Source organism: Lathyrus oleraceus, chromosome 7 (assembly GCF_024323335.1).
Source record: "Lathyrus oleraceus cultivar Zhongwan6 chromosome 7, CAAS_Psat_ZW6_1.0, whole genome shotgun sequence".
Taxonomy (NCBI): Eukaryota; Viridiplantae; Streptophyta; class Magnoliopsida; order Fabales; family Fabaceae; genus Lathyrus; species Lathyrus oleraceus.
This window is the reverse complement of record NC_066585.1, coordinates 13,974,400-14,046,488: the sequence shown is the minus strand read 5'-3', so window position 1 is coordinate 14,046,488 and position 72,089 is coordinate 13,974,400. Positions and strand designations below refer to the sequence as shown.

At 37.4% G+C, this 72,089-nt stretch overlaps 2 protein-coding genes across 2 annotated transcripts; both read left to right on the top strand.

The window, feature by feature from the left end:
- The first annotated feature begins 43,564 nt into the window (after positions 1-43,564).
- On the top strand, positions 43,565-58,965 carry LOC127101730 (uncharacterized). Its single transcript, XM_051039178.1, has 10 exons — positions 43,565-43,920; positions 44,099-44,345; positions 56,388-56,680; positions 56,775-57,092; positions 57,176-57,292; positions 57,394-57,711; positions 57,805-58,062; positions 58,155-58,226; positions 58,307-58,602; positions 58,695-58,965. The coding sequence occupies exons 3-10, from the start codon at positions 56,393-56,395 to the stop codon at positions 58,963-58,965; spliced, it is 1,938 nt and encodes a 645-aa protein (XP_050895135.1). The 5' UTR covers positions 43,565-43,920; positions 44,099-44,345; positions 56,388-56,392.
- A 35-nt stretch (positions 58,966-59,000) lies between these two features.
- On the top strand, positions 59,001-59,783 carry LOC127101045 (uncharacterized). Its single transcript, XM_051038356.1, has 4 exons — positions 59,001-59,076; positions 59,151-59,232; positions 59,322-59,417; positions 59,518-59,783. The coding sequence occupies exons 1-4, from the start codon at positions 59,057-59,059 to the stop codon at positions 59,620-59,622; spliced, it is 303 nt and encodes a 100-aa protein (XP_050894313.1). The 5' UTR covers positions 59,001-59,056; the 3' UTR covers positions 59,623-59,783.
- The last annotated feature ends 12,306 nt before the right edge of the window (positions 59,784-72,089 follow it).

Below are 72,089 nucleotides of genomic sequence, written 5' to 3'. Positions count from 1 at the left end.
TTTCTCCAAGCATGGGGTTGGTCGAAAATGTTGTCATTCTCCCCTGTCAACAAAAACGACTTCACATTCTCATTCGCAACAAAGTAAGTTTCTCTTATTTTTTCCTCTTGCTTACTTTATACTACAACTAACGGTAAATAATTTATTTTTACTCTTTTCGATTTAGGTGGTCTGTATTGGGGATGAACTACAACAAATGTCTCAAACACGCTATAATAGTCTATCAAAATCTTATAGATCACCTTGAACCAGACGATGTATTACTACTAAACAACTCATTAGAATCTAAATTTAGTTTTAATATTATTAATTTACAAATATTTTAAACATGTATTTTTCCTATACAGTTTATCTGGACGCCGTATTTGGGTCGCGACCATGAGGTTAACTCAGAGGATGCTATAGTTTGGACAACAAAAACATCAATCATCGGGTTTACTATTGTGGAGATGCACTCGAATGACTATTTCAAACTACAGTTCGGCATGCATCAACAAATCCCAGACCCTCCGACGTATTTGGAACAATGGTATCAACTAAGAGTCGATGCTCAATGAAGTTATTCCGGTTGGAGATAGTTTGCTAAGGAGATGTGCCATCAATGGAGGAATCGACATTGACACATCTTAAAGAACCTATCACATAGGATGCTAGACAAACTCAAAATTATTTTATTTGGTATAGCTCGGTTACAATGCCATAGTTTGTGTCTTACCCGAGGTATTTGATCGATCCACACCAACGAGCTTCGTCATCATACGTCCAACAACAAACCCCGGCCTAACAACCTACCACACACCATTATCAAACTCAACAACAATGTCAACCCACTTAAACCCAAAAACCAACCTCACAACATCATCATACCAGATACACTTAACCAACAAACGAACATGATAACGGACCCATAAACACCCAACCCCGCAACCAATTCATGCCACACACCCAAACACAAAACCAAGAGCATAACTCATACCATCAACAACCATATCTCGCCACCATATCTTACTATAGCCCCGATGATGCATATGATTCCACCCCTTCCCACCATAGCCCCTGACTAATGTACACCCAAATATCACATCACCAAAGCACACAAACATCACATCGCCAAAGCACCCAACTACCACATGTATTTCAAACACCACAAGAATAATTGCTTTGTTTTCAAAACAATCCAATGTCTCAATTCAACCAACCCCAACCAGTCCGTCAACAAGTAACCCAACCAACACGACCAAACTACAATAACATGGGCACCAAACTCAATTACGACAACGCATGCTGCTGGGGAGATATGATCGAAGATTTGTTAGATGACACTAATATCTCAGGAACCTCGCATCAATCACCTTTTGTTCAGGTGAATACTAGGAGACCTCAAACACCTCAGGAAAATCGTGGGAGACCTCGAAGGCAAGTGAATATGTTAGGGTGTGGAACCAGTAGACATTACGATCGAGCGGGTCATTAAATTTCTATCCAATCATTGTGTATTCTATTTGATGGAGTAATATTATAATATATATATTTTTTAAACATTTTATTTATTATTATTTTATTTTTAAATAATAAAAAAATACAAGACAATGCAGTAGTCATTACGTGTGGTGCATGTAACAACCCATTTTTTTAGTATTTATTTCTTATATTATTATACTATTTTATTTTATTTATTTGGGGTGTTAATTAATTAATTGGTTGTTAGGTAGTATAATAATTGATTATATTAATTGACTTGGTGTGTATATTGTGTTGGCTTAATTTATTTGAACTAAATAGAGATATTATAATGCTATGTCTTATTGGGCCTAATAATTAAATTAGAGGTATCAATTTCTTAAGCCCAATTATAATACTAGGATAGTAAGAGGTGAGGGGAGTGAGAAGTAGCACTCACTTGGTCATTTTCAAGGCAACAAGAAAGAAAAGAGGAAAAAATGAGGAGAAGAGGGGAAGAACAAGGGAGAAGCTAGGATTTCCAGAAAATTGAAGAGGTAAGGGGAAGAATCCTTATTATTATAGGTTAGTATAATTGGGTCAATGGGTAGAAATATGTTTAGGTTGAAATCCCTAATTTTTTTATGGTTCTTTGAAATTATTAGGTTTTGATGAGTAATCTTTGATTTGTGATGATTAATTGCGTTTGGAATGGATATATGGGTGAAATTGAGGGATAGATCCAGAAGCCATTTAGTTTATTAAATTTCATTACAGTAATGGTAATGTTAAGAAAAATTCCAGTTTTAAACTGTGTAACCGGTTACCCCAAAAGTGTTAACCGGTTACATGCTAAAAAAATCTGCCCAGGAATTGAATTTTGTTTCTGGTTAACCGGTTACCCCAAAAGTGTTAATCGATTACATGCTAACGAAATCTGCCCAGAACTTTAGTTTTGCTTCTGGTTAACTGGTTACCCTAAAAGTGTTAACCGGTTACCACTGTTGAAAAAAGGAAAATTGAGAACTTTTAGAAGCTGTAACCATTTTGAAATGAAATCTAAGTGTGCGTCTTTGATAATTAGCCTATATATGTAAATAGTATATTTGTTATGAATGTGTATACGTACAATTGGTGGATAATTCATAGAGTTGAATTATGGTTATATGTGGAATGTTAAGATGGTAGAGATGATCTTAACTGCATATATTATTGGTATTTGTACATTCATTCATGACATGGTCGGCTTTATGGTGGAAGCGGTGAAACTGTGGGTTCACATGGTAATAGACGTTGATCCTTGAATGGAAATAGGCGTAGAAGACGTTGATCCTTAATTGGAAATAGGCGTAGTGACTTTGATCTTGTCCGGATCGGAAGCGTGGCTTGGATTCTAGATATTGAATCGGAAAGTGGTGAAACGTTGGGTTCACATTGCGGTACTACATGCATAGAGTCACATGTCTTGCATTGAGTCACATTAGAGTTATGTGATAATTGAATATATGCATTAATGTGATTGTTATGTGTGTATGAGATATGGTAATTGAGTTTGGTGATGCTTGAATACATAACTTGGTAAAATGTGTGATTATGTGATAATTATAGTTATGTGTATATTTGGGAATATAGCATTGGATTTTAATATTATACTCCTTGAGTTTTGGATGTATGCTTAAAACATGTGAAATAAATATTGGTGAGTATTATTTACATGGTTATACAAGGTGTGATGAATTCCTTTAATTGTTGATTCAATCATTGTGCTTTATTATACTTCTTCATAATGATTCGAATTCTCACCCTTCTGTTTGAATGTTGCCTTTACATGGGCATCGTGCAGATACTCAAGAGTAGTATTGCTGAAGTAAGTGGAAGGTAGCTCACTCGAGATTTAGCCGGAAAGTTTCCGTGTTTTAGTTTAAAGACTAAGTAGTGAGTCAATGCTTTGGTCATGTAACACTGGGTAGATTAGTAGTATCGAACTCATGTCTTATTTGGATATGTATTATGTTATTACTTGTGAACATGTTTATTTGCAATTTGCTGATTGAGAGGCCATAGTGCCAAATATTCTGGATATGGTTTTATTTTATCTTGAGGAGATTATTGAGAGATGATCATGGTATGGGACATGAATCATTTTATGAAATACATGAGTATCCATTATTTCCGATGCGAACGCATATTCTTGTATATTCATGATATTTGAAATGTGTTATTTTAAATGACCAGGTGTATTGTATATTGATGATGAATGATGTTGGTTTTTGAAAGCTTTTAGTTTTTGAAAACGTCGATGTGACGCCCTTTTGTTTATATGCGTGCTTATTCACTCTGATTATATGTTATTTATTTTGAGGTATAAAAAGGGGTGTTACAGCGCATACTCCTAGAACATGCATGCATATGTCATAAGTAGTGGCATGTACTATTATAAACATGTGACATGCATAATGATGTCAATGCACTAGAAATGCATGCGCCATTCGAAGTGGTTACTCCTCTTGTCAGCAAATCTTTTTATTTAAAATATGATTAGTTTGATATTTTATTTCAAATTATAATTATTTTAAAAATTAATTAAAAAAATGATTATTTAAAAAAAATCTGATTGTTGTTTAACATGTTCCACCACAAATAATATTGTTCATCATACCAAAAAAATTTATTAGTCTTTTTCCACTTAAAAAGAAAAAGACTTTTATGATTGTTTTCGAGCCATTTGGTTACTTGAATTATTTGGTCTGAATGTAATAGCAAATTATTCGACACAAGTAAAAGTATTAATCATGTTAAAAATCACGTTTGATAATAGATTAAGGCCAAGGAGATATGACCTCAATCAATTGATGGATCAATATTATTGAATGGTTAGGCTTTTAAATTCCCTACACTATTTTAATATTTTGTATCTTTATCTAAAGTTTCTTAACTATTGTGTACCTTTTCTTTTCTCTTTCTCGCACTTCTTGTACTAAAATAGAATAGTTTCTTAATATACTTTTTTTTCTTTCAAAATAAAGTATATTTATTCAAAAATAATAATAGATATATTAAAATATTATATTTATAATAAATAAATATTTATGAAATATATTATAATTAAAACAGAAAATATAAGAAAAATTAAGTTTCTTCCTAACATATCCTCTCGCTATATATTAGATAATCTTATTTAAGACATAATTAAATATAATTGTTTGGGTTGATCATGAATTTTTTAGAGATCTATGATAAATAATAAAAATAGATTCCTACTAAAATATATAATAAAAAAATCTTATATTTATCAAATAAAAAAATATTATTGGACTCACTTCTCTATCAAACTCTTGTATTTATCAGCGTCTATATTAATTATAAATAATTTCTCCTCCAACAATGAATATTGAAAAAAGAAATTTGTAAATTTAAACAAAAATAATATAACAATATAGTGATCAATTTTGATATAGTTAATCATAATTTAAAATTATTAAATTAAAATTATAAGGTAGCTATCATAAGAGAAAGATATCACATCTCAACCAAAAATCTTGAGGTGTTAGGTTAATAGATCATCTCTCTTATAAATTCAATATTTCACTCATTCATAGACAATATGAGATTTTAACCACTCACTCTTACATCTAACACGTACACGACATCGACACGCCAACATTGATAATAATTAAAAAATTAAATATATTAACCGTAATCATATGTTTCACTATAAAATAAACCTAAATTAAAAATAAATATAATTTTAAAATTAAAAATAATGAATTAAAAATACAATTTTCTATTAATCAAGTGAAGAAAAAAAACTCAAAGTATTGTTTAAATTATAAAAGAAAACCATACAACTTAAATTTCTAATAAATTAAAGAGTCTCTTTTCAAATATTGTTTTAAATCCAATTCATCAACTAAATCATTTTATTTTAGTATATTCAAAAGAACATTAAACAATTAATAAATAAAATTAAAAATAATAAAATAATAAAAAATTAACAATTACAAAATAAAAAGAATTAAAAAAAACACTTAATCTATATTTCATTTTACTTTTTATATTTTCTATTCATCTATAAATAATTTAAATCTTATCATTTATTATAATAATAATAATAATAAAAATTATACAACACTAACTTAAAAAGTACAAGAATAATTGAACTCATAACTTTTACTACCATTTTCAAAAATCAATAATCTACCATTTGATCAATAATAATTTATATTTATTTTCTATGTTATATATATATATATATATATATATATATATATATATATATATATATATATATATATAAATATATATATATATATATATATATATATATATATATATATATATATGTATATATATATAACGGAACTCTTATACAAAACTGAGTAAGTCATTTGCTAGATATAACTAGATTGAAGTTTTAGTTTTACAAAATTTCAGAGATAAACAAGAAATGTGTACCGTCAGATAAGTCAAAAGTATGAGAAGTAAGCACAATCAACATTCAATAGTAAAGAGTTTTATAAAAAACAAACAGAATAATAAAGTAGAGAATCATTTCTCGTGTGTCCTTATCTAATACTATGTCTTTTCAACAAATATAACATACTCCATGCATGCTAGGACAGTGGGACCCACTTGATGAACTGTCTGTAAATATCTGTCAAACCAGACACGTTACGATCAACCATTGGCTCAACGAACCTCTCCACACGCCACGTGGCGAGATGTGTTGAGATTCGTGTCGCCGTTGATGGTTTATTCGACACTTTTCCGTAATATTTCGGTGCAGCGGAAACACCGTGGTGTCTTAGCGGCGCCGCGTAGGATTGATTGGTGGGACAACGTTGTAGTGGATAAGTTTGATAAGAGAAGTGGCAAATTATCGGGTTACGAGAAATTGGAGAGAAAAAATGAAAGAGACATTGATTATGGTGTTTGAACCATACCATACAGCTGGATCTCACATTTATCCATACGCCACGTCATTTTAAAGGGCCCACTACCCCCTCACCCATCTCCAAAACTCTCTAATCGCTTTTCTCATCGCTAGAAATATCTCTAAATTTACCACAAAAATAAATCATTTATTTATGAAACATAATACCGTTTTTTAATAAGTATTTATTTTTAAATAAATAAAAATTTTAAATAAATTATTTTTAAAGATATCAATATCCAACTAAAACTTTTGTACATAATAATTTACTATTTTTTTAATCAGCAACCAAATTAAGCAGGTTTAAATCTCAAATTTAGAATTTTAACTTAAATATTTTACCCCCTATTATTTTCAGAATCCTTGAAAAATATTTTTTTTTTTATATTTTATTGTTTAAAATTTTATTTCATACAAGTTTTGCATGAACTCTTAAATAAATTTTGTATAAAAAGATGAATTTATGAAAAATAACTTTAATATTATTTGAATGAACTATAATAAAAATTAAATTCAATATTTTATCAATTTTTTTGTGAATTTCTCGATTATATAAATTTATATGTTAGAAAAATAAATATATTTTATATTTGAAATTATAAATTTGTAAAATTTAAAATGACATCTATAAAAAATTAATTTTAATGTCTAGTAAATATTAAAATAAATAAAAATTTGAAATATAATTATGATAATTTTTTTTAAATAACAAGTTTTTTCAATTTAAATACATAAATAATCTAATTTTCAAATTAATTACCAAAATAACCACCTTTCATTACTTATGCATAAGTTGAACTAACCCATCTAATTCGTATTCAAAGGAGACGCTCAACCCATTGACGCACGCGTGCAGCCATGCATGTGAAGGCGTCACATGCTTTGGCGTGTGCATGTAGGCTTATGAGTGTGCGTCACATGCATTGGCGCATGCATGTGTCATGTGTGTGCGTCTAAGGCAATGACGCATGCATCCATGTGTGTGTGTTGATCTATAAATACATATCGTATCTCCCATATTTTTCACACAACTTCTTACCCTCCTTCCATTTTTCTTCAATCTCCTTCAATTTTCTTTTCTTTAAAATGTCTGAATATTCATATATTCACAAGAGAAATGTCGATTTAATCTTTTCAGTTGTGCAAACTCCGATAAAGATCCGACTTTGGAATATAGAAATATTTGGACGTCTTAATAGGATCTTAAACCGTTGGTTAGATGGAGAAATTACAGAGGGTGAAAGGATCAAAAGAATTCAATGGCTTGATACCACGTTCAACCAAAACGGAGAAGTTCGTGTATGGGTGGATATTAAGACTGACAGAGACGTTTACAGGATGATGTATAATAATTACAAAATTGTTTTGATGCTTGTAATTACATAGTTATTTTGTTGTAATCACATAGTTATGTTGTTTATGTGTTTTATTTGTTAGTGGTGGTATTTTATTTGTTGTAGTTTGTTGTGTTGTTGTTTAAGTGTTGCTTATGTGTTGTATTTCTTTGTGATGATATTTCCTCACAAAGTTATCATATGAAATGAATGTTATTTTTAATATAAAGTAAAAGAGTTACAATTAAAGTTATCTTGTTGTACTTGTTCCAACACTGAGACAGTTAATACGATTATGACCGGACTGACGACATGAACTACATAATATAACCATTTTGTTCGTCGTATCCATTTCGGTTCGAATATGAGTGCTGTTTGGACGATCATTTTTCTTTCTTCACATTATTTCATTATGCCAGAGAATGTCCCCTTGATATGCAGGGCAGTAACCCTCTTTTGCTACCACTGAAAAACTAATTTTATAAACATTGCAAAGGCTTATGACTTTATAAACGCCGGATAGTAAGTAGGATGGATCTCGTCGAACCCAACGACCAACTTCACACCATCACATTATATGGCATGGTTTAGGTCGGTTACAACGCCACAGTTTATGTCTGAGTCAATGTATTTGATTGATCCACACCAACGAGCTTCATCATCAAACGCCCAACAACAAATCCCCGCCCAAGAACAATGTCAACCCGCCCAAACCCAAAGACAAACCTCACATCATCACCCTACCATATACACCTAACCACCAAACACCCAACCTCACAATCAATTCATGTCACACACCCAAACTCAAAACCAGGAATCAAACCCTAACCACTAACAACCATACGCAGTCACCACAAAATTCTATAACCCATATGATTCATACGATTCAACGTCATACCATCGTAGTCCCCCACCTATGAACACCAAAACATCTCATCGCCATAATACTCAACCATTGTTTGACTTTAGTACACCATCAAAACCATTGCTTTGTTTCCAAAATGATTCAATGTCTCAATTCGGGCAACCATACCGTCCATAATTCACCCAACTACAATGATTCAACTACGACAACATGGGTGCCGAACTCAATTACGGAAGCGCCGTTGGCGAAAATCCCCCAGCTATTAGGAAGAAATGATGACAAATCTATTAAATACCGCTGAACCTTCCACCAGACCTTCACACCAACCTCCATTGCATCATGTCACCACTCAAAGATCCAAAATACCTCATGGAAATCGTGGGAAACCTCGAAGATAGGCTAACGCACATGGATGTGGAACATGGGGGCGTTTCAATCGGCTAGATCATTGATTTTTTTGTCAATTTTATGTATTTTTTACTTTATATAATATAATTTTTAATTTAAGTATTTAATTTAATTAATTATAAATATAAAATATAAAATTAAAAAAAATAAGAAGAAAAGTGCATGCGCCACATGCATTAGCGCATACACTGATGTAGTGTATGCATGCGCCAATGCATGTGACTTCAAGGCATGCATGCGCCTATGCTCATTATGCGTCAAGGGATTGAGCGCCTTAGTTTATTGTCAATTAGATGCGTCAGTTCAACTGACGTATAAGTGATCAAAATGGTCATTTCGATAATTAATTTAAAAAATATATTCTTTTAATATTTAATTTAAAGAGATGGTTATTTTATAAAAAATATATCCAATTATGAAGATAAAGATGCAAGCCGTGACTTTTACCAAAAAAGTTGTAAATAGAACTATTAAGATACGGATGCAAGTTTTAAGTAGATACTAAGTACATAATTTTTACCAAATTAAAAAGGTTCCTAATTCCTATACAAAGAAGGAACATATAGGCATATAGAAAAACTAGAATCATTTGGTACATATGCTTAATTGTAGCAAGAAGAAAAATTTAATGTATTTTTAAAAAAATATATGTAGAATATCATTCTTTCTACTCTATTGTAATATTAAAAAATTTCAAAATGTTAAGTTATTTTATTTTAATATTTATAACTTTTTAGTTTGTAGATATTATTTTAAGGTGATTAAAAATGAAATAAAAAATTATCTAAAATATAAATTTATAATTAGAGTTGTTTTGCTAATAAATAATATTTTATAGTTTAGAGTACTGTCTTTGTTAGAAAAAAAATCATTGAATAACTTGTAGATATTATCTATAAAAAAAGGAGGCATTTATTTTAGTTTAAAATGAAAGTTAACTTATATTTAACCATTTTATTCAAAAAAAAATTGCGTCATTTTTATGTGTTTAAGAATAATTTTAAACATTTATTTATTTATTTCAAAATAATTATATATATATTTTAATTAATATTAAGATTTTAATTATAGTATTAATTAGTTAAGATATAGTTAAATATCTTAGAAGTTGGAGAAAATAATTACTAAAGATAATTTAAAAAGCATAAAGATAAGAGAATTTATTAATAAGAAATTTCAATAAACACAAATGTTAATTTTATTTATATATATATAATCAAGAAACTTATAAAATTAAAATTTAAAACATTTATAAATATATGTATTAAAGAAACGTTGAATTGAATAATTAATTAAAAATAAATAAATGTTGAGATATATTTTTTATTAATAAATAGTAAATAAAACTAGAGTACTATATTTGTGATTAATTAGAACAGTTGTAAAGTAATCACTTAAGGAAATTAATTGTGTAACAAGTTTCGGTAATGAATAATATTTCCTTTGAATTGGATGTAATAAATAGATAAAGTTTCATATCAAATTTTATATTAAATATGTTTTTTTTACATTATAATAATTTTTTATTAATATTAATGTATCTGGTATTGGACGTTCATTTCATTTTAGCTTATTTCAATTCTTGATTAAAGGGAAATAAAAAGAATAAAATAAAATAATAAAAATTACTACTACTATTAATAATATTACTGCTGCATGATATAAAATGCACATATAAATAGTGTTAGTTTAGAGTTTGCAATATTTATTTATATTTATATATTAATATAAATAATTTGTTGGTATTTATAAATAAATAAATAAAATTATTCAAATGCATCTATGAATACTGTATATAAAGTAAATTAAATATAAACTATGTGTTTTTAGAGGTTATTGATTGTGGTGATTAAAGTAAAAAAAATATAGAAAAAAAAACATTTGATTGAAGAGCATATTATTTCTTATAATATAAGATATAGGATAGGTTCGATTGGATGAACTATAGATCTTCTAGATGTCGTCAAGTGTTTTAAACTCTTACTAATAGTTGGTAATAGCCATTTTTATTGGGGGGAAAATCATAATATTTTATACGGTTTTTTATCATTACTAACATTGACATAATTACTCTGCATCCTCAAATTGACAATTGGTTTTGTAGTCAGATGAATCTAACTGACTACTTTACTTTTTTACTACATATAATTTGAGATATGATATTTTATATAGTTAAATATTACATGTAATTGTAATATCATAGGTGTAATCTCGTGACATTATCATGATGCAAAATTATGTATGAGTATTTCATCCCTTATATTACAAATGATGTCAAGAGAGTCGCTCGAAAAGAATGAGTGTTTGAAAGAGCATGGAGATGCAATTTGGGAATTAGATAGTGCAACCCAAACTCTAAAGTTTACGAGAATCATGAGAAAGTTTACAAGAATCATGAGAACGATAACGGTAGAAGGAATAAGAAGGTTCTTTATTTATTCAATTGTATACCATGTTACCTTAGAAATGATACTACTTTTGGGAAGAATAATAAGAGCACTAAGTATAAAAAGTGGTGGAGAAAGTTCCACCTTGGTCAAACCTAGAAGGATTAGGCATCGCGCCTCTCATTTTCCTCGTTAGAGTATGTGATCCTCACATTCGTCGTGATAACATAGACATCGGTGAGAATGGATATTAGAAGGGAACATATGAGTTATATATGAGAAGGATCCCTCTTAATACACCAGAGATAATGGTTCTAATGGGAATCTCCCCAATGACTATTAGTAGTATGTTGATCGTTGACTCTTAGTGATAAAAGATACGGGAGCCATTTTGTGATAGTTAATTATTAGAGTTGAATGAATCATGGAAAGAAAGAGTCAGAGAGAAAGAGAAAGAGAGTAATCACAAGGTTTCCTTGTGTAGTAATTATGATTCATTGAATGATTACAAAGTATGAAGGTGGCTATATATACATTATACACGCCTTCTATAGTTAGTTATTTGTATTGAGATATTAGATATAATTCAAGTTTAGTTGTGTGGCCCAAGTCCAAAGCTAATTAGGGTTTAAGGTTTGTTACTTAGTTTGTTATTTTACTTAGTAGTCAAATCACTTAGGTGTATATAAATAGACACTTTGTAATTCAGTTTTATTATTCAATTCAAGAATACAATCCTTATTTCCTTATTCTCTCTTTCTCTTCTCACTAACAGTGCCTTAAGCACTAACAAATTGGTATCTAGAGCTCTGGTTAGATTCTTGATCGTGTTTTCAAGAATCACACGTCAGAGATCGTGTTTCCGGGATCGTGGATGTTGTTGATTAATCTCCGCAAAGATGAATGGTAACGGAAATTTACCAAACTCCCTTCCAACTCTTGACGGCAAGAATTGACTTCGATGGAGAAAACATATGCAGTCTCTATTTGGATTTTATGAAACCCTAGAAGTGGTTACTAATGGTGTTAATGCGATTGTCAAGGATGCCAAAAAGAAGGATTGCAAGGCGGCGTTTTACATCCAATCGGCTGTTGATGCAACTAATTTTTACATAATCGCTCATGCTGAATCATCGAATGAGGCATGAGATATTCTTATCAAGTACTATGAAGGATGTGAGAAAGTCAAGGTTGTCAAGTTGCAATCTTTGCGACGACAATATGAATTGTTGTCGATGGGAGAAGACGAAAATATTGCAGGTTATGTGTCGAAGGTGCAGAAACTCGTCCATCTCATAAATGGTTGTGATTAAAACCTAAGTGATAAGATGATAGTTGAGATGGTAATGCGTATGTTGACCTCTCACTTTGATCACTTTATCGTAGCTATTCAAGACTCGATACATGCACTACAGGCTCAGTCATGGAAGAAGAATGGTGGCTCCAACAAGTTCAAAGGCAAAATCGACAAGACTCGGGGCAAGAAGTCTTGGTCGAATCCTCACAAGAATAAGGTCAATTATAGAGCTTTTGAATCCTCAAAAAGAGGAGAAGGAAATTCCTATAAAAAAAGACAAAGAAGAGAAAAAAGGTGTGCAATGCTATAACTGTGAAAAGTGGGGTCACTTGGCCAAGCATTGTTGGTATAGGAAAGACAAGGGATCGATAAAAGGCAAGGACGAAGGAGTGAACCTTGCACATCAAGATTCCAATGATTATGATGATATGGTAGTTATGGATGTAGTTGCAGATGACCATGTTGAATCCAAGATCTAGTTCCTCGAATCAGGCTGCTCGAAACACATGACTGGTCGAAATATATGGTTAGTAGATTTTGACGATTCGAAGAAGAGCAATGTCAAACTTGCTGATAATAGCTCATTACAAGCTGAAGGTGTTAGCAACGTAGTTATTCAAAGGAGTAATGGAGCAAAAGCATTGATCAAATATGTGGTATATGTCCCTGGAATGAAGTGCAATTTGCTAAGTGTTGAACAACTGGTCGAAAAGGGGTTCTTAATGGTTATGAAAGATGGAGCTTTATAAATTTTCGACATCCAGAATAGCTTGGTCTTGAAATCTCCTCTGTCAAAGAATATAACATTTAAGACCATGATCAGTTCGACTGAGGTAGAATGTCTAAAAACAGTTGTGGACCATAAAAATAGTTGGTTATGGCATATAAGGGTTGGCCATCTGAATTTTAGGTCGCTCAATCAACTTATCACTCAAGATATGGTAACTGGTATATCAAGTCTTGATATGCCCAACAAACTCTGTGAATATTGTCTAGTCGGAAAGCAGTCCAGGAAGTCTTTCGTTTCGACTATGTCAATGAGATCCTCTTGCATACTCGAAGTTGTACATTCAGACATATGTAGTCCTTTTGAGGAGCATACCATTGGTAGAAACATGTATTTTGTTTCGTTTGTCGATGAGTTTAGTCGAAATTTGCGTATTTATGTGATCAAGAAAAAGGATGAAGTATTTTAAATCTTTAAGAGATTCAAGATGCTTGTCGAAAACTAGAGTGAAAAGAAGATCAAGGTGTTGCGAATAGATGGAAGTGGTGAATACACATCCAAGATATTTGCAGCATTCTATGATGAACATGGCGTTGATCATTAGGTAACTGCTCCTTATACTCCTCAACACAATGGAATAACATAAATAAGAAACAAAGACCATATTGGACATGGCGAGATGAATGCTGAAGCAGAAGAATTTGCCAAAATCCTTATGGGGTGAAGCTATTTCGATACTGTTTATATACTGAACAGGTGACCTACCAAGAAGCCTAAGAACAAGGTTCCTGAAGAAGTGTGGAGTGGAAAACGACCATCAGTGAGTCATTTGAAGGTGTTTGGCTCTATGTGTTACAAGCATGTTCCTGATGCAAGAAGAAGGAAGTTTCATGATAAGAGTGAACCTATGATTCTAGTAGGATATTATAAGACTGGAGCATATAGGTTGTTCGATCCAATTAGTCAGAAGATTATGATTAGTCGAGATGTTTTGATTGATGAAAATTCTTTATGGGATTGGAATTCTAGTAATACAATTGACAAGCCATTGATGAGTTATGATTTCGATGAAGCAAGTAATGATGTCGAAGTCAAAGATATTATCGATATTCTAGTTGAAGTCGAAGTTGTTGCTGGCATACTAGACACATTCGAAGTCGGAGAGGTTATGGCTAGCACAAGTCAAAGACCTCAAAGAACTAGAGCCCATCTAGCAAGACTTCAAGACTATGAAGTGGTTGGTGATGATGAACTCACAACAGATGGAGAACTAGTTCATTTTTCTTTACTTGTAGGTGTTGAACCAATCAACTATAGCGAGGCTTTAAAGAGTATGAAGTGGAAGTATGTTATGGTCACAAGCAATCTAAAGAAACAACACATGGGAGTTGGTCGAATTGTCAGCCCATACAAAAGCTATCAAAGTGAAGTGAGAGTTCAAGTTGAAGCACAATGTTGATGGGTCGATAGCAAGACATAAGGAGAGATTGGTAGCTCGAGGATTTCTTCAGCCAACAGAACTTGACTACTCTGAAGTCTTTGCACCTATCGAAATATTGGAAACTATTCGACTAGTAGTAGCCTTGGCATGTAAGCAAGGTTGGTCGACATTTCACGTAGATATGAAATCAACATTTTTAATGGACCTTTAGATGAAGAGGCATATGTCATACAACCTTCTGAGTTTATGATTCAGGAGGAAGCAAGGAAAGTATACAAGTTGCATAAATCGTTATATGTGAAATTCTGGTATCAGATATAAGATGTCGAAGGTAATGTCACGACACTAATATCTGGTAATAAACACTGGATAAACAAAACAGAATGGTAAAGCGAATAACACAAGCAATTGTTAACCCAGTTCGGTGCAACTCACCTACGTCTGGGAGCTACCAAGCCAGGAAGGAAATTCACTAAAATAGAATTAGTTCAAAGACTCTCCATACACTTCAACAAGTTACAGTCTTTATCACCTAATCTCTACCAGTGCAATTTCTATCTAAGCACTCTTAGATATGAGAACTCACTCACTTCCCTACAATCACACACCAGTGATTTTAAACAACAATCCCTTGTGAAAAGAAAATACTTTTCAATTACACACTCTTGATTTTACTTCACAGTTTCAATCAAGAAGACACACTCTTGATCTTGCTTCACAGCTTTGATCAAGAAGACACACACTCTTGCTTAACAACTTTAGAGTGACAAATTACAACCACAAATCAGTCCAATTCAATCATCAATGGATGGCTTGAATGACCTACAAGTCTTACGACTAAACAGACACAAACCCTAGCTCTCACTATGTATTTCGCTCAGTCTTGGTTGTGTATTCAAACAGGTTTTCTAAGTCCCTTTTTATAGAAGCTTTCAGCTGGGCTTGGACATCTTGAAAACCCTAAATCTATTTTCCAATCAAATCTTTTTATAACAGTTGTATAGATCTCCTTGGAAAATAAGTAAATCTGGTTGTAATCCATGATTGAATGCGCCAGCTAGCCATATCTTCAATCATCCAAAGATTGCCATTAATTGTGCAATCACAAAACACCAGACATTCATACTAAATATTCTGTGTACAGGATGTCATGACATCGGGTCTGACATCCTGGAAAAATCCTACATAATCCAATAATTCCTTTTATAACTTCCAACAGGTACAACCATATCAGATGTCATGACATTGAGTAGGTCATCTGAAACAATCCTGCATGAACATGTCTTTCATTTAAACTTCAGCAGGTACATCCAATATCAGAAGCCTTGTCATTGTATGTGGCATTCTGAAACAATCCTGCATGCACATGTTCTTGAACTCCAGCAGGTACAAAGGATATCTCATGTTAAGACATCACACATGACATCTTGTGAACACTCTTTGTTTTACCAAAATTGCTGCCAACACTTAGAATCAACAAACTCCCCCTTTGGCAAATTTTGGCTAAAACATATATCTGTCCTTTTTGTTCACAAGGTAAACTATCAGCAGTTAAACAACATAACAATAGTTTAATCAGCAGCAGAAGCAAAACAATTACTAACTATGGCTACTAGTAATACACACATACACAAGGGTATTTCTCCTCCCCCTAAATCTGTGCAACAAATAGAATTACTAGTTATGGATGCAACTAGTAAGACACACAAATGCACAATGCACAAGGGTACTTCTTCTCCCCCTAAATCTGTGCATACAACAATCATAACAGCTACTGAACTCCAGTACCTGTACCAGCCAGAATGTCATACTGACATCTGCTTCAACATTAACACATGTGCACCATATCAGACATCCTTTTTGACATCTGTAAACAGAACAACATTCTGTTGTAGCACCTGTGCACTTCTTTCAATAATAGTTGTCCTTCTGTCCAGCCACATCCAACTTCCACAACAGCTTCCATATCAGCACTTCTCCCCCTTTTTAGTTAAAATTGACCAAAGGTGACCTTATTTAAAAAACTTCAATCTTTCAAACATCAGTATCAGAATAGCTTCCAGCCACACAGTCTAGTCCTTGCCACAACACAGTTTTCCCAGTCAAAAATATCCTCTGGGATAACCACAAACTCCTTTGCTTGCTATAGGTTCTCATGAACACAGATCCCCAACTTCCCCCTTAACCATTCAAATTGATTGGCATCCAAAGCTTTAGTGAAAATGTCTGTTAATTGCTTTTCAGTAGTAACATGCTCCAGAGTTATGATCTTCTCTTCTAAGAGTTCTCTGATGAAGTGATGACGAATGTCAATATGCTTTGTCCTGCTATGTTGAATAGGATTTTTGAAAATATTTATTGCACTCAGGTTATCGCAGTATAATATCATGATTTCTTGTGTGATATTGTATTCGGACAACATCTGCTTCATCCAGACCAGTTGAGAACAACTACTCCCAGCTGCTATGTATTCAGCTTCAGCAGTGGACAGAGATATACAATTTTGTTTCTTGCTAAACCATGAAATCAGATTGTTCCCTAAAAAGAAGCATCCCCTAGATGTGCTTTTCCTATCATCAGCACTTCCAGCCCAGTCAGCATCACAATAACCAGTCAACATGAATCCAGATCCATGAGTATACGACATCCCATAGTCACTGGTACCATTGACATATTTCAATATTCTCTTCACTTGGTTTATGTGACTGACTTTTGGTTCAGCTTGATACCTAGCACAAACACCTACAGCAAATGCAATGTCAGGTCTGCTTGCTGTGAGATATAGGAGACTTCCTATCATGCTCCTGTATAGACTCTGATCTACACTGACACCATTTTCGTCTTTGGAGATTTTCACATGAGTAGGAGCAGGTGTCCTTTTATGGCTTGCATTTTCCATTCCAAACTTCTTCACAATGTTCTTGGCATACTTGCTTTGAGATAGAAAGATAGAGTCTTCCATCTGTTTGACTTGTAGCCCAAGAAAGTAGGTCAGTTCTCCAACAAGGCTCATCTCAAACTCAGATTGCATTTGTCTAACAAAATGTTCAACCATCTGTTCTGACATCCCACCAAAAACAATGTCATCTACATATATTTGTGCCACCATGAGCTTTCCTCCTTCATTCTTCACAAACAGAGTTTTGTCAATACCTCCCTTTTTGTATCCATTGTCAGTGAGAAACACTGTGAGTCTCTCATACCAAGCCCTGGGAGCTTGCTTCAACCCATAGAGGGCTTTCTTTAATCTGTACACATGTTGTGGAAGATTTGGATCTGTGAATCCTTTAGGCTGTTCAACATACACTTCTTCATTTAAGTATCCATTCAGGAAGGCACTTTTTACATCCATTTGAAACAGCTTGAATTTCAGAATACATGCCACTCCAAGCAATAGTCTAATGGACTCAAGGCGAGCTACAGGAGCAAATGTTTCATCAAAGTCCACTCCTTCAACTTGAGTATATCCTTAAGCTACTAATCTAGCTTTGTTTTTAGTAACAACCCCTTGTTCATCAGATTTATTCTTATAAACCCACTTTGTTTCTATGATATTTACTCCTTCAGGTCTAGGAACCAATTCCCATACTTCATTCCTCTTGAATTGGCCTAACTCCTCTTGCATTGCATTGATCCAGAACTCATCAGTCAAGGCTTCCTTGATATTTCTGGGTTCAATCTTTGACACAAAGCAGCCATGTGAGATTACTTCTCTTGATCTAGTAGTGACTCCTTTATCTGGATCTCCTATGATAAGATCTTTGGGATGATCCTTCTGAATTCTGATAGAGGGTCCCTTGTTTATTTTGTCATCTTCAGGTTCAGCTTGAGGAGGTTCTTCTTCCATATTTTTGTTTTGAGTGGTCAACTGGAGAATCATTCAGAGATGTCTCAACATCGTTTGTGACATCCGTCTGTTGGTCATCAACTACAACATTGATGGATTCCATCAATACATTAGTTCTGGAATTAAAGACCCTGTAAGCTCTACTGTTAGTTGAATAACCCAGAAATATTCCTTCATCACTTTTGGGATCCATCTTCCTTCTTTGCTCACGATCAGCCAGGATATAGCATTTGCTACCGAATACATGAAAGTATTTTACTGTGGGTTTTCTTCCTTTCCAGACTTCATAAAGGGTTGTGGGAGTTCCTTTCTTCAATGTCACTCTGTTGTGAACATAACAGGCTGTGTTCATGGCTTCAGCCCAAAAATGATAGGGCAACTTCTTAGCATGAATCATAGCTCTGGCTGACTCTTGAAGAGTCCTATTTTTTCTTTCCACCACACCATTTTGCCGGGGAGTGATGGGGGATGAGAACTCATGATGAATTCCTTCTGAAGAGCAGAATTCAACAAATTTGCTGTTTTAAAACTCCTTCCCATGATCACTTCTAATTTTGACAACAGGACTTTCTTTTTCCCTTTGAAGTTTCAAACAAAGCTCCTTAAAGACTTCAAATACATCAAATTTTTCTCTTATGAAATTGATCCAGGTGTATCTGGAGAAATCATCTACCACCACATATGCATATTTCTTCCCACCAAGACTTTCAACTTGCATGGGTCCCATCAAGTCCATATGAAGTAGCTCCAGGACTCTGGTAGTTGTGTCATGTCTAAGCCTCTGGTGTGACATCCTTGTTTGTTTTCCAATCTGACATTCTCCACAGATTTTTCCCTCATCAATCTTTAAGTTGGGAATTCCTCTAACAGCTTCAACAAATATGATCCTTTTCATACCTTTAAGGTGCAGATGGCCCAATCTTTGATGCCATATCTTCACCTCTTCTTCTTTGGCTAAGGTACACATTGAGGAGTATCCAGTTTCTTCAGAGCTCCGCATGTAGCAATTGCCTTTGGACCTAACTCCCTTCATGATTACTTTATTTTCTTTGTTAGTAATCAGACATTCAGTTTTGGTGAAGTTTACATTCAGACCTTGATCACACAGTTGACTGATGCTTATAAGATTAGCAGTTAATCCCTTAACAAGTAGGACATCATCAAGGTCAGGAACTCCAGGGCAATCCAGCCTACCCATTCCCTTGATTTCCCCCTTTGCACCATCACCAAAGGTAACATAACTCATGGCATGAGGATGAAGTTCAGTTAGCAGATTTTTGTTCCCAGTCATATGTCTAGAGCAACCACTGTCAAAATACCAATCTTCTTTGGCAGAAACTCTAAGGGAAGTGTGAGCTATGAGACTTGTGACCTTTGTCTTAGGAGCCAATTGCTTTTTGTTGACAGTCTTGTGATGCTTGGACCTTGATTGGTATTGAGACTGAACAGGGCCAGGATAGCCACATAGCTTATAGCAAAAGGGCTTCAGGTGGCCAAATTTTCCACAGTATTGGCATTTCCATCTTTGATGCTTCCCTTTTTGCTGTTGTGACATCTGTTGTGACATCTCAGGTTTGCTTTTAACATGGCTGCACTTGGGTTTGGATTTTGGTTTACAACCAGTGTAACTGTACTCAGCCTTGAATCCAATACTAGATTTGTTTCCTGTTATTTGGCCAGTCTAGAGAATCTTGTCTAAGATGGCAGATCCATTGTTAAGCATTCTTACATACTTAGTCATCTCATCTACTTTGGAATTCAAGAATACAACTTCCACCTTTAATTTTGAGATGGTTTCCACAAGCTCTTCCTTTTCATTTTCCAGCTGAGCTATCACTTTCTTCTGGCTGTCAACTTGTCTGCACACTCCTGTCCTTCTGTGGCACAATTCTTTAAGGGTTCTTTCATCATCAATTGACTCTTCCTCAGACCCCCACCTTCCTGTCAATGCAATCACATGGTTTGTGGCTTCTTCTGTTTCACTTCCATCAGACCAAGAGGCCACAAGACTCCTCTTTTATTTCTTGAGGTAGGTCCCACATTCAGTTTTAATATGACCATACCCATTGCACTCATAGCACTGAACTTCTTTGGGCTTTTCTTCAGACTTTGGTTTCTTACCAAAGCTATTAGATTTGTCAGATGTGATGTTCTTGACATTTCCCTTTGCTCTCACATCTATCCTTTTTATCAGTCTGTTGAACTGTCTTCCCAGCATTGCTATCTCATTTGCCAGGTCTTCATCAATATCTTGACCACCTTCCTCATCTTCCTCTTCAGTGTTTGACATAAATGCTATGCTCTTGGCTTTCTTTTCAGCTCCATCACATATTCCCATCTCAAATGTTTGGAGGGATCCAATTAGCTCGTCAACTCTCATATTTGAGATGTCTTGTGATTCTGTTACTTTCATAGCAAATCTCTTTGGGAGTGATCTGAGTATTTTTCTTACTAACTTTTCATCTGACATCTTCTCCCCCAAGGCTCTAGAGGCATTGGAAATTTCAAGGATACTCATGTAGAATTCATGAATATTTTCATCTTCTTTCATTCTTAAGTTTTCAAACTTGGAGGTGAGCAGCTGAAGTCTAGACATCTTTACCCTAAAGGTGCCTTCATGAGTGGTCTTGAGAATGTCCCAAGCCTCTTTGGCCACTTCACAGTTGTTTACCAGCTTGAAAATATTCTTGTCTACCCCATTGAATATTGCATTCAAGGCTTTAGAGTTTCCAAGAGCAAGATCATCCTCTTCCTTGGACCATTGTTCTTCAGGCTTCTTAGTGGTGGCTTCTCTTTCTTTAGTAATGACAGGATGTACCCAACCTGTTAACACAGCTTTCCAAGCCTTGTTATCAAGGGATTTTAGAAACGCTACCAATTGAGGTTTCCAATAGTCATAGTTAGAACCATCCAAAATTGGTGGCCTATGAACAGATCCTCCATCTCTCTCCATTGTACCAGAAAGTATTGCCCCTAGATCTCACCCAGAACCAGAGCAGGATGCCTGCTCTGATACCAATTGAAATTCTGGTATCAGATATAAGATGTCGAAGGTAATGTCGCGACACTAATATCTGGTAATAAACACTGGATAAACAAAACAGAATGGTAAAGCGAATAACACAAGCAATTGTTAACCCAGTTCAGTGCAACTCACCTACGTCTGGGGGCTACCAAGCCAGGAAGGAAATTCACTAAAATAGAATTAGTTCAAAGACTCTCCGTACACTTCAATAAGTTACAGTCTTTATCACCTAATCTCTACCCGTGCAATTTCTACCTAAGCACTCTTAGATATGAGAACTCACTCACTTCCCTACAATCACACACCGATGATTTTAAACAACAATCCCTTGTAAAAAGAAAATACTTTTCAATTACACACTCTTGATTTTACTTCACAGTTTCAATCAAGAAGACACACTCTTGATCTTGCTTCACAGCTTTGATCAAGAAGACACACACTCTTGCTTAACAACTTTAGAGTGACAAATTACAACCACAAATCAGTCCAATTCAATCATCAATGGATGACTTGAATGACCTACAAGTCTTACGACTAAATAGACACAAACCCTAGCTCTCACTATGTATTTCGCTCAGTCTTGGTTGTGTATTCAAACAGGTTTTCTAAGTCCCTTTTTATAGAAGCTTTCAGCTGGGCTTGGACATCTTGAAAATCCTAAATCTATTTTCCAATCAAATCTTTTTATAACAACTGTATAGATCTCCTTGGAAAATAAGTAAATCTGGTTGTAATCCATGATTGAATGCGCCAGCTAGCCATATCTTCAATCATCCAAAGATTGCCATTAATTGTGCAATCACAAAACACCAGACATTCATACTGAACGTTCTGTGTACAGGATGTCATGACATCGGGTCTGACATCCTGGAAAAATCCTGCATAATCCAATAATTCCTTTTATAACTTCCAGCAGGTACAACCATATCAGATGCCATGACATTGAGTAGGTCATCTGAAACAATCCTGCATGAACGTGTCTTTCATTTAAACTTCAGCAGGTACATCCAATATCAGAAGCCTTGTCATTGTATGTGGCATTCTGAAACAATCCTGCATGCACATGTTCTTGAACTCCAGCAGGTACAAAGGATATCTCATGTTAAGACATCACATGACATCTTGTGAACACTCTTTGTTTTTACCAAAATTGCTGTCAACACTTAGAATCAACAATATGATCTAAAGTATGCACCTAAGGCATGGAACAAGAAGATCGACTCATACTTGGTCGAATTGGGATTAGTCAAATGCAAATCTGAGTATGGCGTCTATGTTTAGCTTGTGGCACAAGATATAACAATCATCTGCTTATATGTCGATGACTTGCTAGTAACTTGAAATAGCTTGAAGAACTTGTCAAAGTTCAAAGAGCTGATGAAAAAGGAATTTGAAATGTTGGATTTGGGAAAGTTGTCATAATTCCTAAGCATGGAATTTAAAATGTCAAAGTAAGGTATGATGTTACATCAAATAAAGTATGTTAAGGAGATACTCAAGAGATTCAGGATGGATGATTCGACTTCTGCATCTTCACCTATCGAACCAAATTTGAAGTTGGAGAAGCAGGGAGAGGAAGACAAAGTCGATGCAACTTTTTTCAAACAAATTGTCGGAACTCTGAGATACGTGTGCAACAGTCGACTTGATATATGTTTCTCAATCGGATTAGTGAATAGATATATGAGTGAACCAAGGGTGTCACATGTAAAGGGTGCAAGGATAATCCTGAGATACTTAAAAGGATCGGAAAACTAGAAGAGATTTGTACTAGAAGAGATCAAGGTCGAAGTGAAGAAACCTCTGGTACTGTAGATCGACAACAAGTCAGCCATAAATATGTTAGAACAAGATTTGGTTCTACATATATACCTTGAATTTTTATGATAACAATGTCGTATTTGTGTGAGAATAATTTTGGTACCCTAATGGTTTGTTATTGTGTATCTTTAACAATCAATTCCGATTCTTAGTACATGACGTGAAATGTCATCAGTTTCTGAACAATGAGTTCCAAATCCGCTTATGCACCAGTTATTGGAAGTTCTGAAAGATGTTCAATATTGTTGTTGCAATGATCTTTCAACTTCTGTACTGATTCACTCCTGAGAAGATTTTGAGGAGACACTATGTTACTGCTGCAACTTTCTCTCAGTACGTGCTTTTGAATGTTTTTGATCACCAAACTTTTGAAGAATGGCAAGCTTTTGAAGTTATGCTACATAGTTGAAGATTTTGAAGATCTCAAGCCAGATGATTAAATTTATCAAGGTTTTTACTGTAGATTCCGAAGACTCTGAAGATATTGAAGATCTCAAGCCAGACTACTGATGTTGTTAAGGTTTTGACCAAAGATTATGAAGTTTCTGAATCCAGCTTTATGTTTCTTCATTTCATGCTTCATCAACTTTCATCAGAAGCCAATGAACTTGAACATAAGATCAAAAGGGAACGTGATCAAATAGTACATAGTGCAAATCAAATATCCTTTCCACTACCCGATTTCATGAGCAAAGGACGATGCTATACATCACACCTATCACTAATTTTGTGGGTGAAGGACAATATGCGGTATCACTCCTTTCACCATCCAACAGTGGACAACTGCTCTATGAGCTTTCCCCATTTTCCCCTCCAACGGTCTTCTTCTTATGCTATATAAGTGAGACTTGGAGACTTGAAGAAAAGTCGTCGGTGATACAATATTTTGACAAGTTTATTTCTTTGTGAAAAGCTATCATTCTTTTGTACACAATTTTTCTTTAAATGTTTGTTTATCATTTACGTAAAATCTTCTTGTATAGAAGTAACTTATAACATAAAAAATATTATTCAAACGGTTTGTTTGATTCCTTAAGGAGGTTATCCTTGAGAAGACAAAAAAGGTTATTATTTGTGAGTCCTTAAGGAGACTAGGGTATAGTTGGATCCTTGAAAAGACAAAGAAGGGCATTCTTTGTGATTGTTGTAATAAGTTGATTATAGTGGATTAAGTCCTCGTGTATAAGGAAAAATCACCTTGGCGGGTGGACTGAAGTAGCTTTGAGTTTTAAGCGAACCAGGATTAAAATACTTGTGTTTTTATCTCTTTGTTATTAACTTGCTAGTGGTGTTCTTGTTTTGGAAAAAAACTTTTGCTTGTAAAACCCAATCCAAACCCCCATTTCTTGTGTTTTTCACACCTTCAATTGGCATCAGAGCTCCAGTTCTGATTGTGATAAAAGTTTTATCAACACTTCACTGTGTTCAATATCGGTCCAATTTGTGTGAGAAATAATGGTCGCTGCTAACGTTGTTAACAATAATGAAAGAGATCACTACAATGCAAAACCACCAATCTTTGATGGTGAGAAATTTGATTACTGGAAAGATAGAATATAAAGATTCTTTCTTTGTTACGATGTTGATCTATGAGATCTTGTAGTCGATGGCTGCATTCACCCAGTTAATGCTGAAGGAAATAATATAGCAAGAAGTGCTATGACTGATCAACAGAAGAAAGATTTCAAAAATCATCATAAGGCCAGAACTATATTGCTATTGCTATCTCTTATAAAGAGCATGAGAAGATAACAAACAGAGATTATGCTAAATCCATTTTTAACTCTCTGAGGATGACTCATGAGGGGAATGCTCAAGTAAAGGAGACAAAGGCCTTGAAATTGAGCTCGAAGAAGATGAACCTCAAAAGAAAGGTATTTGTTGCCCTAAAATCTAATCCTGAGACGATAAAAGCTTATCAGGATGAGGAAGAATCAGAAGGATCTGATGAAGACTCGGAAGATGATGAGTTGTCTCTAATTTCAAAGAGAGTCAATAGACTCTGGAAGCACAGGAAATATGGTCAAGGAAATTTCAAAGGAGACAGAAGGACTGTTGGTCGTTTTGATTCTTCGTCTAGACAGAAGAAGCAAGGTTTTAGAAAAGAAGTTATCTATTTTGAGTGCAAGGAGTCAGGCCACTACAATAATGATTGTCCTAAGCTGAAAAAGGACAGAAGGCCTAAGAAGAATTTTTCCAAAGGCAAGAAGGGGTTGATGGTCACATGGGATGACTCAAAATCCGAAGAAGATTCTGACAAAGAAAAAGTCAACGTTGCATTGACGGAAACTACAGATGATCCTGAAGGTTTTGAAGAACCAGAAGACAAGGTATTATCAGAATCAGAATCAGAATCCGATTCAGAAGAGGTATTTTCTAACCTATCTCATTCTGATCTTGAATCACGTCTCTCTGAAATGCTGGAAAAGTACCAGAGTCTTCAGAGTAAATACAAGGACCTTAAACAAGTTCAAGTAGTTACTTCTGAAACTCATAGTGAGCTTGAGAAAGATTTTCCTCTCTAAATGAAAAAGTACTTTCCTTAGAAAGTAACAACTCTGCTTTAAAAAGCAAAATTTCAAAACTAGAGAAGGAAATAGTCTCAGAAGCTTCTGGTATTGATTGCGTCATTAGATATGATAGAACATTCCAGTACTTTCTAGTTAAAAGCATAGATAGAAGAAAAATGGATTCTCTGATCTATGAAGTTAGCAGAAATGGCAAGAAAGGTTTGGGTTGTACAAAAACTATAAAACCTGACGAAAGTCAGAAGGTAAAAACAAAACCTCTCTATGTGTATTTCGTGTCTGCTGACACTGAGCTTGATATTTTTGCACAGACACAGAAACATACAAAGGATAAGAACTTAGTTCTGAAACCTAAGTATCATGCATAAATTCCCCATGATTATCCTTCTACTAAAAGACCCAAAGTTGTAAGAAACTCTGGGAAAACTAACAAGAGAAGACCCAAAAAATGGGTACCTAAGGATAAAATGATTTATGTTGCAGACATCCTTAGAAGCTCAACTAAAACACTAGTCATGGTACCTAGACAGTGGATGCTCGCTGTCGCATCCGCGAAAAACAACCGGCGGGCCAAAAACAAAACAACACAGAGCCGCCACCGTGCGTTATTTATCCCAAAAGAGGGAAAGGAAACGCTCGAAGTAAACCTGGAAAAGACATGGTCTCGCGACCAAAGAGAATGGGATCGGGAGTCGGTTATGCGAAGTGAAGGTATTAGCACCCCTACGCATCCGTCGTACTCGACGGGATCCACGCTCAAAAGATAGAAAAAGGTTGCTAAAACAAACATCACACACACACACACTGAAAACCACACAGGTGGGGGAAAAGAGGAACGACTCGCTAGGATATCGCATCCTATGCCTACGTATCTCGTCTGGAATGAGAATCAGAGCTACCGTAGTTCGGCTCACGCACGCCGAAACAAAACACACGCAAACAGGCAAACATGGAACCCGAACGCCAATCGCTGGACTTACATTAGCTTCCGAACCAAACAAACCCACACTGGAAACCAGATGCCACTTGATGGACTTATACCGGACTCCAAGCACACAACAAGAGGATACGGAATGCCAATTGCTGGGCTTACATCCATCTCCTACACACACAAGAAAGAACAAGCAACAAGTTACTAAGGAGTCGGGAACTCGAGCCTAGCAACTGTCAAGCAAACACACACAAAAAGAAAAAGGGTGCCCGGAGATATCTCGTGCGACCTCCTGCCTACGTACCTCATCTGGTATGAGGATCAGGGCGACGTAGTTCCCCTGAACAGGGAAAGAAATTCTCCTAACCAGATACAAAGGGAGACACAAACTACTAGGGAGCTGGACTCGAGCCTAATAGTTATCATGCATCATAGCCCTATGTTAAGGTTTTTATCCTAACTTGCACAGGCAGCAAGCTAATCTAAACAGGCAAAGCAATCAAAGCAAACAATCACAAATAGCACACACTATATACAGACAAAGTGGGCTCACACAAGGGTTAGGCTGCAAAAGCAAGCCAACTGTATCAGGTGATGTTAGCTCTTAACCCTAACATTGAGAGTTAGGGTGAAGCAGATGAAATGGGAGTGAGGGGTGTGCCTCACAGCTCTTATCCCTGGCCAGGGAGAGCTTCAGACAAAGGAAGTGTGGGTTCAGAAAGTGGGAACCCTTCTACACTTATAACTGACTCAACTGTACAACTGTACAAGGATCTTGGGTTACTATCCTCAAGGCATCAACATGTAATGTGAGCCAAGGGATGACTCAACAGAATAGCAGGAGATGGATTGCACATCTCTTGTGTCTGCCAATTGCCTTAACAAAGGTCTTTTCCTGCTTGGGGACAAAGATAAACAAGCACAAGCATTGCCTCTTAAGGAGGACTTCAGACAGGTGCCTGGCCAAGTAACAGGCCAGGTCTTCCAGACTACATGGAGAAAAGGAATTCTACCTCAATTGGTTAAGCAACCAAGCAACAGCACAAGCAAGTTCACAATGAACTATAGCAACTAATGTACCTGAAAACAATCTAACATAATCAGTACACAGCCCAAACAGTCAAACAGACAAACTAAAGCCAACAGTTAACTGTACACAAGCAATGCATCAAGCAAAGCACAAGCCAATGCTCAACATAAATGACTTAGAAGCCACCTACAAAACAAACTTAATGTTAATCAACATCAATCAAAACAAGCAACTCAAGCCAAGTGAATTAATTCCTCCATGCCATATGCCTTTTGTCCTGAAAACATAACTCAAACATGAGAAGCAAGCCCCTAGGACAAAGCCTAGGGTCAAAGGAGGAGAAATATTTCAAAACAGAACATGAAAATTGGCAAAAATCAAGTTCAATCAAGTAAGAAACAAATCCAATTGGTCTCATGTTCATATCATACACCAATTTCATTTCATGAAGCATCTAAGGCAAAACATGCAATTTCAAAGCTCATTGGACCAAACAGAATGAATCAATCCAAATCCAATAAAAAATAATTCAATAAATCCCAGGAAAAATCATGGCTAAACAGCACTCATTAAAGGATCATCACACCAAATTTCAATTCATTTGGACAAGTGGAAGCAAGTCAAATAAAATCCATAAGTCAAGGCATGTTCAAACAAGCTCACACAAGGCACAAAATCATGCATCAACTTCAAGCAAGCACAAAACAGAATTGGCATAAGATAAATGCATCAAACCAAAGCCATGGCAAAATTCAAGGTGTCTAGAATCACTCCACAAAATTTCAAGTCCATCCAATACATATCAAGAATGTCACAAATCATATAAGATCATGACTCACAAAAAATCCACAATTGGTCAAACAGAAAGGAAATTCTCAAACAAATTGGAAATGCACTCAAAAAATCCACAAAAATTCATACTCAAACTTAACATCCAGAAGATTCAACATACAAAAATTCAGATCAATTCAAGTTCATATGGCATGGAAGATAAAATCAGGAAGTTAGACAAGAAATGGTGTGACACAAATTGTCACACCTAGATTCAACAGCTCATATCCCATCAACCAGGAAAGAAAAAATGACAAACTCTATATGAAAATGTTCATTGAGATGTCTATTTTACACATGCAAAATTTCAAGAATTTTGGATTAGGCATCATCATTTCATGATCAAAACATCAAGCAAGGTGCATGGAAGAACACATGTGAACAAACCCTAGGCCATTCAAAAAATCACACGTGCACAATTTTTGCAAAAATCATCATAAAATAGTAGAGGTTACAAGGATCATGGCACAAAAAATCTCATGTCAATTGGCTTAATAGTTTGAGAGTTATGATTTTTTTATGAGTGAAAAAAAATAAAAAAAAGCATGTGGAATGGCATATGAACATGGAAGCTTATGTGAAAATAAAATTGCAAAAGGCCAAGGTAAAAATGCTCTCGCTCAGTATCGAACTGAGGAGAGATTCAAAAAGGAGCGCGCTAACACATAAAGCCATGCCAAACGCGAAACTGAAGATCTACACGCGTTTTCTGGAAAAACTTAGGGTTCTAACATGTGTTCATCCATCTTCATAGCTCAAGAACAATTCTTCACCAAAATTAACAAACCACACATCATTGGAAAGGTCTTCTAATGCACATTAACAATCTCAAACTAATTTAACCTAATTCTTCCTAACTTAAGAGATTCGATGAAAAACATTTTCACATGTGAAACTTCCAATCAGCATAACTTGTTCAATACTTGATGAAAATTAACGATTCAAAGTGCAGATTAACCTATGTTCCAAGATCTATCAAACACATCCATCAATTTCAAGAATCATCAAAGTCGAAAACTCACCTTCCAGAAATTGCAGTGGTGAAATCGCGTGTTTTAGGCCATGGAAGTGCAAAACAGATGCTCTTTGATGCTAGTATTGATGAATGGAACAAGGTTTGTGTGTTGATTACGAAGGATCTAGCTCAAATCTCCATTTGCCATTGTTGAAGCTCACTTTAACAGTCCATGATTCTTCAAGATTTCTCCAAGATTTTGCTTCAATCCACTTCCAATATGCATGTAGATGATGAATTGATCGAAGGCAAGGCAAAAAGAATGAAGAAAATTGATGAGGAAAGTTGAGAGAAAAATGAATTTTTTTTTGATCTAGATCTAGAATTCACAATTCTGTTATGGTTAATCAGAAAACAGTTATGATTATGGTTTTATATGTGATGCTAATGATGTTGGTAATCATGATTAGTGAAAATTGCAAATGATTAAGTGAAAACCAAGTTTTATGCTAAATTTAGCATTTCACCCTCACATGTACAAAACCAATGTAACAGTGCATTTTCTGCTTTGGAGCAATTCAGAAATGATGTTTAGAAGCAAATGCAAGTGGAATTGTGTGAAAACAATGCATAATTTTCAAATTCATCTTTTTCCCTCCAAATTCAAAATAAGTTCACTTGAAAAATGCACTTTTTGTGTGAGCAAAATTCATGAAATGTAATGCTTGAATTAGATAGAGGAGATCAAAAGAAATTTGCTCCAAAAAGTCTCACTCCATTTGGCCTTGTGAATCAAAAGTTATGCACTTTTGAAATTCAACTTTTCTTAACAAAGATCAATCCATAACTTGCCAACCACAAATGAGAAATTCATGTTCTTGGACTTTTTGGAAAGGTGAGAGCAAGATCTACAACTTTCATGTTGGACAAAATTTCATTTGAAGCATTTTTGGACATGTAATTTTAAGGAGAAAACCTTTCCATTTTTGGCAATTTTGAATTACAAGTCACTTTCTATTTTTGGAAAGTTTCCATCTGACTTTATTTTCTTCATTCTTGATGTTTGCAATGTCAAATGAAACTTGTTTGGACATGAATGAAGTGTCTCTAACCCTCTCCCACCTCCAAATCCACCAGTTGACCTTTGGTTGACTTTTGTTGACTGATAGATGAATTGGCTATGCACTGATGATCTTGAGCTTCAAACTCCTGATGAAATGGCTCAAACATGAAACCCTAGCTTCCATAAGCTCATTAAAATCACATGATGATCCCCCATCTTCATGAAAACCCTCATCTCCTTGCAAAACCCTTATTGGCTCAATGCAACTAATTAGGGTTGACCAGAGGTCAAAACCCTAATCCCAAGGAATCTAATCAAGCATTATGAATCTCTTGGTGATGATAAAACCATGATGATGATGTATCATTTCAACCAAGATGAAGCTCAATCCCCTTGAGGAACCATGAAACCCTAATTTGAGGCACAAGCCTTCAGATGATCAGTGATCAATCCAATGAAACCCTCAACTTGAATCTCAACCTCTTTACCTTCTGAACAAGACCTAGGAGGATGACTTGCTTGTTGTGGCCATATGATATGCAAATATGCCATGCCTAATGACCTAAAAATGAAATGCAATATGCTAAGCTAGTCCCAAGAGAGGAGGGCAAATTTTGAGGTGTTACACTCGCGACACATGATAAACATAAGGTCTATGTTCCAAGATTTGGAACTTAAGCCTAAAGGCTTCGTTGGTTTCGGAGGAAACCAGAAAGGAAAGATCATTGGCTATGGAACAATTGGTAACAATAAACTTCCTTATATTACTAATGTTCTTTTAGTTGATGGTCTGATGCATAACCTATTGTCTATTAGTCAACTTAGTGATAATGGTTATGATATCATCTTTAATCAAAAGTCTTGTAAGGCTGTTAGTCAGAAAGATGGTACAATCCTTTTTAGCGGAAAGAGAAAGAACAACATTTACAAAATTAGACTTTATGATCTTGAGGATCAAAATGTAAAATGTATAATGTCTGTTAATGAGGACTGAAGCTAGCGGAAATATACCCGAACATATCGCACGTTCGAACATACAGCAGAGTCGCTATCGAACTTTATTAATTCTTGAAGGAAAGGGAAAACATCAATAAAACCTAGGGGAAAGAGATATGCTGGGTAAGGAAGTCAGTTATGTAAGAGGAAGGTATTAGTACCCCAAAAAGAAGGAATTAAATGTCTGTGTATAAGCCAAACAACTCTAGGTAGAAATGCAGACTTTTCGCTAGGTGTCATAAAAGGGTGTATATGAAACTCCAAAGAAAGCTGTGTTTCGGTGTCAAAGAAATAGTATGTCACTAGGTGAACGATTTATGATCGAAGGTAGATAATGGATCGTGAAAGGTATGAATGGTACCCTAAGGCGGAAGAAGGAATAATTAGAAGTATGCTCGCCAATGATTCACATCCTCGTGCCTACGTATTCTCATTGTGCAATGAGAAAGTCAGAGCAATCATAGTTCATGGAACCACGAGAATAGAGAGAGATAAGTGATGAAAAGTATAACTTGTACCAACAGAAGGGTATCAAGGGAACCCACAAATGGATGGAACTTGGAATCAAATAGAAAACAGGTATTTACCAGTACATGGGCTAGCATGGCTGCCGCTATAGGGTAAAGCAAAAAATAAAGACTGAATTAAGTGTCTGGGTGCCAACCAAACAACTCTTGATTCACAAGACGGATTGTCGCTACATCATTCTAAAAGGGTATAAGCCGGGCCCAAGAGAAAGTATTATTGTATACAAGGAACAATATATCACTGGACGGGGAACAAATAATTCGAGATCAAAGAAGGATAATATCTTTGATCAAAGAAGAGAAAGACTCTGAATCGAAGAGCAAGGTAAGTGTTTACCAGTACATGGGCTAACATGGCTTCCGCTATAGGGTAAAGCCAAAAACAAAGACTGAATTAAATGTTTGGGTGCTAACCAAATAACTCTCGATTGATGAGGTGGACTGCCGCTAAATCGTCCTAAAAGGATGTACAAGGAGTCCAAGGAGAAGTATAGTTGATCTTAAAAAGATGGTATTGATTGAATGGATGAATAATGATTATTGATAAATAGAGTAGATAGGGTAGCAATAGATAAGGTAGCTCGCGAAGAAACTAGATTCTCCTTCCTACGTATCCTTATAGTGCAATAAGGAAATCAGAGCTTTCGTAGTTCAGCCCACTAGGGTTGAAAGCAATGATGATTAAGGAGGCAAAATAATATGATTGAATGATTAATTGAAATGATTAGAATGAAGGATGAATTAATAAGAGACTTGACAATTGATTGATAGGAATCACACTAAAGTTTATGAATAAGGGCGAATGCTCTGAATAGATGGGGCCTACGCCCCGTACGTAGAGTCACTCTAGACAAGGATAGGAGAAACTCCGTCTCATCATTCCTTACTACTTAAGGCTCATGGCGCATGATACTTCTCTTAACTGACAAGTTGTTGGAGGAGGATCTTCATTGTTGCTCCTTGTGTTGATGTTGTCTTGTGTGAAGAAGACTTGGTAGTTTACTCGATTCGTATTGCACTAAAGTTTATGAATAAGGGCGAATGCTCTGAATAGCTGGGGCCTATGCCCCGTACACAGAGTCACTCTAGACAAGGATAGGAGAAACTCCGTCTCATCATTCCCTATTACTTAAGGCTCGTTTTGTTCAATTTGAATCGTATTTACCAAGTGTTGACCTTTGATTTATCTTGTATAACCCGCTGCTTGATGTGACTGAGGATACCTTGATTGAAGATCTGACTTGAGGCTTCGAGTTCCACAGATTACCGGAAAAGTCTTATTAAGTGACCAAGGGTCTTTTGGTCACTCCATTTAGACTGCGGGGTTATATAAGTTCAAAGGATTTAAACTGTGGGGTTATATGAGTTCAAAGGATTTAGACAATTGGAAATTAGGTTAGAACCTAATCTAATATTAGAAATATTCAAGGACTATACCTAAGGGAACATGTCATTGTTAATCAAAACTTTGATTTAAAACTAATTAAAGTTCTAAATCTAGATCAATTCTAAGGGGACATGCATTTACATGGCTAAAAATAAGGAAAGAAACCCATAAGAGTAAAATGGTCATATTGATATCTAAATCATGAAATTCTAATTAATATCAATTAAATCCTAAAAACTCAAATTATTCCAAAATTCTAAACTAACCCAATTATGTCTAATTCTAAAACATATTAAGCTAATTAATCTATAATCAAGGTTAATCAAAATATTCTTAACTATTTCTAAAAATATATTAAAATAATTATTTTTTTCCTAAAATTTTTAATCACCTAATTAACTCATAATCCCCTAATTAACTATAATATATAACTAAAAAATTCTATTATTCTAATTAACTAATCAAGATATATTTCTAAAAATCTAATTAACTATTCACTAATCAAGAAATAAATCCTAATTATGCTAAATCAATAAACCTAATTAACCAAGACTTGAAACCTAATTACTATATTTAAGTCCTAATTATCAAGCTAATCATAAAAACTAATGATTAAATAAGTCCCTAATTATTAATTGAACCAACAACAAACAGCAATCCAAGCCCAACAAGGTTGATTCTGAAAGCTTCTTCACGTTTTTTGCAGGGTAAGCCAAATCGAAAATAACGATGGAAGAGTGAAGATTGAGAGATTCTCCATTCTAAGATGCGGTAGAGTATGCTGAATCTATGAGGAGCGAGGCCAAGAATTTGCAGAGTGCAGAGATGAAGGTTCCCAGTGAAAGAAAAAGATGGTCGGAGCAGTTATTCTCTCCTTCATTATGTTGAAGTCTGGTTCTTATATGACTTTGATACAGTTATTAAATGAAACTCAAATGCGGTTGAAATTCAAGGTTAGTTATCAAATTCAACATTTCGATTAGTCTTCACAGAGCTTTGCAGTTCGAACATGCTGATGTCGTTCTATGTCCTGCCAGTTTTTACATGCGTTTTGCTGTTTCGTCATGCTTGTAGCTAGCGTCTTTTCCAATTGCCTTTTTACTATTTTGTCTTACTTGGATATGTAAATGGATTATTGAATTTGGATTATGGTTATTGGATATTGATTAGTTATATAGATATTAAAAATGAAATATTGGAATTGGATATTTGTTTTGGGGTTTAATTGGATGATGGATTGAATGAATCTTTGTATAGAATTCATTTTGAATGTTATGAATTAAAATTGTTTTGAAATGAACCATGAATATGACCTTGGATGAACATGAATCAAAGCTTAATTAACTTTGAGTTGGATTAATCAAGCCATGGTATGGGTTGAATTATATGATATGGACAATGAACCTTGAACAACCAACCATATAACCATATGCAATCAAACCTTGAATGAATGATACATGACAAGACTTGAGTGTGAATGGACCAATGCATGATATGTGAATGCAATGAGACTTGGATCATGAATGGACCATGAGAATATGCGATCAATGCCAGCATGCCTTAAACCAATCACATGGAAACCTATGAACTAAGGTTTAGATAGGTCAAAGATCAAAGTGCCAAACAATAACCTAAGAGTCTCAAACCCAACAATCTATCAATGCCATGAACCAAATTAGGGTTTCCAACCCCTCAATGCAAGTCACATGATTTACAAACCTCCCATATCAAAAGCTAGGGCTTTGATGAACCTTAGAAAGTCAACCCAACAAAGCACTTGAATACCAACTATCCATGATTAGGATCTCAAACAAAGCACAGAGCCCCACAAGCAACATCTCAAACCAATGGGTCCACAATGAGGGTTTAAATGATCAAATCAATGCTGAAGAGGCAATCCCAATATCTCATAATAGCATAGCCAAGAATTAGGGTTAGGATCCCCCGGTGGGTGTCAAGGTATAGACCTCAGGAGTTAAGGTCCCAACGAAACGAGCAATTAGGGTTTCAACCCCACATGATGAGCAATATCACAATCTTCAGGTCAAAAACCCTGATTTTCATTAACCACAACCTTGAATCTATGATACTTGTTAGCAGATGTTAATCATGAATGAATGATGCACATGAATGAAATATGAATGAGTCTCAAGCCATAAGTCAGATGAGGAGCAAAAAATGGAGGGCAAATTTTGAGGTACAACAACTGCCCCTATTTAATATTCTTGAACATAAATGGTCGAATTGTGATAGCTTTTCGGGTATTCATGGTAAAAGAGGATTAAATACTAACGTATCAAAAAAATTGGCCGTCAAGAGTGAATGTAATGTGATGGAGTTTTGTGGTTTGCCAAGCAAAGTTTAGGCTTTGGGTTAGTTGATAAAACTGGATTTTTTGACTTTTCTCGTTTGCACGGTTTCATGTTATGCTATATGCATGATATGCATGAGTGAAACGACGTGGTTTATGCATGATAATGATTTATGTCATGTTTAAGCCAGATGCTCACATAGAGGACGGTGAGAATTTTGGGCTAGGAAAATGGTCATATAGACATGATTCTCTGACACATATTTCAAGCTCAATAGTTGTTGTAACGCCTCTGGATTATGTATGAAACATGGAGATAACTCATACTTGCGTAGCCTACCTTTGCCCCGATATACTAGGTATCTACACCAATTGCCCCAGTCACAAGTTATAGTGGTCTCATCATCTGAGTATTTCAAGCTGGCTTGCCCTGTCATCTTGAAACTGTATTTTCCTAATTGACCATCTTAGGAATGATTGACTTCTCATGCTCTCGGGGTGGATTGCCCCAATATAAGCTTTGAAGTAACTTTTCCTATATCCGGCTTACTCAGAGAGATTTGTAGAATCTCGACGTGGTTGCCCCAGATTGACTGACTCTTGAAGAGATCTAAGCTATGGGGTATCAGGAACTTGATCAATTTTCCCAAATGCAAGCTTCCTTGATGTTAAATGATTGTTCGTATGTAACATGCTCATTTAAAAATGTTAATTGTAATATCATGCCCGTGCACGTTTTAAAAACTCAAATGTGTTCACTAAGATTATGACATCTAGTGAACGAATCACTTATTATAATGCCATATCAGTATCAATACAGATGACAAGAAAAATTTTAGGAGTCAGCTTAACGTGATCTTACCATAGTATGCTTTTGAAATAGACCTTGCTTTAATTAGGTCTTTTGAGGGTTGTAACGTGGCTTGGTTCACGGTTTTAGAAAGAAAGGATATAAGGCTCAATACCTATTCTAACCTGCCTATTCTCTGTGATATTATCCAGTCCTACGTTCAGTTAGCTTAAAACAAGTGTCCGTCTTTCAGAAAAGGATTTTGGATATCATTAATGATGGTTAAGGAACTCTATGGGAGTTTGGAGCGCTAATCACTCACCTTTTGCTTTTGTTTGCAATCGCAGAGATTTGCTTTTGCTGAGGATTTCAATATTGATCCTCTGATTCATTTGTTTTGCTTACCCTTATTTTTTCCTGGGCTGATCCTTTAGGTCGGCCGCCCACCGGGATGCCCTAACTTTTGCCTAAGTCAATCTTGTTTTCAAGCTTTTGACTTAGCGGGCTTTTTATTTGCTTTTGATTTTTTTTCTTCATTTTATCATCTTTTCTTTTGGAGCAAATCCTGTGACACTGCTTTCTCGATTTGTTGCACGATTTGTGATTATCTCACTCCTTTTGTAGGTAAAGGATAACTATTATGAATTTGTGATTTCATCCTCTTGAGAGGGATATGATGTGATTGATCACTTAACGAGATATTCTCATTCTGAAATCTGAATGCAAGTTCGAACTAACCAAAAACTACACTGCCCCTGGTTTAGCATGAGGGTTTTATGTGTTAAAGAAAGAAACTCCTACTTCAAGGCCCAAAAGGGGTTGACTAGGGATTACCTTCCTTATATCTCCGGTGTTTAGGGATTGAATAATCCCTTACATCATCAGCATGGTCTTATTCAAAAGCATATAGGCAACGATCTTTTGTATTTTTAATTGCATCATTCTCTTTTGATTTTATTCGACAAATGATTTGATACCGATAAGTGAAATATGAGTGAACACAAATGGATTTAAGCAAAACATGCACGTCTATTTCATTATTATTATCATCTGAAAACCAGACAAGTTTTACAAATGAACATCAATTAACAAACAAGAAAGAAATACAAATGAGACATGATTGAATTAATATGATATTGCTAGCCTTGATACTCCTCTGAAGAAGCAACTGAATCTGAGCAATCCTCACCACTAACTACATTCGGAATCTGTCCACAGTGGTATGACAACAGGTTGTTTATGACAATGGATCCTGCCTCAGAGAATGACAAAACCTTATGATCAATAAGCTCTTGTACTCTAGTCTTGAACAACCGACAATCTTCAGTTGAGTGCCCTATATAGCCAGCGTGAAACGCACAAGAAGCGTTAGGATTGTACTTTGGACCATAGGGACAAATAACTGATGGTATTTCTTTTGGCACAATTGCCCCTTGCTGAACAAGATACGATAGCAACTGAGTATATGATACGGGGATCTGGTTATACTAAGGATGCTTCTTGTCACAACGTCTGCCTTGACCTTGACTTTGGTTTCTACTTTCTTGTGAAGGTCACCGATTCTGAGAAACTGGAGCCTGTGGGGGCTGCTGATACCGGGACATAACACCATGTGGGAATGGGTAGTATGGCATAGGCAACAAAGGTACTTGCGATTGAGAATGAATCTGAGGAATAGCCATTGATTGGAGCATTTGAGCAGAATGCACCAAGCCAGGACTGACTATCTGATGTGAAGTCTGACCATGATGAACCCCAAATGGGATGTAGGGTGCCCTAGTATAGGCGCACTGAGGTGCAACAACAGTAGAAGATGATGCCCCAGGATAGGCCAACAGCATTCCAGAGTGATATCTTTGATTTGGATACTGCATAATAGGTTGGACCACAGGTGGATAACCTCGCACATGGATTGGAGGACCCTTGTATTCAAACCTCTTCTCAACAAGCGCTTCAGCAATCACAGGTGTAAAGCTTAATAGCTTCTGATCAATGAGCTATTGAACTATGGCCTTAAAATGATTACAATTCTCAATAGAATTCCCCACATGTCCGGTGTGATACCCACATGTGGCATTGGGATCATGCTTGGGATGATAGGGAAATCCAGCAGGTTGGATTCGTTTAGGAACGATTGCCCCAGCATTAACCAGTATAGGTAGCAAATATGCATAACTCAAAGGAATTGGATCATTGCGAGGACGCCTCCTTTTTCGATCGTTGTTTCCTTTGTTGATTTGCTTCTACTTCAGTTTTTGGTCGCTTTGAGCAGACCTCTGATGTGGTAGCAAACACTATTCTTGAGGAAGAAGTGGCAGAAAGTATGTATCCACCTTCTGTTTGTTATCTTTCTTCAGATTGTCTTCAACTTGCTTATCAATCACAACCTGATTTGTGCAGTCTGTTGTCATACTATCCAAGAATATCCCCAAAACCATGTCAGCATTGTCAATGCTCTTAGTCTCTTCCATGATCCTTGGATGACTGGTGTTGGCGAATCATTGTCTTTCTGATGGAGGAATGGATAAGGTGAGTTTTCTAGTTAACATGCATGTAATGTAAATGAATGAATGCATATGTTAGGGATGGAATGTAAATAATAATGCATAATCCATAGATTCAAAGCCTTAATGGAATAACAACACAAGCTCCAAGCTCCGACATATGTACAACAATGCAATAACATAGGTTAACAACACCAATAGTCCAGATAATCTGTGCATACTGCCTGATGTAGGATCAAAGGTTCGATGTCCATGAGAATAAAGGTATGTAGAGTTTATGGTTTCCTGCATAAAAAACCCATATTCCCCTCACAGGTATGTTATATCTTCAAAGGGTAATCCTAAAAAGGTCCCTAGAGTCAACGACCCATTTTAAGATACCACTGTCTTGGACGAATGACTCGTCGGACAATGATGCTCCCAAAAGGATCTACTCTAGTTGTGACGTCTCGTGTCAACCATAATCACGGAGTAACTCCACGAAGGTCAAACACGACTCTAGTCACGTTACTATCCTGTGTATGTACTCAAGCTCAGGTATAAAGCTTCTCTCTCATGTATCAATAACCCAACCCAACAAGGAGTATAGAAAATGATATCCATAATAAACAATATTTAAAGCAATAAAGAATGCGATAAATAATGCGATAAATAATGCGAGTAAAAAATAAAGGTAAACACCCAAGCAAACGGAGAAGGAATCAAAACTAGGCTCGAGTCATACCTGGCGAAGCAAGGACTCCCCATCAGAGTCACCAACTGAAGCTAGCGGAAATATACCCGAACGTATCGCACGCTCGAACATACAACAAAGTCACCATAAAACTTTATTTATTCCCGAAGGAAAGGGAAAACATCGATAAAACCTCAGGGAAAGAGATATGCTGGTTAAGGAAGTTGGCTATGCAAGGAAAAGGTATTAGTACCCCAAACATCCATGGTACTCCATGGGAACCGTTTTGATTATTCTCGCTCGAATATGTGTGATCCAAAGATACTCACAAAATAATGAGGGAAAAGGAAAAGGAATAGATAAAATACTTGGTGAGGATTATGGCCCTCATGCCTACGTATCCTCATAGTACAATGAGAAATTCAGAGCTCCATAGTTCAAAGAACTAGTGGTGGGAGGTGAAAAGAAGTTGTGATAACAATATGGTCTGAACCAAATGATAGTGTTTTGAACTCCAACAAGGGTGAAAACATGAACCCAAGGGTAAGATGGCTATTACCAGTACATGGGCTAGCATGGCTGCCGCTATAAGGTAATACCGAAAATACGAAGAAATAAGTGTTTGGGCACGGTCCCAAACATCTCTTGGTTCACAAGGTGATGCAAGATGGATCACAAAGAGGTAGTGTATTTGGCTCAAAGATAGCTGATATATCACATGGATTGGACGAAGGTAGAGTATGAATGCATCATGGAGATGAACAGAATAAAGTGACCAAAGTCACATAATTGAGTATTTGGTGACAAGTGACCAAATAGGTATTGTTTGAAACTGAAAGGTGAAAGTGTATTGGAATCCATAAGAGAAATGAGATTTGTACCATAGAGGGAAACAACGTTAAACGATATGTGGAACAACATGGTTGTCACTATCTGATATTTAGCCAAAAAGAAGGAATTAAATGTCTGGGTATAAGCCAAACGACTCTAGGTAGAATGCATACTTTTCGCTAGGTGTCCTAAAAAGGTGTAGATGGAATTCCAAAGAAAGTTGTGTTTCGATGTCAAAGAAATAGTATGTCATTGGATGAATGATTTATGATCGAAGGTAGATAATGGATCGTGAAAGGTATGAATGGTGCCCTAAGGTGGAAGAAGGAATAATTTGAAGTATGCTCGCAAAGGATTCACATCCTCGTGCCTACGTATTCTCATTCTGCAATGAGAAAGTCAGAGCAACCATAGTTCATGGAACCACGAGAATAGAGAGAGATAAGTGATAAAAAGTATAACTTGTACAAACAAAAGGGTATTAAGGTAACCCACAAATGGATGGAACCTGGAATCAAAGAGCAAACATGCATTTACTAGTATGTGGGCTAGCATGGCTGCCGCTATAGGGTAAAGCCAAAAACAAAGATTGAATTAAGTGTCTGGGTTTCAACCAAAAAACTCTTGATTCACAAGACAAACTTCCGCTACATCGTCCTAAAAGGGTATAAGCAGGGCCCAAGAGAAAGTAGTGTTGTGTACAAAGAACAATATATCATTGGACGGGGAACAAACAGTTTGAGATCAATGAAGGATAATATCTTGGATCCAAGAAGAGATAGACTTTGAATCGAAGAGCAAGGTATGCGTTTACCAGTATATGGGCTAGCATGACTGCCGCTATAGGGTAAAGCCAAAAACAAAGACTAAATTAAATGTTTGGGTGCCAACCAAACAACTCTCGATTGATGAGGTGGATTGCCGCTAAATCGTCCTAAAAGGATGTACAAGGCGAGGTATAATTGATCTAAAAAAGATGGTATTGATTGGATGAATGAAGAATGATTGTTGATAAATAGATTAGATAGGGTAACAATATATAAGGTAGCCCGCGAAGATACTAGGTTCTCCTGCCTACGTATCCTTATAGTGCAATAAGGAAATCAAAGCTTTTGTAGTTCAGCCCACTAGGGATGAAAGAAATGATGATTAAGGAGGCAAAAGAATATGATTGAATGATTAATTTAAATGATTAGAATGAAGGATGAATTAATGAGAGACTTGACAGTCGATTGATATGAATACACTAAAGTCTATGAATAAGGCGGAACGCTCTGAATAGCTGGGGCCTACGCCCCGCACGCAGAGTCACTCTAGACAAGGATAGGAGAAACTTCGTCTCATCATTCCTTACTACTTAAGGCTCATGGCGCATGATACTTATCTTAACTGACAAGTTGTTGGAGGAGGATCTTCATTGTTGCTCCTTGTGTTGGTGTTGTCTTATGTGAAGAAGACTTGGTAGTTTACTCGATTCATATTGCACTAAAGTCTATGAATAAGGGCGAATGCTCTGAATAGTTAAGGTCTATGCTCCGTACGCAGATTCACTCTAGACAAGGCTAGGAGAAACTTCGTCTCATCATTCCCTATTACTTAAGACTCGTTTTATTCAATTTGTATCGTATTTACCAAGTGTTGACCTTTGATTTATCTTGTATAACCCGCTGCGTGATGTGACTAAGGATGCCTTTATTGAAGATCTGACTTGAGACTTTGAGCTCCACAACTTACCGGAAAAGTCTTATTAAGTGAGCAAGGGTCTTTTGGTCACTCTATTTAGAATGTGGGGTTATATAAGTTCAAAGGATTTAATTGATCAAAATTACTTTTGATCAATTTGAATCATGGGTTTGAAACAATTGGAAATTATGTTAGAACCTAATCTAATGGTTAGAAATATTCAAGGACTATACCTAAGGGAACATGCCATTGTTAATAAAAACTTTGATTTAAAACTAATTAAAATTCTAAATCTAGATTAATTCTAAGGGGACATGCATTTACATGGCTAAAAATCACAAAAGAAACTCATCAGGGTAAAATGGTCATATTGATATCTAAATCATAAAATTATAATTAATATCAATTAAATCCTAAAAACTCAAATTATTTCAAAATTCTAAACTAACCCATTTATGTCTAATTCTAAAACATATTAAGCTAATTAATCTCTAATCAATGTTAATCAAAATATTCTTAACTATTTCTAAAAATCTATTAAACTAATCAATTTTTTCCTAAAAAATTTAATCACCTAATTAACTCCTGATCCCCTAATTAACTATAATATATAACTATAAAATTATATTATTCTAATTAACTAATCAAATATATTTCTAAAAATCTAATTAACTATTCACTAATCAAGAAATATATCCTAATTATGCTAAACCAATAAACCTAATTAACCAAGACTTGAAACCTAATTACTACATCAAGTCCTAATTATCAAGCTAATCCTAAAAACTAATGACTAAATAAGTCCCTAATTATTAATTGAACCAACAACAAACAACAATCCAAGCCCAACAAAAGTTGGACTTGGGCCCATGAAGGCAGAAGGGGGTGCAAGACCAGCAATGGAAGGAATGGTAGGTTTCAAATGGGCCTCACCATAGAAACCCATCGTTGATCCAAGTGATTCCCTGAGTGTTATTGGGGGTGCGAGCAGTAGGAAATCTCTTTGGGCCCTTAGGCCCAAAGGTTAAAGGCGAAACAACAGGCAACCTAGTTCTTCATACAAGTATCAGCAACGTCGTATCAGTCTAAAATAGGACGTGTAGTTTACGCCGTACCGGCTCCGAGCAATCTCCGCCGCGTCAGCTCCGTGCATCCTCTTTATCACACGCGAGATTGATGCCAGCTAATGGTGAGCACGGTGAATCAACAACGAACTCGTCATACAATTTGCAAAACTCACTTCGGCTCTCTATCGCGTCGAAACATAAGTGCAAAGTTAAAGCGAAAATGAAAAGAGACGAATCAGTTGGTAGAAAAAAAAGAACTCACCAGAATGAAGTACCAACGTGAGTCAGGTATCGATTCCTTCTCCTCTTCTACTTCGGTTCTTCTTTTTCTACTCTCGAGATCTCGTGATAAAGTTGTGTTCTTGTTTGTTGCTTGTGAGATTGAGCGAGTGAAACAAATTGCGACGACACCGTGGTAATCTGTGTGCGAAGGTTGATTCTGAAAGCTTCTTCACGTTTTTTGTAGGGTAAGCCGAATCAAAAATAACGATGGAAGAGTGAAGATTGATAGATTCTCCATTCTGAGATGCGGTGGAGTATGCTGAATCTATGAGGAGAGAGGCCAAGAATTTGCAGAGTGCAGAGATGAAGTTTCCCAGTGAAAGCAAAATATGGCCAGAGCAGTTATTCTCTCCTTCATTATGCTGAAGTCTGGTTCTTATATGACTTCAATACATTTATCAAATGTAAATCAAATGTGGTTGAAATTCAAGGTTAGTTATCAAATTCAACATTTCGATTACTCATCACAGAGTTTTTTAGAGATTGAAACTGAAATGAAATTTGAATTCAAAGTTAAATGCATAATTAAATTAGGAGCTAGACTTAACCGTTGCCAATCCCAAATGAAACGACATTAGGTGTAAATGAGTTAAATCTATTGTCAGTTAAATTAGGAGCTAGACTTAATTGAGGCCATAATGCCCACCAATCAAGGAAAAGTTAATAAGAACTCGTCCGGACATGGAGATAAAAATCTAAGAGGAATTGCAAAAGCATATTGAAGCAGGTTTCCTTGTCACATCAAAGTATCCGCAGTGGTTGGCCATCATTGTTCCAGTTCTCAAGAAGGACGGGAAGGTTCGCATGTGCGCTGACTAGAGAGATCTAAACAAAGCCAGTCCTAAGGATGACTTTCCTCTGCCACACATTGACATGTTGGTCGATAGCACCGCTAAGTTCAAGGTATTCTCTTTCATGGATGGATTTTCCGGCTATAATCAAATCAAAATGGTGCCCAAAGATATGGAGAAAACAACTTTTATTACACCAAAGGTATTCTCTTTTTTATTTATATAAATTGGAAGGATTACACTGAGTATAATTTCAGAAACCAAAATAAAAAGATACAAGAGAAAAGGAGACTAGTCATCCTAAGGATCCCCAATAACAATGTCAGAAGATCTGATTGTAGGCGCGTACTTCCTTCGAATGCGACGAATCTCGGTCTCAAAAGAAGCCTTCATCTGAGTCTTCTCGAGGACAAGCTGGTCGACAATCTTCTTCCAAGCAACGGAAGGCTGAGGCATGCTAGAAGATGAAACCTCTGGCTCTCTCTGGCTCTTCGTCACTCGGTCTTCAAGTAGCTCAATTAGTGCATCTTTGTCCTTAGACTCCAACTGCAACTCTTCATGCTTCTTGCTCAAAGCATGAAAACGCTCTTCCCACATATCCTTCTCTTGCTTCATCTTGGCAAACGCGTCTTCCAACTCCTCTACATCTTGGTTAGGGAGAGTTAATGACTCAACCACAACCATAGATATAGGTCTTTCACAAAGATAAGGCATCTTCAACTCCAAAGCTCTCGTCTTCACCCAAAGAGTGTAAGCTTCCAAAGCTACACAATTGCGCGGACCAAGCTCGAATCTTCCTTTCCTATGCACAGTATGCCAAGCATGCACAATCTTCTGCTTCAAATGTTGAGGATCTTTACCCTCTTGATAGAAAAGACCTTCTAACAACATGTTATTAGGTTTGTCTCTCAAGGGGAACCCAAGTTGACGACGAGCCAAAGCAGGGTTGTGTCGCAACCTAAAAAAATAAAGAGATGCGAAAAAACAACCGGCAAGAAAAGAAATGACAGAAGAGTCGCCACCGTGCGTTATTTATCCCAAAGGAGGGAAAGAAAACGCTCGAAGGAAACTTGGAGAAAAGGAAAGGAAAAGACAAGGTCTCGCAACCAAATCTTGGGTTCGGGAGTCGATTATGCGAAGGGAAGGTATTAGCACCCCTACGCAAGTACTCTACGGGATCCACTCTTGTTGTTCTTGTCTAAAGGGTGTGTGTTTATCTAAGGTACTATTTACTAAAAGAGGGGTCAAAAGAAAATGACTCGCATGGATGTCGCATCCACTACATACGTATCTCATATGAATATGAGAATCAGAGTCTTCGTAGCTCGGCTACCTATGGGTGAAAGAGAAGTGTGCTCGCTAAGACATCGCGTCTTATGCCTACATATCTCATCTGGAATGAGAATCAGAGCAAAACGTAGTTCAACTAATTACGGGAATAAGGGTCTCGATTGCAACTAGGGCAAGAGAAAGGGAAGGTCTCAATCGTAACGAGGGCGAGAGAAAAGAATCGCAACAAGGGCGAAAGCAAACAAGGATTAATTGTTAGTTGTCAGTCAAAAACTCGGCAAGACATCGCATCTCGTGCCTACGTATCTCATATGAACATGAGAATCAGAGTTGTCGTAGTTCGACTACTAGGGGTTAAGGATTGCCATCTTAACATGGACTTACAAAAGAGGACACCAGTTGTGTCAAAGGAGAGTGAGCAATGTGTTCACGTCCTAGCAGTAGGTGTCGCAGCTCGCTGAATCGAGTCTTAGGCAGTTACCTCTTTGCAATAGGACGGATTGACATGCCACAGGATTGGAGATGCACGGAAGGTCTAAAAAGTGGGGAAGCTCTGCCCTAGAGTTGTCATGCAATGTGGACCTATGTGTTAGGATTTACAAATGGGAACATCTACCTAATGTTAGCATGCAAAGAATAAGGGAATTTCTACCTATGTTATCATACAAAGAATAAGGGAATTCTATGTTATCATACAAAAGAATATGGGAATCCTACCTATGTTATCATACAAAGGGTTCTACCTAATGGGTGCTACCTAAACGGAACAAGAGTCGACGAATGGAGCAAGAAAAGGAGTGGGGTAAAGGGTATATGGCGATGCACGAAGCAATCGACTTACAGGTAGATGGCGATGCCTGAAGCAATTGACTTACAAGAGAAATGGTGATGCATGAAGCAATCGACTTACAAAAGGATGGATGAATACATGCTGGTTATGTTAAGTTTTGAAAATGATTACTCGACGTTGGATCGAGGTTTTGACCTTATTTTGAAATGGTTATCGGATGTTCGTTTTAATTCTTGTATTAACAGATGAATAAAGAATGAAAGAATAAACATTATACACTTCATGGGAGAGGGGTACATTTGTTATGAATGGGGATTGTTCATGGCAATCGAACAATAAAAATATATGCCTCATACATCATACAAGTAGGCAACAGTTAATCAAACAAATCAGATATAAACAGGTATGTAATTGAATCAAATAATCAGAGAATGAAATGAATGAAGCATTAGACAATGCTTGATAAGTATAGACATGTTAAGCAATCAAACAATAGAAGCAAGGATGAAAGAAACAAGTATAAAAAAATGACAGATGCATCAGACAGATGAAACTGTATACACAAAGGATCACTGAGTAATTTAATCGGGAAATGATGCAAAGATCAAATAAAATCAAGATGAAAAGCCTCTAATACATGGCATATGACATGAACAAGGGAGGATCAAAAGATCTCTTCAATTGCCCTAAGCAATCCCTAAGTCAAACATCAATCATAGAAAAGTCAACTGAAAAGTCAAGTCAACTTAAAAAATATGGAATAAATAGTAAATTAATCAAGAAAATTATAAAAAATTAAACTAACTAAGGTGGGTCAGGACATCATCATCCCCCAAAAAGATTTTAAAAATAATGAGAATTAGTGTATAAATTAATTGAAATAAAATAGAAGTCAAATGAAAAGTCAACCAAGCAAACTAGGTCAAAAATAAATCCAAAATAAATTAAAATGGGAAATAAAATTCCAATAAAAGGTCAGGTTGACCGTGAGACACTGGTCAACCCTCATACCAAAAATCAGAACCTAAAAATAATTCTAAGTCATGGAAATAAAATTAATAAAAAAAGTGTGTTAAAATGGACTATTTGAAACAAATAATTAAAATAAAATATTAACATTAAATAAAGTATGAAAATAAAAATTAAATAAATTAAATAAAACATTAAGGAATGTGAAAAATATTTTTTGGTATTTTTATGAATAAGTAAAATATTTTTTATTAATTAAAAACAAGGCAGAAAATAAAAATGAAATTAAAAAGAGAAAATGAAAATAGGATGGAAGTGTGTTAGTGGGCCAAGCGTGGAGGTGGAAAGAGCAAGCGCTGGAAGCCCACGATCCAAATGATATTCAGCGTGTGACCAAAATAAAATGTTCATTTAAAATAAACATGTGACATTGCTCAACCGGTCATGCTAGATTTTAAATGCTACAGGACAAAAATGGCTTGGACGGACCAGATAAGAAGCAGCGCATGCGAGCTGATGGGCACGAAGCGTGACACGTATCCGTCTCTTTCATGCAAGCCCTAACCTCATGCAAATGCAGCAAAAAACGCGAAAACGCAACATGCTCTTTCAATCTTCCAACCAACATATCTCACGCTATGGTTCACCAAATGGGATGATATAAAAAGCAAAACTCAAGTACGAAATGAGAGGAACATCATGGTATATTGTTTCAATGAAAATAATGGCCTTAGCATGAAGAAAAATGAACAACAAGGTGGCCTCATGCACACGGATTCCACAGAAATTTCACAACACAAGCTCAAGCTTAATGGCAATGTCTCATGTTGAAGGGTTCATAAACATGCATAACATATTGTTAACATGGAAAATAAGCATGGAACAAACATGGCATAATGGAAAAGTAAGCATGGTAAAGGCATGAATAAGTATGACAATGGCATGAACAACATGATGAACAAACATGGCAAGCATAGCAAAACAGTAATGAACAAGTCATAGGATGCTTACCTAGTGGAAAACAGTCCACTACTTCTTGGTGGTGGAGAAGATAGAAGAGGAATAATGCTCTTGGTGCTTTGAAACTTCAAGAACTTGTGAAAATGGAAAGGAATGAAAAATCTTTTGCTTGCCTTGCTCTGAACTTTTGCAGCCACCACCCTTCAAGTTAGGGTTTCAAAGCCTTAAATATGTAGGGTTTAAGTGTCTTTAATGGGCTTGCAATGCTTGGTTTGGTTCATGAACAAAAGGTGCAAAAGTGAGGTGTGAAAGGAAATTCTAAATGTGGCAAAACTTAAGTGAGTTGACAACAAAAGTACATGGCCAAATGAGGAAATGCAAGGGCTGGTCGATTTTGTGGTCTGACTGGTTTGGCTTGTGCAGCACAAAAACAGTCCAACAGGGTGACTTTGTGACCTTGTATCTTGATGTATACATAACCAAATGGCAAGGCAATGCAAACAGTAGGAAGAGGACATGGAGCTTAACATCTTTCATGTTGAACACAAATTGAAATGATGAGTGGAAAGAGGTGAAAAATGGCCATAAAGTTCAAGTTCCATAACTGCAAAATGGTTGGGCCAGTTTGGCCTAAATGCTGTCTAAAAATTCAGTCCATGATGCCAACTTTAGATGAATGCATCTCTCAAACCAATGATCCAATGATTCCAAAAGGATGTGAAAGAGGACACGGCAAGGTACAATTGTCATGAAGAAAGTATTTTCAAAAGATGCCTTGAAGTGCAAGAAAACTGACCCATAAGTCTTGACAAATTTTGCAAATTTTGGACTTTAGAAAATTTTCTAAGTGTTCTAAAATAATGTCTCACTTTGACCAAGCATAACTTTCTCAATTTTAATCCAAATGGAACAAACTTTATATCTCTAGAAAGCTTGGAACAAGAGGAACAACTTTCATGTTGGGGAAATTTTCAAATGGAGCTTGCATCTTGGTGGTAAATGGGCTTAAAATGGATGCAACAACCATAAAAACTTGCCTTAAATGGAAAGTCAACTATTTCTAAATTTAGTAACTTTTCCAACTCCTGATTAAATGATGAATCCATGATCCAACCTTGATCAAATTTCACATGTAGGCTCCCTTAGGCATGAATTTTGAGATTCCACTTTCAAAATGTCAGGAGTTGGCTTTTCTGGCCCATAGTTGACTTTTCCCAAACTGTCTGATTTCCGATTCCATTGATCAATTGAAGCACCTCTAGCTCAAATAAAGAGTTGATTTTTTGTATGTAGACCCTTGTGGACATATGGAGGGCCATGGAAAAGAGTTTCACCCAAGGAATCAGAAATAAACCGATTTTATACCAAACCCTAGTTTTAGGGCAAAAATGATCAAGAACTGATTGCACTGATTGCCAATGGATCTTTCTGAGATAAATGTGAGTCTTCCTAGACCAAGATGCCTCTCCAATCATGACATGGATAAGCTCCTTCACTTCCAACCAAACATTGCCTGTTGCAGATAGCCATGAAACCCTAGTTTCCTTGATTAAATCCATATGCACATTCTGAGAGCTCTGAATCCTCCACTGATGAACTGAGGATCGTAATGAGATACCTGGAACCCTTTGAGACCCTTGAGGCTTGTATACATAGAAAATGAAGTCCAATTCTCAGTCTTGCTTTGTGTGGGCTCCCTCTGGTTAATGAGTGGTCAATCAAACCTTGATTTCCAAGTCACTAATGTAGTATGCAATGAGTATGACCTAGTATTATGCTAATGCAATGTGAAACATAATCCCATGCTTCCATGAAAAATGAAGGGTAAATTTTGGGGTATTACAGCTGCCCCTATTCAATCAACTGGAGACCCGAAAGGAAGATAGCAGCGGCTTTCGCACTTTCGAGGTATCAAGGGATTGAATACAATAAAAACCCGGAAATTTACACTAAGGTGAAAAATGAAGTAATAATGCCTGTCAGAATCGGCAAAAAAAAGAATCCGTCTGGTACGGTGAGAATCGGTCTGAACACCGAAAGAATGTTAGCTTGAATACCAAAATAAATGGTAACACAAAAAATAAACATGGCCTGAATGCCGCTCATCAGTCTGAAAACTGGAAATGACTTCGATCTAAGCATCGGGAGATATGAGATTATCAAACATCGGTCTGAACACCGGGAAAATGGCCTGAATGCCACTTCGGTCTGAATACCGGAAAACTGGCCTGAATGCCACAAGTTGCATCGACCTGAACGTTGGAAACTTCTTCGATCTGAACATCGGAAAATTGGCCTGAATGCCACTTCGGTCTGAATACCAGAAACTTGGCCTGAATGCCATAAGTTGCGTCGACCTGAACGTCGGAAACTTCTTCGATCTGGATATCGAAAGATTGGCCTGAATGCCACTTCGGTCTGGATATCGAAAACTGGCATGAATGCCACAAGTTGCATCGACCTGAACGTTAGAAACTTCTTCGATCTGAACATCGGAAAACTGGCCTGAATGCCACTTCGGTCTGAATACCGGAAACTTTCATGCCTGTCAGCATCGACATAAATAGGGAAAATGATAATTGAGGCGGCACGTGGGCCAACGACCTATGCTGGGGATAATAAGTCATGAACAACCTTCAGTCTGAGTACTGGTAACAAGCTTCTGGTTTATCACTTGGGATACCGAGAACGTCTTATGCTTATGCGTATGTTTGAATTTTTCAATAGCGTACTGCTCCATGAAAATGGAAATGCTACGCGATTTGGGAGGATGCAATGCAATATGATTCTACATGCAGGGATGCGAAATGCTAGGTTAGAGAGAACGCCAAGCCGAGGCAAGGAATTCTGCTGGGGAAATGATCACAATCTTCCTGACCCAGACAATGCTGTTGGAGATGCACATCACAATTGAACTCTGTAGGGAAATAACCAGCCACGCGGTGTTCTGGCAATAACAAGATACCAAGACTCTGACTAGGGAGAGGATGGCACTGAAAGCTTGTTGCTGAGGAAAGCGACAGTGGTTCTGGCAACCATAATCTGCGAGAGAGAAAACTCAGCAGGGGAAGCAAACACCGATACAGTATCGAGATTCTGCTTCAAGGAAAGAGACCATGAATCTAGCATCGAGACCATCAATCTGGCATCGAGCTCTGAGGAGCAGCCGCTTCCGCTGGGAAGATACAGTCTGGCACTGTCAACTCCGCTGGGGATATACAGTCTGACACTGTCAACTCTACTGGGGAGTGTAATCTGAAACAGGTGCTTGGGGAAGTGCAACAGTGAGAACCTGCTGGGGATTGAAGAATCCAATGCTCATATCAGCTCTGCAGGGATAAAATACCAACTGTTGAAGCACAACATCTATGATCATCTGTTGGGAACCTTAAGGAAATGCCCCGAGTGTACCTGTTCTGAATAGGCGATCCAAAACACTCAAAATTTACAGCAATTTTAAATGTTTATTGAGCATGTACCTGTAAAGCTCTTATGTTTTATGATGCAATGTTTATCAAAAATTTGAACGTCATTTTTGCAAACAAAATAGTAAAATGAAAGTGAAAACAGAGGTATACTGAATAACATGATTTTATTGATTGAATGGCCTCTAAATAAGCATTTACATCAGGAAGCAATCCCTGGAAGGAGGTAATCGCACAAAAGATAAAAAATAGAAACTAATCTAATGGCAATGTGAAATGGATTTCTATCGGGTTCCAATTCTGCTATGACTCGCTCGTCTTCAATATCCCTCAGATGGCCAGCCTTCTGAAAAAGGTGATTGGACTGTTTCTTATGCTTCGAAAGTTTCCAGTTATCGACATGAGATGATATTTAGAACTACTCAGAACGCAGTCATTCGCTTAATCCCTAACTTTTGCCTGGATCGCCCTTTCAGGTTTTCAATCCACCGGGATACCCTTTTTTGCCTAAGTTTCCTTTTTCAGGTTTTCAACTTACCGGGTGTACAATCTTTTCATTTTTTAATCCCTAACTTTTGTCCGAACCTTTTTCATTTTCTTGGTTCGCCGGGATGCCCATTTTTTGCCTGGACTACTCTTTTTACTGTCCAGCGGGTCTATTTTGTGCGAAGTATTTTTTAACTGCGTCTGAGTTCACAGGGGAAGTGAAGTCTTCACCATCCATAGTTGCAAGCATTAAGGCTCCCCCATCAAAAATCTTGGTGACAATGTATGGTCCCTCATAGTTAGAAGTCCACTTGCCCCTGTGATCTGTCTGAGGAGGAAGGATCCTTTTCAACACTAAATCTCTGACTTGGAAGCATCGAGGATGCACTTTCTGATCAAAGGCTCTCTTCATCCGACTTTGATACAACTGCCCATGACAAATGGCTGCCATTCGCTTCTCTTCGATAAGACTCAACTCATTGAACCTTGTTCGAATCCATTCAGCTTCATCTAGCTTGACATCCAACATAACTCTTAGAGAAGGAATCTCCACTTCAACAGGTAGGACTGCTTCCATACCATACACAACGGAGTAAGGGGTTGCCCCGGTCGATGTACGTACTGAAGTGCGGTACCCCTGCAAGGCGAAGGGTAGCATCTCATGCCAATCTCTGTACGTAACGACCATCTTCTGCACAATCTTCTTTATATTTTTATTTGCTGCCTCAACAGCACCGTTCATCTTAGGACGATAAGGGGAAGAATTGTGATGTTGAATGTTGAAGTTCTGGCACAACTCCTTCATTATTTTGTTATTGAGATTAGAACCATTATCAGTGATGATTCTTTCGGGAATCCCATCACGACAAATGATTTCTTTCTTAATGAAACGGGCAACCACATGTCTGGTGACCTTTGCAAATGATGCTGCTTCGACCCACTTGGTGAAATAGTCGATGGCAACAAGGATGAAGCGATGCCCATTGGAAGCAGTCGACTTAATCTTTCCAATCATATCAATGCCCCACATAGCAAACAGCCACGACGAAGACATCACATTCAGAGGATTTGGCGGCACATGCACCTTATCGGCATAAATCTGACATTTATGGCACTTCCGAGCATATTTGAAACAATCAGATTCCATGGTCATCTAGTAATAACCCATTCTCAACAATTTCTTAGCCATTGCATGTCCGCCAGCGTGAGTACCGAAAGAGCCTTCATGAACTTCTTGCATTAACATGTCCGCTTCGTGTCTATCCACGCATCTGAGCAAAACCATGTCGAAGTTCCTCTTATACAGCACATCGTCTTTGTTCAAGAAGAAACTGCCTGCCAATCTTCTTAGAGTCTTTCTGTCATTGTTGGATGCCCCTGCAGGGTACTCTTGATTCTTCAAAAAGCACTTGATATCGTGATACCAGGGCTTGTCATCAATTACCAATTCAGCAGCGAACACATACGCGGCCCTATCAAGGCGAATAACATCGATCCTGGGAGCATGGTTCCACCGGATCACCTTGATCATGGAGGATAGAGTAGCAAGAGCATCTGCCATCTGGTTTTCGTCACGAGGTATATGATACAACTTTACTGTTGTGAAGAAAGTCAACAGTATTCTCGTGTAATCTCTGTAGGGGACCAGATTAGACTGGAGAGTATTCCAATCACCATTCACTTGATTGATCACCAGAACTGAATCTCCGAAGATGTCCAGAGTCTTGATTCTCAAATCAATGGCTTGTTCAATACCCAAGATGCAAGCCTCATATTCAGCTTCATTATTGGTGCACTCGAAAGTCAGACGAGCGGTGAAAGGCATGTGGGCACCTTTCAGAGTGGTAAGGACAACACCAATTCCACTTCCTTTGGCATTGATGGCCCCATCAAACGTTAACGTCCACTTTTCATCTGGATCAGGTCCCTCCTCAACAACTGGCTCTTCACAGTCTTTCATCTTGAGGAACATAATGTCTTCGTCTGGAAAATCAAACTTCATTGGCTCATAGTCATCAATCGGCTGCTGAGCAAGATAATCTGACAGAATACTCCCCTTGATGGCTTTCTGGGATGTATACTGGATGTCGTACTCTGTCAGTACCATTTGCCAACGAGCAACCCTTTCGGTGAGAGTTGGCTTCTCAAATATGTATTTGACTGGATCCATCTTGGAGATCAGTAAGGTTGTGTGAGTCAGCATGTATTGTCTCAATCGCTTAGCAGCCCATGCAAGTGCACAACATGTCTTCTCAAGCATTAAGTATTGTTGAAAAGTATATCTTCGACAAATATTTTTATATCGTATCCACAGAGATTGGTTGATATTACCGCCGTTCTATAATCCGATTTGTTATAAGTTTAGAAAGTAACAAAGTTGTTTTGTTTGGAAAATTATCTCGTGAGTAAATGTCACTTAAAACAGTAAAATAGTCTTAATCAAATGTAAAAGCTTGGCAAGATTGGAGTTCACTATTCTAAATGCTTATGATTCCTTATGATAACTATATAGATTTAAGATTATTGATGATGTTCAAGTATCCTCTCAAAGTCATTTATGTCTAAATGATATTGTGATAATCACTATATTGATCCTTAGACGATCTATCCACCTAACTATCAATATAGCAATCTTGAATGTTTAATACCAAAGAAGAGTAATGAATAAATCTATCTCTACAACTTATTCACTACTTAAAAATCTGTTTTATGTCAAGACTCAAATAACCTCTTTCAACAACTACTTAAATCTGGTTTTCAACTTAGGGCAAAAACAGTATTCAATACATCAACAATCTTTATCATATATAAAAGTCAAATGGAATACATAAACAAATGAGAATAGTTACTACCTCCAATCTTGACAAAAGGGGAGTTTAGCTCCTCATCATCATTGTTACAAGCAGAATAATAATGGAAGAAAAACTATGTTTTTCTCTCTTACAAAATATCTCAATGTCAATGTGTGAATAATAATGAATGCTCTAGAATAATGTATTTTTCTTTGCAAAAAAGGTTGACATTTCCTTAATTGATCATTCTCATCCAAAGCAGAAAAGCTATTCTAAGGCAGACACAAAAATGGCAAGCAGCTTTTCCTGAAAGACAACACTTTTGGCCCTTAATAAGCTTGCTGGATTCGCAGCCTTCGCGACGCGAACTGATGCTTATCCAACTTCCTTGTGGATAAGTCATTATCCTCTGGTAGTATATCTTTCATAAGAGCTAATAACTCTGTGAAACTTTTATCCGACCATCCATTGTCCGCCTTTAAGTTGTACAACTTTAATAACGCAGACAATCTTGTGAATTTTGTACAACCATTATAGCCTTTCATTCTAGCCTCTCAAGCTAAACAAGTATTCTATGTCACTGATCCGACAAGTACGAAATGGTCTATAGTGCTTTTATCTAACAAAGTAATTGATGAAAGAATTGGAGATCAAGGTGATATTGATGTTGAGATTGAATCTTTTACCATAAATGATCAAAATGAGAATGAATCATGTATTAGAAATGATCATAATGAGGGTATTTGGATCAATCCAACCGTCCGCGTTGTTAAAAGAAAAGTAGAACATATTCCTACCAAGAAAAGAAAGAGACGTTACTGAAAAAGGTAATAGTATAATTATAGCCTATGTCATTCAAGAAAATTTAATTATAGCCTATGTCATTTTATATTATTCAATATATATATGGATTATTGATTATGGATTTTTATATTTTTCATTTCATTTTTATATTTTTTCTTTATTACAGGTTAAATGGCTAGTGATCAAGAAAACTCACAAGATGCAAATGCTCCTGATGATACTTCAGAAAAAGAAATTACACGAGGCATCACTATTATGAAGAGTATCATTCGTGATAGAGATAAAGCAGTAACATATAATGTAAATTGGAATGCTGATAACCAACTAATTGGGTCTAATGCTGCAAAGTTGGCAAGCTACATTGGTACACTTGTTCGTATGCACATTCCAATCACTGCTACAAGATGGAGTAATAAAGAGTTGGGTAGCGCTAAAGATAAGATTTGGACTGAGATACTGGTACAATATATGATTGTTTATATTTTCTTTATATTGACGATAATGTGTTTAAATTACTTATACTAACACACTCTATTCCAATATTTTTTCGTAGAGGTCTTTTAACATTGAAGATACAACTATCCGAAAAAAGTATATACTTCAATTGGCCGGAAAAAGACACAGAGGGTGGAGAACGTTTTTAACAAACAAGTATCTTAAGGACAAAGAAATTTTTTTTGTTGAATATGATCCGGAATATCCAGTGAAGTATGCGATCTTCATTACAGAAGAAGAATGGGTTGCTTTTGTAGCCCAAAGAAGAGACGAAAATTTCAAGAAAGTGAGTGCCACAAATCGCGAGAGAGCGTCAAATCCCACGTATGCATACAAAAAAGGGCGTTTGGGATATGCACGCTTAGAGGAAAAAATTGTAAGTATACAAAAATGCTACGATCTTATTAATTGTCTCAATGTGTTATAATTGATTATCTTATTATTTGTGTCAATGCGTAGTTAGACGAGACGAAAAGTGACGCAACATCACTTCCGCCACATGTTTTGTGGAAAGAAGCTCGTGTGGGAAAGGATGGAACTGTTAGGGATGACGTTCAACATATTTATGATGAATGTGTAAGTAGAACATTGTGTCTTTAATTAAATCAAAAGTTTAATAATATATAATTAATTTTTTTATCTCCACTAATAATTTCCGATATGTAAATGAATTTCAGGAGACCCTATCTCAATCGATAAGCACAGCTGAGGACCAGGAGAACAGGAGCGTACTTAGTAGAGCACTAAATGTTCTTGAGTATCCCGGTCGGGTGAGGGGTAAAGGGCATGGTTGTACTCCAACTTCCTTGTATAAGAATCCAAGGAGAAGAAATCCTAGCAATCAAGAAGTGATGGAGACGTTGCAGGCATTACAAGCGCAAGTTCTTCAATTGCAAAAGGATAACGAGAGATATAGGTGTATGGAAAAGTGCAGTTCACAGTTGAAAGAAACTAGTGAGAAAGCCAGTATCGATTGTCAAAATAAATTTCCCGAGGTAATTATATATGTTATTTTGAAATTAAAATAGCACATTTATGTTAATTGAAATATATACACATTAAAAGTAACATATTTATTATTGGTTTAGGGCATTTCATCTTGTCAGCTATACTTATCGTCACCGACTTATCGCCTAGTTGGCAAGGGAAAAGTGCACAACACTTCGGGAGATTTACTTCACCATAGACCGCTCCTGGATGGACACCTTAAAGTATCGGTTGATGTTGTATTAGATAAGGATGCGTTGCTACCGATACCTGACATTGTTTCAGAGACAACATTGCTGCGAGATGCAATAGGATCATTTGTTGCATGGCCCTTGGATCTCATTTTCATTGATGATGAGGTATGTTGAATTCAAAAACCACTATGAATCTTTTAGTATTCAAATGTCAATTCTGAACCGTTAAGTTAATTTTTTTTACATGGTAATTTTAGACGCCTACAAAACCCGCATCTAAGGATAAAGGGATTTTGCGGCACAACGAGTCTGTTGCATCACAAAAAGAGGTATATTGAAAGTGTTAATTATATGATCCGAATCAAAAAATGCATGATTTTATAATTTACCTATGTTATATGATTTATAGGTATTTGCTCAAGGGTCACAACAACTGAGCCAGAAAATTGGTAGTCGACAGAAAAACAAAAGGGATCTTCCAGTGACTTCTTTGCCAAAAAAAGGTGCTTTTGTGCCTCGATACCAGATATCTCTTGAAACACTTGTTGACTCATCAGATATGGCAACAGCTGGTGCTATTCGCTTACTGGATATGGAGGAAGATATCTTTGGTTATTCATGCACTGAAACAATCGGAAAAGAAGATCTGGAACATATTTTTCGGCATCAAGAATTAGGCGTCGGTGTTATACACACATACATCCGGTAATCCGATCTATATATTATTTAATTACTTGAACAATTTATTTACACATTTCAATAAAAATAGTCTAATGTTTATTATGTTTTTATTGAAGGTTCTTGTATGACAATTTCATGCGCGGGAATGATCAATTGTCAAACAGATTCCGTTTCGTGTCTTCCTCCCTGGTCAACAAAGCATTAATTTGTAGGGAACCGGATTCATGTAGAGAGTACTTAGTCAAGAGATTCATGGCCAGCAGTACAAACAACTTGTATCTTTGGCCGTATAATTCAGGGTTAGATTTTAATTCTAAGTTTATTCTAATCTTTAATTGTTTCTTTTACGTAAAAAATTTCCATATAAACTTTTGTTTTAATTTATAGGTGTCACTGGTTGTTGCTTGCTATTGATCCTTTAAAAGAAGTGGTATATTTTCTGAATTCGATAGATGGTGAATGGACAAATTATCCGGATATGAAGCAATTAGTTGATACGTAAGTGAGACTGTTCTAAATATTCGTGTATATTTATGTGAGATTGTTCTAAATATATGTTTTTATTTTGTTAGATCAATAAAAGTGTTCCGATCTCAAAGACAAGCTCGAGTACCACGTACTAAATCCAGCAACATTACGTGGATAAAAGTGCAGGTACTTTAATTTTCACAATTTTGCTTATAATAGTGATGCTACTTGATAAGAAAAGATAACTATACATTCTTATTTATTTTTCTATGTAGTGTCCTCTACAGCGCAACGGTATCGATTGCGGATACTTTGTAATGAGGTTTATGAGGGAAATCATTAATATGAATCAAATAGAGATTCCAATCACGGTATGGATTTATAACTTAGGATTTGTTTTAATATTTATCGAATATTTCATATTATTTATTACTTTTAACTAAATCATGCATATTATGTTTTGTTATGTAGTACTTTGATGAATACAAGTGTGCTCATTACACGAGACTGCAGTTGGAACAAATCAAGGAGGAATTGTGTCAATATTTTATTGTGAAAAGATTAATTAGTATATAATGGTTTCAAAATAACATGAATACTTTGATGAAGAATGGTTTCAGGTTGGCAAGTGTATAGTTCTTTATATTTTTAACAGATTAGTTATGACTCCAAATAGGCCGTATAACATATTAGTTTTGACTTGTGTATAGTTCTTTATAATTTTAGTGATATCTTTAATTTCATGGATAGATTAATGTGTTCATTCTTGTGTTGGTTTGCTTTAAAAAATTACAAATGCTTGAATTATGACTCCAAATGTGTTCAGTGCCTATCTATCCTTGTGTTGGTTTGCTTTCATGGATAGATTATGACTCCAAATGCTTGAATTAGAGAGGCTTGATTTACAGGTTTATAGGATTATTCCCAAAAAATATTACAGGTTGAAATGGTAGGCTTAAACTGAAGGCAGCGTTTTGTTATTTTACTAGAGGAAAAGACAGCGCTTTTTACTAAAAAGCGCTGCTAAAGGTTATCAATAGAGAGCGCTTTTTAGTAAAAAGCGCTGCTATAGGTTGTCAATAGAGAGCGCTTTTTACTAAAAAGCGCTGCTATAGGTTGTCAATAGAGAGCGCTTTTTAGTAAAAAGCGCTGCTATAGGTGGTATATAGACAACCTTTAAGAGCGTTTTTTACTCAAAAGCGCTGCTAAAGGTTGTCAATAGAGAGCGCTTTTTAGTAAAAAGCGCTCTTAAAGGTTGTCTATATACCACCTTTAGCAGCGCTTTTTACTAAAAAGCGCTCTCTATTGACAACCTTTAGCAGCGCTTTTTAGTAAACAGAAAGCGTTGCTAAAACCTATAGCAGCGCCACCTACGGCAGCGCTTTTAAGCGCTTTTAAAGGCCAAAAAAAGCGCTCTCATAGGTCTTTTTTGGCGTAGTGACTAATGCACAGGGTAGCATTTACCGCTTCAAGATTCCACCTATTAGCTGATTCCATGGTACGGTACTCGCACCGCTCTCCCTCTCCAAGAGTTAGGGGATTACCCAGATATGAGTTAATGGTATCCCTGCCAAAGGAAACAATCCTGCCTCTTACCCTTGATCGATAGATGAAAGCTGTCCCCTCCTCTTGATGCATGGCATTTGCATAGAATTCCCGAACGATATCATAGTTGATTGCCGCTTCTGGTTCACACAGTTTCATCCACCTTCGTCTCTCAAACGTTGCAACCAAACTGTGATACGTCCCACTCGGTGCTAGACGGATGAACCTCTCTGGCAAGATTGTTCTTTTGATTAAACTCTCGAAGCGTTCCTCATGTTCGTCGCTGTTGAACCTTCTCACAGAACGAGGCTGAGCGGGAGCCGTGGTTTTGGTTCTTTTCGACATCTGCATTCAACATCAGAGCAACCACAAAACAAATATGGAAAGGGATAGCAATCAATCAACATAAAAACATGGCCCTGGAATTTCCAGTTCGCGGCGCGAACTCTGCGAACCAGGAAATCTCCAGGACCATGTTTTTATGTTGATTGATTGTTAACCCTTTCCATATTTGTTTTGTGGTTGCTCTGATGTTGAATGCAGATGTCGAAAAGAACCAAAACCACGGCTCCCGCTCAGCCTCGTTCTGTGAGAAGGTTCAACAGCGACGAACATGAGGAATGCTTCGAGAGTTTAATCAAAAGAACAATCTTGCCAGAGAGGTTCATCCGTCTAGCACCGAGTGAGACGTATCACAGTTTGGTTGCAACGTTTGAGAGACGAAGGTGGATGAAACTGTGTGAACCAGAAGCGACAATCAACTATGATATCGTTCGGGAATTCTATGCAAATGCCATGCATCAAGAGGAGGGGACAACTTTCATCTACCGATCAAGGGTAAGAGGCAGGATTGTTTCCTTTGGCAGGGATGCCATTAACTCATATCTGGGTAATCCCCTAACTCTTGGAGAGGGAGAGCGGTGCGAGTACCGTACCATGGAATCAGCTAATAGGTGGAATCTTGAAGCGGTAAATGCTACCCTGTGCATTAGTGGAAAATCCTTTGACCTCAATGATCAAGGCCATCCAAAATGTTGGAAAAGAGAAAATTTCAATCTGGGAGCTAGGGCTTTTCTTGTGCTTCTGTTGAGTAATATTCAGCCAAGGAGCCACACCACCATGATTCCTCTGGACGTAGGGTGTTTGCTATATTGCATTATGGTTGGGAAATCTGTGGATGTAGCATCCATCATCGCGGAAGAAATGAGAAAGATGGTTTTAAGTGGAACCAAATTCAGTGGTAAAGCAGGTGTGCTCGCATACCCAGGGCTGATCATGGGACTTTGCCGTCAGGCGAATGTTACCATTCCAGAGGAAGTACACTTCTCTATCACCAGTGTGATCAATGATGCATATCTGAATAGGTTTTGCCAACACCCAAATGATAGGACCGAAGCACCTGGAACTTCGGCATCCAGACCCCAAACCAGACCCCGATCCCAACCCCACACTACTCCAGTTTTTGACCAGATGGCGTTTGCCAATTACTGTTGCGAGAGCTTTGAGGCCTCTAGGAGGTCTCAATCATTTATCTTCGATGCCATGCAGCAACAGTTCCAGAACACGTTCCTCGCACCAGAAGCCCGCACATTTCCTTCTCAGGCGAAATATGTGGCTTATGCTAATTGGCCTGAGGGCATGCCAAATTTTATAGGGGGGTGCAGGAGGTGGTGCAAACCCTAATGAGGAGATGGAGGACATCCTTGGTGATGTAGGTGGTGGCCAAGAGGAGGAGGATTGAGAAGTTGGTGAATTTGAGGAGTTGTTGTCATTTTGAGTTTCTTTTCTTTGTATTATTTTTGTTTTTGTGTTTGGAAATTTGTGATGTACTTTTGGGTGGCTCTAGTTCACCAAAACTTTATTTTTGCTAGTTGTTGTGATAATTGCATGAATATTATTTGAGAATTAAGTGTGTTACAATCAAATTGGTTTACCAACATTTTTTAATTGTTCTTACTCTTAAGTCAAGCTTAAAGCAACCAAGAAATGTTCGCAAAGAGAGAAGCATAGGACACTTCGAGTGGTGATGATAAGAATTAGTGTCGGCATTTCAAGGTACACTTTATCGCTTTCTAGACTTAACATGAGTAGTTTGATGGTGTGTGCAAATTCCATATCATAAACTCATTGAAATTTATGTCATTTTTGAATCAAAATAGGACTTAACCAATTGTGAGGAAGCTTTCCATTGTACACTAAAAAGCGGGAAACCGAGCATTATTTCAACTCATTCTTATCATGTTAAATCATGCATCAATCTATTTTTGTGTAAAATTTTTGAAAATGATAGAGGCATTGTTTGTTGAGAGAAACCACTTGACCAAAAAGTTTGAATCAACTAACCTTGTGAGGAGTAATCCTTAGTTAAACCCCTTTGAGCTTATTTTAGGATTCATTTGATTGATCATTGTAAAATCAATTGAAGATTTTGGAATAAATGAATCCTAATTTCTTTCGTATCAATTGAAACCTCAAACCGAGTTGTTGCAATTTTTGCCTTTTGCTTATGTCTAAGTAGGGAGCATTATTGAATAAATTTGGTTTTGGAGTCTAAAGTTGGGGAGAGTACCGTACCATGGGATCAGCTAATAGGTGGAATCTTGAAGCGGTAAATGCTACCCTGTGCATTAGTGGAAAATCCTTTGAACTCAATGATCAAGGCCATCCAAAATGTTGGAAAAGAGAAAATTTTAATCTGGGAGCTAGGGCTTTTCTTGTGCTTCTGTTGAGTAATATTCGGCCAATGAGCCACACCACCACGATTCCTCTGGACATAGGGTGTTTGCTATATTGCATTATGGTTGGGAAATCTGTGGATGTAGCATCCATCATCGCGGAAGAAATGAGAAAGATGGTTTTAAGTGGAACCAAATTCGGTGGTAAAGCAGGTGTGCTCGCATACCCAGGGCTGATCATGAGACTTTGCCGTCAGGCGAATGTTACCATTCCAGAGGAAGTACATTTCTCTATCACCAGTGTGATCAATGATGCATATCTGAATAGGTTTTGCCAACACCCAAATGATAGGACCGAAGCACCTGGAACTTCGGCATCCAGACCCCGAACCAGACCCCGATCCCAACCCCACACTACTCCAGTTTTTGACCAGATGGCGTTTGCCAATTACTGTTGCGAGAGCTTTGAGGCCTCTAGGAGGTCTCAATCATTTATCTTCGATGCCATGCAGCAACAGTTCCAGAACACGTTCCTCGCACCAGAAGCCCACACATTTCCTTCACAAGCCTCTACAACTACTTCTTCGATTTGAACAAGTGCGGAAGTAGATGCTTCTTCTCTCCGGTTCCTCTCTTCGGCTAGTTTCCTTCTTCTTCGTGTTTTGCTATTGAGCTTCCAAAGTGTTCTTTCAATTTCGGGATCGAATTGAAATTGCTCCTCGGTGGCTTTTCCTCGCATGCACTAGAATCTACAAAACTAACACACCAAGTGAAACAAAAGAGGGATAATAATACAAGTAACAAAACTTAAAACAATGAATTATTGCAATGCTTGTAATATCGAACACCAATCCCCGGCAACGACGCCAATTTGTTGAAAAGTATATCTTCGACAAATATTTTTATATCGTATCCACAGAGATTGGTTGATATTACCGCCGTTCTATAATCCGATTTGTTATAAGTTTAGAAAGTAACAAAGTTGTTTTGTTTGGAAAATTATCTCGTGAGTAAATGTCACTTAAAACAGTAAAATAGTCTTAATCAAATGTAAAAGCTTGGCAAGATTGGAGTTCACTATTCTAAATGCTTATGATTCCTTATGATAACTATATAGATTTAAGATTATTGATGATGTTCAAGTATCCTCTCAAAGTCATTTATGTCTAAATGATATTGTGATAATCACTATATTGATCCTTAGACGATCTCTCCTCATAACTATCAATATAGCAATCTTGAATGTTTAATACCAAAGAAGAGTAATGAATAAATCTATCTCTACAACTTATTCACTACTTGAAAATCTGTTTTATGTCAAGACTCAAATAATCTCTTTCAACAACTACTTAAATCTGGTTTTCAACTTAGGGCAAAAACAGTATTCAATACATCAACAATCTTTATCATATATAAAAGTCAAATGGAATACATAAACAAATGAGAATAGCTACTACCTCCAATCTTGACAAAAGGGAAGTTTAGCTCCTCATCATCATTGTTACAAGCAGAATAATAATGGAAGAAAAACTCTGTTTTTCTCTCTTACAAAATATCTCAATGTCAATGTGTGAATAATAATGAATGCTCTGGAATAATGTATTTTTCTCTACAAAAAGGGTTGACATTTCCTTAATTGATTATTCTCATCCAAAGCAGAAAAGCTATTCCAAGGCAGACACAAAAACGACAAGCAGCTTTTCCTGAAAGACAACACTTTTGGCCCTTAATAAGCTTGCTGGATTCGCAGCCTTCGCGACGCGAACTGATGCTTATCCAACTTCCTTGTTTTCCAAGCTTCATCCAAGATGTAGTGTTGCATTCCAAAAGCTCTTTCATCTAAAAGTTCTACAAAACTAACAGATCTGTGAAATAACTATTCAAAACAAAGTAAATTAAATCTAATTGCATTTATACGAATTAATAAGAATAAAAGTGTGTAATTACATCAAGGTTTGGTAAAAGGGACCAATAAAATGATATAAAAAGTAGTACTAGTTGGTCCCTAACAAGTATCTCGACTCGCAGTCTGTGAATTTCTTACTCAGGTAGTAGATGGCATGCTCTTTCCTACCTGTCTCGTCGTGTTGACCAAGAACACAACCCATAGAATTGTCAAGTACTGTCAAGTACATAATCAGCGGTCTCCATGGGACTGGAGGCATAAGAATTGGAGGATTCTGCAAATACTCTTTTATCTTTTCAAAAGCCCTTTGACAATCGTCATTCCACCTGATAGCCTGATCTTTTCTCAACAACTTGAAAATTGGCTCACACGTGGCTGTTAGGTGAGAGATGAACCTTGCAATGTAGTTCAACCTCCCTAAGAAACCACAGACTTGTTTCTCTGTTCTTGGCTCAAGCATTTCTTGTATAGCTTTCACTTTGTCAGGATCCACCTCAATATCCCTTTTTCGCTAACAATAAAACCCGACAGCTTTCCAGATCTCACCCCGAAAGTCCACTTGTTCGGATTAAGCCTCAACTTGAATTTCCTCAAGCGCTCAAACAGTTTCCGCAGATTCACCAAATGTTCTTCTTCTGTCTGAGATTTGGCAATCATATCATCCACATAAACCTCGATTTCATGATGAATCATATCATGGAAAAGAGTTACCATAGCTCGTTGATATGTTGCCCCAGCATTTTTCAGACCAAACGGCATCACCTTGTAGCAGAAGGTGCCCCATGGGGTTATGAAAGTTGTCTTCTCCATGTCTTCTGGTGCCATCTTAATCTGATTATAGCCAGAAAAGCCATCCATGAAGGAGAATACCGAGAACCGAGCCGTGTTATCCACCAAAACGTCGATGTGAGGTAATGGGAAATCATCTTTAGGGCTAGCTCTGTTCAGATCTCGGTAGTCGACACACATCCGTACCTTTCCGTCCTTGTTAGGTACGGGAACGATATTTGCCACCCATGGCGGATAATTGGTAACTGCTAGAAACCCTGCATCCAACTGCTTTTGCACTTCTTCCTTTATCTTGACAGCCATCTCTGGTCTTGTTCTTCTGAGCTTCTGCTTGACCGGAGGACAACCCTCTTTGAGAGGCAAACGGTGTACCACGATGTCTGTGTCAAGCCCTGGCATGGCCTGATAAGACCAAGCGAAGACGTCAACATACTCCTGCAGCAGTTCAATCAACCCCTTCTTCACATCATCTTCCAAAGCAGCCCCTATCTTGATTTCTTTCTTGACGTCCTCGGTACCAAGATTAATCACTTCAGTAGACACTTGATGCAGTTGAATGACCCTTTCCTCCTGTTTTAACAACCTGACAAGTTCTTCAGGGAGTTCACAATCTTCATCACCCTCTTCTTCAGCTTGGAAGATCGGATTTTCAAAGTCGAAGCAAGCCATAGCAGAACCGTTATCAATAGAATCCAGTGATGTGCATCTGCATGAGTGATGGTATGTGCTTATGAGTGTGAAAAAAGTGAAAACTAAACAAAACATTGCCAAAATATATTTTGATTTTTTCGTTTTTTTTGAAAACTGCAAAAATAGAAAGACAGTGAACAAAATTTTGAATGCAAAAAGACGTCCTTTATTTATGATAAAAAATGCAGGTATTCGCATAGATGAGCCCTACAATGAGTCATTACACCCTGAGCGGAACGTAAGACTTGGACATGCATGAACAAACAAGAAAAATTACTCTTCAAGAAGAGTGACTTGGATAATCTCCTCAGAAGACCAATTGTTGATGACTTCACCCGGGACCCTCAGACGCACCCAGTTGTCAATGTCGCAATCACTATCCCCATCTTCTTCGTTGATTGCAGAGATCTGGCCATACTGAATGATGCCAGCGCTGGAGAAAGTAATCGGCCCCTGACGAGTCTGAGGCGTTGAAGTTGTAGAAGTCAGATATGGTTGATACCCAATCCCGAACTAATCTTCCTTCATCGGTAACTGCAACAGACGTCCCCAACCGGGGGCAACACCTGAATTCACCACAGCTTGTGCCTGCTTGAAGGACGAAATAGAGGCACCCGCTTGAACCTCTTCCATCGGAGCTGCATCCTTGATCTGAACTGCCTCAAAGGCCTGACACATGGTCTCATGAATTTCACCTTCTACCTCTACATACTTGAATGTAGACAGGTTACTGACCAGAATGTCCTCCTCACCACAGACAGTGATAATCCTTCCATTGACTGGGAATTTAATCTTCTGATGTAGAGTTGAAGAGACTGCCCCAGTATTGTGGATCAAGGACGACCCAACAAGCAACTATACGAAGGACTGATGTCCATCACATAGAAGACGGCGTTGAAGGTTTGTGATCCAATCAGAATTGGCAATTCTATCTCTCCGAACATCGACCTCTTAGAGCCATCGAAGGCTCTCACCACGAGATCAAAAGGCTTCAAGATCAAACCTTCTACTTCTAACCTTGACAAGGCTCTCTTGGGTAGCACATTGAGAGAGGAGCTTGTATCCACCAGAACATGAGATAACACAGTGTCTTTGCATTCCATCGAGATGTGCAAAGCCTTGTTATGATTGCGTCCAGCTGGTGTTAAGTCAGAATCAGTAAAACCTAACCCGTTGCTTGCATGAACATTTGCAACGATCCCTTCTAATTGGTTTACTGAGATCTCTTGAGGCACATATGCAGCATTTAGGACTTTCAGCAGTGCCTCCCTGTGTGCCTCCGAACACAGCAGGAGTGAGAGAATAGATATCTTAGACGGCGTCTGAATCAGCTTATCAACTACCTTGTAGTCGCTTTTCTTTATGACCCTTAAGAGTTCGTCCACATCCTTCGTGAAAGTAGGCTCTGAGCCAGCCTGGGGTGCAGAGGTACCCTCATTCACAGCTTGTTTGCCTTTGGCTTTCGCCGCGGCATCAACATTATCAGTTTGGGTGACGGGTGGTGAGAACAGCCTACCACTCCTGGTAAATCGCCCGATTCCATCAACATTGGCCACTGCGGGATCTTTTATCTCCACCTCAGATTCCGACTTCTGATCATGCACCTCTTCAATCTTCAGTGGTTGTTCCACTCCGTGATCATGCGTGTACACACTCCCCCCGTAATGCCAAGGAATGGCCCTTTCACTGGTGAAAGGTAAAGGACCAGGGTGATGACGGTCATAGTGGATGGTCGCACTAGTGGCACCGGTTGCGCTTCTGGCACACTAATCTGAGCAGTTGGGTAGAAAATGGTGATAGTGGCAACATCACAGTCATACTCAGAAATCTCATTCATTGAATCATAAACATCCGAAACATCAGAATCGAGTTCAACAAATACATCAGAATTGAACACATTGTTTGGGATATCAGCGACAACATCAGAAAAATTAAATACATTATCAGGAATTACACAATCAACAGGATCAACATTTGTGAATTCATCAGCAACATCTTCAAACACCTCTTCCACAACCCCTTCAACGGACTCTTGGACAGACAGGTCTTCAGCCTGGAGGATACCATCGTCGAGCAAGGCCTGGATACCTTGTTGTAGCTTCAAACAACCTTTGCTCTGTGTAGTACAACCCAAACAACCGCTCCCACAATCGGGGAAAACATCGGCCTTCAGCAAGTAGTCTTTAATCTCCATCAGCGGAGTCTTCAATTTCAACACATCTTTGACGGACCTGGCTTCTCCTTCCACCATATTAACATTTGCACCACCATGCTACGGCATGGGATTGTTGACGACATTAGGAGCCGACGCAAAGTTGATGGCCTTCGAGTCTATGAGGTCCTGAACTACGTGCTTAAAAGCTTTGCAGTTCTCAATATTGTGGTCAGGTGCCCCAGAGTGGAAGTTACACCTAGCGTTAGCGTCATAACCCACTGGAAGCCTACCAACGGAAGGGGCCAGAGTGCGTACCTGCACAAGTTGTAGTTGTTGAAGACTAGGAAGCAACTGAGCGTACGACATTGGAAGAGTGTCGAAACGCCTGTCCATCGCCTTTTGCCTCTGTTGGTAGGCGGGTCTGTTACCCTATTGCTGTTGTGGGTACTGAGTTTGTTGACGTTGTGGTTGTTGTTGTTGCACATGTGCTGTAGTCGGAATGGTCACAGCCGCAAATAAGGCTGCTGATGGTAGTTCTGGAAATTGTTCCTCCTGATACCTCTGCTCTGATATGAAGACACAGAATTCGCATCCCCTTCTCTCCGCTTCTGCCCTCCAATAAACGACTTCTTCACCCATGATGATGATCTAACTCCACTCTGGATCTTGCATGTTTTCAAGTAGTTCTCCACCCTCTCACCGGTAGAGACTACATCAGCGAAGTTGGAGGCGTTGCAACCCACCAGACGCTCCAAGTAAGGTCCAGGCAGAGTGTTCATGAATATGTTGGCCATTTCCTTCTCCAACATAGGAGATTGAACACGGGAAGCTGTTTCTCTCCAGCGTTGAGCATATTCTCTGAAGCATTCATTGCTCTTGAAAGACAGATTCTGGAGTTGGGTTCTGTCAGGAGCCATATCTGCATTGTATTGATACTACTTTACAAAGGCCTCAGCCAAATCTTTCCAGCAGCGGATGTGGGCTCTGTCCAGCCTCATATACCATTCCAGGGATGCCCCAGCTAGGCTGTCCTAGAAGAAGTACATAAGCAATTTCTCATCATCGGAGTATGCAACCATCTTACGGAAGTAGGCTTGCACATGAGTCTTTGGGCAAGAGTTGCCATTGTACTTGTCAAATACCGGGACTCTGAATTTCGGTGGCACCCTCACACCTGGGACCAACCCCAACTCAGCAACATCTACTCCGAGAGTATTCTGCCCCTCTACAGCCTTTAGCCTCTCCTCCAATCTTCTGAACATGGGGTCCATGCCATGGCCCATGCCAAAGTCCTCCTGCATCAAAGTGAATTGATCCTCCTGATCATCATGAATGGGTTGTTGATCAGGGTTAGCACGTGGGACCAGGATAGGCCCCGGTCCACTGGGTCCGTTAACTTCTCCAACTGAAGGATCAGTTACCGTCTCTGGTTGAGTAGTGGCGGGATTCCTCTGCATCATCTGTCTGAGCTCTTGTTGTCCTTGAGCCACACCCTGAACCACATCCATGAATTGGTTCATGTGAATCCTCATCTCGGCGAGTTCTTCTTGTAGGCCTTCCATCGCTCTCTGTTGATTTTTGCGGGTACCGTACCGGTGAATGCCTGAATCAGCTATCCTGCTAGTGGAACACCAAACAAAATGAGAACCAATGCGGCGGTACCTGTTATGCAAGACATGCAAATGAATATGTAAATGCAATGACATGTTTATCAATTCCAAAAGGGTATTCTACCCTCTTGATTCCAGTCTCACATCAGATAAAAGTGCAAGAAGACCGAATCGTGGATAAGCTTCTGAGATCAAGATGCAATAAGGAAGACCATCATACAAATGAGTTCAAAGGGAAGGGCCTCGGCCAACAGTACATCAAGAGAGGATTTCCACAACAAGCCTGTGGATCATCACTACAAAACAACAAGCAAAAGAGGAACAAAATTTAGGAATCAGCTTCCTGTATACAACCCATAAGGACTGCTCCTCACTTCAGCCAGTAGTGCCACCGTGTCAGGATGATCGGGAGATTCTGTCAAACGCCGGATGAGCAAATTCCTCTTGTGAATAATCCCATCCAGTTCGTTGATGTGCTCTATGTGGTAATTCTCATCGTCCTCTCCGAAAACCTCTTCAAGTCTAGACCTCTTCAAACCCGCCAACACCTTGAGTTCTTCAATCTGTTCTTGAGCTTTGTCGAGTTGATCTGTGATGTAACCATTGGTTGAACGGGCACACAGAAGCTCATTGTTCTTCTCCTTCAGCAGAGTCTTCAACTTCTCCATCTGATCAGTAAATTGAGCCACCATCTCCTCCTCTTTTGCCTTCCGAGAAGCTGAAAATGCATCCCATTGCTCTTGCCACCCCGCTAACTTCACAAGAGAGGAGGAGATGGTGGCAAGAGCAATCTGATCAGATGGAGAAGTTGAAGACTTTGTTGAAGGAGAAGAACAATGAGCTCCTGTGTGCCCGTTCAACCAATGGTTACATCACAGATCAACTCGACAAAGCTCAAGAACAGATTGAAGAACTCAAGGTGCTGGCGGGTTTGAAGAGGTCTAGACTTGAAGGGGTTTTCGGAGAGGACGATGAGAATTACCACAAATAGCACATCAACGAACTGGATGGGATTATTCACAAGAGGAATTTGCTCATCCGGCGTTTGACAGAATCTCCCGATCATCCTGACACGGTGGCACTACTGGCTGAAGTGAGGAGCAGTCCTTATGGGTTGTATACAGGAAGCTGATTCCTGAATTTTGTCCCTCTTTTGCTTGTTGTTTTGTAGTGATGATCCATAGGCTTGTTGTGGAAATCCTCTCTTGATGTACTGTTGGCCGAGGCCCCTCCCTTTGAACTCATTTGTATGATGGTCTTCCTTATTGCATCTTGATCTCAGAAGCTTATCCACAATTCGGTCTTCTTGCACTTTTATCTGATGTGAGACTGGAATCAAGAGGGTAGAATACCCTTTTGGAATTGATAAACATGTCATTGCATTTACATATTCATTTGCATGTCTTGCATAACAGGTACCGCCGCAGTGCTTCTCATTTTGTTTGGTGTTCCACTAGCAGGATAGCTGATTCAAGCATTCACAGGTACGGTACCCGCAAAAATCAACAGAGAGCGATGGAAGGCCTACAAGAAGAACTCTCCGATATGAGGATTCGCATGAACCAATTCATGGATGTGGTTCAGGGTATGGCTCAAGGACAACAAGAGCTCAGACAGATGATGCAGAGGAATCCCGCCACTACTCAACCAGAGACGGTAACTGATCCTCCAGT

What these genes read in the sequence shown, in the direction of transcription:
- LOC127101730 (XM_051039178.1), top strand. Translation starts at nt 56,393, where the DNA reads ATGGCTAGTGATCAAGAAAACTCACAAGATGCAAATGCTCCTGATGAT. An exon ending in AGATTTGGACTGAGATACTG is followed by an intron (nt 56,681 to 56,774) that starts GTACAATATATG and finishes ATTTTTTCGTAG; the next exon opens with AGGTCTTTTAACATTGAAGA. An exon ending in GTCAAAATAAATTTCCCGAG is followed by an intron (nt 57,712 to 57,804) that starts GTAATTATATAT and finishes TTATTGGTTTAG; the next exon opens with GGCATTTCATCTTGTCAGCT.
- LOC127101045 (XM_051038356.1), top strand. Translation starts at nt 59,057, where the DNA reads ATGAAGCAATTAGTTGATAC. An exon ending in TTACGTGGATAAAAGTGCAG is followed by an intron (nt 59,233 to 59,321) that starts GTACTTTAATTT and finishes TTTTCTATGTAG; the next exon opens with TGTCCTCTACAGCGCAACGG. An exon ending in AAATAGAGATTCCAATCACG is followed by an intron (nt 59,418 to 59,517) that starts GTATGGATTTAT and finishes TTTGTTATGTAG; the next exon opens with TACTTTGATGAATACAAGTG.